At 40.2% G+C, this 70,251-nt stretch overlaps 5 protein-coding genes and 1 long non-coding RNA gene across 16 annotated transcripts in view; 4 read left to right on the forward strand and 2 right to left on the reverse strand.

Moving 5' to 3' along the window:
* LOC132095382 (uncharacterized) overlaps nt 1–134 on the reverse strand; it is a 2,549-nt gene extending 2,415 nt beyond the window's left edge. For both annotated transcript variants that reach the window (XR_009422437.1, XR_009422436.1), the window contains exon 1: nt 51–134. This is a non-coding gene — a long non-coding RNA (uncharacterized LOC132095382). The remainder of the gene's footprint in view (nt 1–50) is intronic.
* Nucleotides 135–9,229: 9,095 nt separating this feature from the next.
* Nucleotides 9,230–11,882, forward strand: LOC132094770 (bone marrow proteoglycan-like). Its single transcript, XM_059499414.1, has 7 exons — nt 9,230–9,289; nt 9,629–9,694; nt 10,008–10,496; nt 10,661–10,743; nt 11,138–11,275; nt 11,382–11,487; nt 11,673–11,882. Exons 2-7 carry the CDS (start codon nt 9,658–9,660, stop codon nt 11,738–11,740), a joined length of 921 nt encoding a protein of 306 aa, XP_059355397.1. The 5' UTR covers nt 9,230–9,289; nt 9,629–9,657; the 3' UTR covers nt 11,741–11,882.
* A 2,622-nt stretch (nt 11,883–14,504) lies between these two features.
* LOC132095384 (junctional adhesion molecule 2A-like) lies at nt 14,505–20,068 on the forward strand. 2 transcript variants are annotated; one of them, XM_059500304.1, is made up of 10 exons: nt 14,505–14,649; nt 16,188–16,253; nt 16,358–16,468; nt 16,873–17,022; nt 17,617–17,804; nt 17,992–18,100; nt 18,835–18,951; nt 19,032–19,056; nt 19,158–19,185; nt 19,305–20,068. In XM_059500304.1, the coding sequence occupies exons 1-10, from the start codon at nt 14,598–14,600 to the stop codon at nt 19,341–19,343; spliced, it is 885 nt and encodes a 294-aa protein (XP_059356287.1). In that variant the 5' UTR covers nt 14,505–14,597; the 3' UTR covers nt 19,344–20,068. The 2 variants fall into 2 exon arrangements, with proteins under 2 accessions (XP_059356287.1, XP_059356286.1); XM_059500303.1 differs by having other exon boundaries at nt 14,509–14,649; nt 19,155–19,185.
* A 373-nt stretch (nt 20,069–20,441) lies between these two features.
* LOC132095385 (GA-binding protein alpha chain-like) lies at nt 20,442–27,548 on the forward strand. 5 transcript variants are annotated; one of them, XM_059500306.1, is made up of 10 exons: nt 20,442–20,913; nt 22,278–22,374; nt 22,508–22,652; nt 22,731–22,815; nt 23,131–23,358; nt 24,806–25,000; nt 25,093–25,146; nt 25,354–25,482; nt 26,545–26,737; nt 26,881–27,548. In XM_059500306.1, the coding sequence occupies exons 2-10, from the start codon at nt 22,298–22,300 to the stop codon at nt 27,101–27,103; spliced, it is 1,329 nt and encodes a 442-aa protein (XP_059356289.1). In that variant the 5' UTR covers nt 20,442–20,913; nt 22,278–22,297; the 3' UTR covers nt 27,104–27,548. The 5 variants fall into 5 exon arrangements, with proteins under 5 accessions (XP_059356289.1, XP_059356292.1, XP_059356291.1 ...); XM_059500309.1 differs by lacking the exon at nt 20,442–20,913 and adding an exon at nt 20,961–21,099; XM_059500308.1 differs by lacking the exon at nt 20,442–20,913 and adding an exon at nt 20,969–21,103.
* Nucleotides 27,549–28,327: 779 nt separating this feature from the next.
* LOC132095386 (amyloid-beta A4 protein-like) lies at nt 28,328–54,948 on the reverse strand. Of its 2 annotated transcripts, XM_059500311.1 has the most exons (17): nt 54,743–54,948; nt 50,232–50,399; nt 48,887–49,016; nt 48,501–48,613; nt 44,704–44,894; nt 43,969–44,192; nt 43,581–43,751; nt 40,738–40,871; nt 39,737–39,811; nt 39,293–39,451; nt 38,992–39,120; nt 38,807–38,906; nt 37,663–37,866; nt 30,833–30,886; nt 30,684–30,754; nt 30,436–30,582; nt 28,328–29,420 (listed from the first exon to the last, which is right to left on the reverse strand). In XM_059500311.1, the coding sequence occupies exons 1-17, from the start codon at nt 54,803–54,805 to the stop codon at nt 29,319–29,321; spliced, it is 2,235 nt and encodes a 744-aa protein (XP_059356294.1). In that variant the 5' UTR covers nt 54,806–54,948; the 3' UTR covers nt 28,328–29,318. The 2 variants fall into 2 exon arrangements, with proteins under 2 accessions (XP_059356294.1, XP_059356295.1); XM_059500312.1 differs by lacking the exon at nt 43,581–43,751 and having other exon boundaries at nt 54,743–54,939.
* A 4,963-nt stretch (nt 54,949–59,911) lies between these two features.
* LOC132095387 (sialoadhesin-like) lies at nt 59,912–63,379 on the forward strand. 4 transcript variants are annotated; one of them, XM_059500316.1, is made up of 5 exons: nt 59,912–60,064; nt 60,617–60,666; nt 60,981–61,310; nt 61,891–62,036; nt 62,678–63,379. In XM_059500316.1, exons 2-5 carry the CDS (start codon nt 60,624–60,626, stop codon nt 62,720–62,722), a joined length of 564 nt encoding a protein of 187 aa, XP_059356299.1. In that variant the 5' UTR covers nt 59,912–60,064; nt 60,617–60,623; the 3' UTR covers nt 62,723–63,379. The 4 variants fall into 4 exon arrangements, with proteins under 4 accessions (XP_059356299.1, XP_059356297.1, XP_059356296.1 ...); XM_059500314.1 differs by lacking the exon at nt 59,912–60,064 and adding an exon at nt 60,130–60,494 and having other exon boundaries at nt 61,894–62,036; XM_059500313.1 differs by lacking the exon at nt 59,912–60,064 and adding an exon at nt 60,134–60,494.
* Nucleotides 63,380–70,251: the final 6,872 nt, after the last annotated feature.

The following is a 70,251-nucleotide window of genomic DNA, read 5'->3' on the forward strand; positions in this document are numbered from 1 at the left end:
AAAAGGAATGTTATTTTGTAGAAATATGAACAGTAGATTGTTATTCTCACCAGTGTGGATCTTGTTGTTATTGAGTCTTCACCTGTGTTTGTCTCAGTGCTGTGAGATCAAATCAGTGCTTCTTATAAAAGACAAGTTTTATGGCCTTTGTCTTGTCACGTTTCTGAGAGCACATGCGTCACACTTTTAAGACCTCATAATATTTTGTTATTTTTGCTTCTCTTGTAAACATTTGTTTTGACGCACTAATCAATTCAAGCACTAAATCAATTCAGTCTGTGATATAGGCTACAAATGTTTGGATATGTTTTCTGCTTTTATTTGTTAGGTTGCTTTTTATTTATTCATTCTTTTAAGATGGTTTCAAAAATATCTTTGATTAGATTGACTTTCAGGTCACATTCTGCCTTCGACCTGACGTTACTCTATGTATTGTGCTAGAGTGAACATAAACGTTCTCTTTTTCTACACTGCCTGCTACAGTCCTCATATATGTACATTTATTTGCATGCTTTGAGTATTCTCTGTAGATCCTGTCCTCTTCAGTCGATTGTGTAGGAAGCCTACGCATTGATCAAACTACTTTTCAGTCATTAGCTTCAGAAAAGTATAAAAATAATATGAAAAGCCAAACCCTAGAATTTTTAGGCAATTTAGAAATCAAGACCCTATTGTTTGATAGGGAAAGTATGTGCACACATATGAGCATATAGTTATAAAAAAAAAAAACTCAAGGAAGAAAAAGGACAGGTGCTCAAGCCCCCTTTGATGTTTATGGGTGCACGTGCCTGAACAGGAAGAACAAAATAACTAAGGCATATCACCACAGAACTTCCCCAATTATAAGTTAATGACTTACAAGTTACAAGAGTCTTTTCCCTTGAAATATTATGTTTAAATATGCAGATATCTTATTTTGGTAAATTAAGAAGAAATCTACAGAAGCAAACAGACGAGGATATAGGCTTAAAACAAATACCTTAATGTGTATTTTGGAAATGTCCTTTCCATTAGAGCAAAAATATATTACAATAACACCAAAATAATTACAAATATTTGTTGTCATATGCAAAATAAACTAATTATTAGTGAAATTATATTCCTCTCCTTTGTGCAGTCATTTATTTTAAATATATACTTGAAACTAGTAGTATAGAAAACGGAATGTGGGTTTATGGGATGTTGTTGTGAAGTATTGGTTACCATGTTGAATTTTTGCATTGAAACGTACACAATTAAAAACTGAACACTTCCCATAACACCCGATGTACTTGCTACATCATTAGAAGAATGGCATCTATGCTAATATTAGTCTGTTTCTCTCTTATTCCGAGGTCACCGTAGCCACCAGATCCAGTCTGTATCCAGATCAGAGGGTCACTGCAGTCACCCGGATCCAGTACGAATCCAGCCCAGATGGTGGATCAGCACCTAGAAAGGACCTCTACAGCCCTGAAAGACAGCAGAGACCAGGACAACTAAAGCCCCAGATACAGATCCCCTGTAAGGACCTTGTCTCAGACGTCCTCCGGGACAAGACCACAGGAAGCAGATGTTTCTTCTGCACAATCTGACTTTGCTGCAGCCTTGAACTGCTGGTTTCATCTGGTCAGAGGAGACCTGGCCCCCCGACTGAACCTGGTTTCTCCCAAGGTTTTTTTCTCCATTCTGTCACCGATGGAGATTTGGTTCCTTGCCGCTGTCGCCTCTGGCTTGCTTAGTTGGGGACACTTAATTTACAGCGATATCGTTGACTTGATTGCAAATGATTGCATGATGATGATGAGCTGAATGATGACATCACTGAATTCAATGATGAACTGCCTTTAACTGTAATTTTGCTTTATTGACACACTGTTTTCCTAATTAATGATGTTCAGTTGCTTTGACACAATCGGTTGTTTAAAGCGCTATATAAACAAAGGTGACTTGACTTGACTATTCAATAAACTCTGCTCCTTTTTCTCATCATTTTGTCTCCTGCTTCTGTACTTCACTTGCTTTTTCCTCAGTCAAAAAGTGTATTTTGGGGTACCAGACAAGACTTCCTGTTAACAGATTTTGGGTACCAGACAAGTTGTTACCAGACAAAACAGATATTTTCTGATAGGATCTGGTGTCTGGAACTTAATTATCTGGTATGGAGGCATGTTTTAAGTTTCCTTTGTTGTTTCCTGTTCTTGTGATGAAATTAGCGAATGCTAAAGAAGACCATGGTCTCTTTTCACACCATGGTGAACTTATTATTTTGTAGACATATGTTGAAAAATGAAACAACATGACACAATTGGTCAATTACACAACTGACTTAATCTTTGATGAACAGCTGACCTCATTGCAAAGACTGCTGTATCTTGCAGGTTTACATTGCTCAACATCAGAAAGATCAGGCCCTTTCTAATGGAGCATGCTGCACAACTTCTTGTTCAGGCCCATGTCATTTCTAGGCTGGACTACTGCAATGCTCTTCTGGTTGGACTTCCATCAAGCACAAACCCCTACAAATGATTCAGAATGCAGCGGCACGACTGGTCTTCAGTGACCCCGTGTTACACCTCTCTTTATCTCCTTGGCTCGCATCAAGTTCAAGACATTGATGCTTGCATATAGAACAGCCACAGGCTCAGCACCCACCTACTTCAACTTACTACTACGAATCTACATCTCCTCCTGAAGTCTGAGATCTGCTAGTGTGCAACACCTCATGGTACCATGCAGACAGGCTGGAAATCACTTTCTAGAACATTATTGTTCACCATTCCTGGCTGGTGCAGGGAATGATCTTCCTACCCCTATCCGGAATGTTGAATCCCTGACAATTTCATCAAACTCAATGCTACTTCATCCTAAAATTTTTTAAAAAGAGAAGAACTTTGTCTTTCTTTTTATTTATTCCTTCTCTTTCTAGCTTGTACTTATTTGAACAAATGCCTGAAACTTGGTATTACAAGCATTTCCTGTGTCTGTTTCCCTTTTTATGAAGAATCGCTTTATGTATTCCCCAAGTGTAAGTTGGTTTGGATAAAAGCGTCTGAAAAATGATTAAATTTTGTTCATATGAAACATAAAACCTAAAGAGGAAATGCAGTAAAACGTACTCGGTTACTGACGTAACCTCGGTTCTCTCTAGAAGAGGGAACGAGTACTGCGTCTTAGCTAAGACGCTACGGGAAAAGTCTCTTTTCACGAAATACTGAAGCAAAAAATTATCCTTAATTTTGAATTTTTGTAAAGCGCATTTGCAGCAGCACACAGCCATAGGCGAGACGGCTCGCTCTCTCATTGGCTGTTCTGCGGCAACTGCACAGCCTATCGAGCGCAGGCTGATGCAACATCAGACCAATAAGGGCGCTTCACGTCCTTCATGCCACTTCCCGCCGAAACGGGTGTGGCCCAACCCTATAAAAGGAGCTTGAAAAGGCTGACTCACCTGATTTATTTCAGCGCCGAAGCGAACCAGAGTGAATCGTACGCACGGCAGACAACGCAGTACTCGTTCCCTCTTCTAGAGAGAACCGAGGTTACGTTAGTAACCGAGTACGTTCTCTTACGAGAGTTCTCTCGTACTGCGTCTTAGCTAAGACGCTACTGGAACCCCATGTAAAGCGCCGTGCGCGCAGGGATCACACACCAATAAACCTGAAAGCAACGCCCAGGATTTACAGTGCACAGTCACCCGAGGGACTCACAGAGAGTCCAGGACAGGAGGGGGGGGGAGCCCTCCGTCCCATATCTAGCAGCACCCGTAGATGCGGCAATATGACATCACACAGTCGAGGCAAAGCCTGACCAATGTGGCAATGCGGGTCTTACGCAATACTGCCCATATAACAGTCGGCAGCGCATAACGCTCACGAACTCAGAGTTCCCATCAGGGCCCTGATTCGACTATACCGACAGCAGCCTTGCTTGCAAGGCGGGAACCTCCAGGCTATAGAACCTGATAAATGTAGATGGCGAGGCCCAACCTGCCGCCATACATATATCCTGCAAGGAGATCCCCGTAGACCACGCCCACGACGAGACAACGCCCCTTGCGGAGTGTGCTCTGACGCCCAGTGGGCACTGAAGGCCCCTGAAAGCGTAAGCTAACGCTATGGCGTCAACTATCCATCTGGATAGAGTCTGCCTCGAAACAGCCATTCCCTTGGAACGTCCACTGAACGAGACAAACAGCTGCTCAGTCTGTCTAAAGACAGCGGAGCGAGACACATAAGCTCTTAAAGCCCTCACAGGGCAAAGAAGACTCGAGTCTCCATCCTCTCCTGACACCGACAGGGCAGACAGGGCAATAACCTGAGCCCGAAACGGCGTGTTGAGGGACTTCGGCACATAACCGTGCCTAGGTTTGAGTATGACCCTCGAGTCATTAGGCCCAAACTCCAAGCACGACTGGCTCACCGAGAGCGCGTGCAGGTCACCCACACGCTTCACTGAAGCGAGAGCCAACAAGAATACTGTCTTGAACGACAGATGCTGGAGGCTAATCGATTGGATAGGCTCAAAAGGGGGACCCTTCATGGCCTCCAAAACCGCCGCGAGGTCCCACATAGGGACTGACGGAGGTCTGGGAGGATTCAGCCTCCTAGCTCCTCTCCGGAAGCAGACGACCAAATCGTTCCTTCCTATTGACTGACCGTTTCAGAAAACGCTGCGATGGCCGCCACATAAACTTTGAGCGTGGATGGGGCTCTGCCCTTATCCAACAGCTCCCGTAGGAAGGAGAGAACCTCCGTCACCTCACAACTAAGGGGTGAACATCCCCGAGCTGTGCACCAGCTGGAGAACACTGACCACTTCGAGGCATACAGCCGTCATGTCGACGGAGCTCTAGCCTGAGTGATGGTATTTAGCACTCCCACTGAGAGATCAGCGGGTAACCGTTGAGCGCCCACACATGGAGGGACCACAACTCCGGTTGCGGGTGCCAAATCGAGCCCCCGGCTTGCGAGAGGAGATCCCTCCTCAACGGCACTTGCCACGGGGCAGTGTCTGTTAACTGCATAAAATCTGGGAACCATGGTTGGTTCTTCCAAAATGGTGCTACAAGCAGTATTGAACATCCCGTTTCCCTCACCCGTTCGATCACCTGTGGAAGGAGGGAGACAGGGGGAAAAACATAAAGCGGGCAGCACGGGCATTTTCGTGACAGCGCGCTTTCGTTCTTGGAAAAGAACGCGGGGCAGTGAGCGTTTTCGTGGGACGCGAAGAGGTCCACCTCCGCCCTGCCAAATCTCTCCTACAACAGCCGGACTGTTTGCGGGTGTAGAGACCATTTGCCCGTGGGAATGTTGCTTCTGGACAGCCTGTCTGGACCCAGATTCTGTAGCCCAGGCACATGAACTGCCCTCAGCGAGCGCAAGTTGCGCTGAGCCCAAACCAGGAGGCGTTCTGCCAACCTGCACAGGTTTCGGGACCCGAGACCGCCCTGGCGATTTCTGTAGGACACCACAGACATGTTGTCCGAACGGACTAAGACATGGTGTCCCTTGATTCGGGGACAAAAGCGCGTCAGCGCGTTCTCCACTGCCAGCATTTCCAGACAGTTGATATGTTGGAGCCTTTCCCGTTCTGACCACAGGCCAAAGGACGGTCTGCCCTCGAGCAGCGCTCCCCATCCCGAATGGCCATGAGACCCAGCATCTTCTGAAATTCTCTGAGCGAAACAGTCGCGCCGCAGCGGAGAGAATTCGCTGCGCGCTGAATGCCCAACGCGCGCTGTGGTGACAGCCGCGCCGTCATGGAATGTGAGTCCAGAGCTATACCCAAAAACAGTCTCGTCTGACTGGGGTTCAGTGAACTCTTCGTCCAGTTAACACTGAGACCGAGTTTCTCGAGGTGATCGAGTAAAATGGCCCCGTATTCCACGAGCTCCGCTCGTGATTGAGCCAGAATCAGCCAGTCGTCCAAATAGTTCAGCACTCGCATGCCTCTGAGTCTGAGAGGAGTGAGCGCTGTGTCCACGCACCTCGTAAACGTACAAGGAGCCACGGACGAGCCGAACGGCAGGACTGTAAACTGGTATGCCTGGCCCTCGAAGGCGAATCTCAAGTATCGCCTGTGACGTGACGCTATCTGTATTTGAAAATACGCGTCCTTCAGATCTATTGACATGAACCAGTCTCCTCTGCGAATATGCGCGAGGAGTTTCCTGGTTGTAAGCATTTTGAAACTGCGTTTCGCCAATGCTTTGCTCAGCTGTCTTAGATCCAGTATGGGTCTGAGACCCCCGTCTTTCTTGGGCACTAGAAAGTATCTGTGTGCTGATCACAGCGGGCAGATCGCTCGTCCTCGACCCCCCACGGTGCTTAACCGAGTGAGGGAGGGCTGAGCGGGTCCCGTGGGACTCGTGCTGTCTGTGAGTAATTGTGGGCTGTAAGCGTGCACATTTACTGCTTTAGACTCGCTGTCTGCCTGGGCAGAACGAACGTGCACGGGTTTCGTTTTTACAGAAACCACATGACGCGTGTGACATAGTGTTTGTGGGCACTGAGGAGTGGGCACGTTTACTATGCAGTGCGCGCGATCGACTTGAGTCGCTTTTATGGGCGCGAGCCCTGTGTGAAGGGCTGTGCTTATATGTGGAGATGGGCACTGAGCAGTGGGCATCGTCACTACATTTATAGCACCATCAGCCGTGGCTGGGACAACAGAAATTACACCTTTTTCGGGAAATATCTGGGTAGCCGTGATAACGGTTTTTGTGTGCAGGCAAGCGGGCAACCGTACAGGCTTGCGCATCGCAAAAGATGCTGAAACAGTCACAATCCCTGGAACTGAAACAGCGGCGCGCTTAGGTGAGAGTTCGGCCGCAGCGACTCGTACACCGGCGCTTTCCTAGGATGGCTTCGGAAGAGCGAGAACGGGGTCTCGAGCTGCGCTGCTGAAGCTGTTGTGATAACGGCTTTTGTGTGCAGGCAAGCGGGCAACTGTGCAGGCTTGCGCGTTGCAGAAAACGCTGAGACAGTCACAATTCCTGGAACTGAAACAGCGGCGCGCTTGGGTGAGAGCTCGGCCACAGCGGAACTCGTACACCGGCGCTTCGATGAAGCAGCAGGAGGCGGGGGGTGTGGCTGAGAGCTTTGCGAGGCCGGTCTAGCATGACTCGCTGCAGAACCGGAGCACTTGCCATGTCTGAGAGCGTCAGCCCTAGATGCCTCCCAGCCACCGTAGCGGAAGCCATAACTCGTCCCATGGCTTGTGCAGTGGATTTAGTAGCGAAGCACTCCTAAAATCCGCGAGACAGATAGCCTCAGGTCCCATCTCGTCCCGTTTACAGAGGAGATCACCCTGGAATATCTGCAGCCATCGTGTGTAGTGCAGACGCAGCCTGCTCAGCAGCAGAAAAGATTCGCGCGAGCAGAGGTGACATCATGCGGCAGGCTTTAGATGGCAACACCGCTTTCGTCCGCCGTCCAGCAGAGGGCGGACAAAGGTGCGTCGCTATCGCCTGTTCCACCGGCGGAAGTGACTGGTAGTTCCTGTTTTTAGCATCATCCAGTGTGGAGAATGCTAGTGAGACAGACGAACGAGTTCGCGCTGAATTTGGAGCGTTCCAAGCCTTTGCCTCCTCTTCATGAAGCTCAGGAAGAAATGAGGCGGGCTTTGAGAAGTACGCTCATCCGAAAGGAAACTACCATCCAGCCGGGAACGAGAGGGGGGCGCCGGTGCAGACCACTCGAGGCCGAGACTCGTTGCGGCCAGCGTGAGCACTCGCCTCAGCTCCTTCTCGATGTCAGCTCGTTTGCTGGGCTTCTGAGCAGAAGGCGCGAGATCCCCGGAGCTCGTCCAGCCCTCACTGCCCGAAGCTAGCAGAGAGCATGTGTCCTCTTCCCCCGACGCGGCCCTGAGATCGACTTCCTCGGACGACGCGGCGGCAAACAGCGGGCGCTGCCCATCGGGAAGCGATGCAGGGGAGGCCGGTGAAGCAGGGCGAACCTGCATTCGCCGTCAACGAGCGCGAGCGCTGCATGATCTTCACCCAGGCAGGAGACACAGATGACGTACCGGTCTCCCTCGCTGAGTGGGGCTCTGACGAGCCGCAGGAAGGCATCTTAAAAAAGATGCAAGCTCTTTTACGAGTGTGTGTCGCAGGGCGAACGCACACAAACGCATAAAGAACAGTTGGATATAACAGAATTGAAAGGATATGTGCGCCGGAACGCGCAGCAGGAACGGCAGTGGAAGGCGGCGTTGGCCAGCGGCTTCAGGAATAGCTCGTCCCGCTGAGATGCCTATCAGACGGCGCTTGCTTCCTTCGTGATCCAGCGATGCGTGAGCTTCGCTGAAGAGATGAAAAATCAGGTGAGTCAGCCTTTTCGAGCTCCTTTTATAGGGTTGGGCCACACCCGTTTCGGCGGGAAGTTATTATTGGTCTGATGTTGCATCAGCCTGCGCTCGATAGTCTGTGCAGTTGCCGCAGAACAGCCAATGAGCGAGCGAGCCGTCTCGCCTATGGCTGTGTGCTGCTGCAAATGCGCTTTACAAAAATTCAAAATTAAGGATAATTTTTTGCTTCAGTATTTCGTGAAAAGAGACTTTTCCCGTAGCGTCTTAGCTAAGATGCAGTACGAGAGAACTCTCGTAAGAGAACTACATAATATCTATCTCATGTTACATTAACTGCACAAGTAAATATTTTTGTTTTTAGAATTATGATGGAAAAAATAACATTATTATACTAAACACTTCCCTGAAATAGTAACTCATGAAACATAAAACAAGTTGCATGAGCTCATGTTTACAGTTAAATGACCACTGTAAACACAGATTAGCAGACATGTGCAGACATCAAAGGGGACTTGAGCACCTGCCCTTTTTCTTCCTCGAGAGAAAGTGCCCTTTTTACTGGAGCGTTTTTTATTTAAAAAAAAAAAGAATATATGTAGCTATATATGTGTGCGTGTGTTTTTCTGTATAAGCACAGCTTTCCCTGTCAAATAAAAAATCTAAATATCAGGTTGGGTCTGGAAATGACCCAAATAAAATGTTTTACTAATAAACAAAAAGCAACCTCACAAATAAAACTGAGGAAAAAATACATCCAAACACCCAAATTTGTGTATATCTCAGACTGAAGTGATTTGGTACTCTCTAACTTAATCATATGTTTAGAAGAGAAGCAAACAATAATAAAATATTATGAGGTCCTAAATGTGTGAAGCATGTGCTAACAGAAACGTGACAAGACTAAGGCCATAAAACTTGTCTTTTATAAGAAGCACTGATTTGATCTCACAGCACTGAGACAAACACAGGTGAAGACTCAATAACAACAAGATCCACACTGGTGAGAATAACAATCTACTGTTCATATTTCTACAAAATAACATTCCCTTTGTCTTTCTGTATTTATTTCTTACACCAGCAGTAATTTTCTTAGATGGTTTAAAATAGATGGCTATAATCTGTAGTTCATGATTTAACCCTTAAATACAGTTGGTGTAAATAATGTATTTTGCTTGATTCAGTGATGTTAAGTTAATATAAATAACATTTTATTTTATAGTAGTGCAGTTTCTTTTTAAATGAAGAGGTTTTTTGGGAATTACAGTCAATAAAAACATAATTAACTGAAAATGAACATAATTGATTGATGCTGATTTACTATCAAATCATCTCATTGCAGAAAATAATTATTTGGAGATTTTTGACAAGATGAGAAAATTCCTCTTGCTGGTTCTCACCATAACAGGTATGATCTGTGCTCTAGTTATATGTCATTAAAACATACAGTTAATAGTTTACTGTGTGTCCTATTTTATACTCTTGTTTGTGCATTTAAGGCTACTTTCTGTTAACAGGTGTTTTTATTTTTTACTTGCATATTTTTGTAAAATCTTGGTCTTTTAAGAGTTTAATAGTAGTCTTTTTGAAGTAGTCTTTATTGGTGAAAGCTTACAATATCTAACAAGCTAAATGTTAAATAAAATCTTGTGGCAAATAATTAAATTAAATCTCTAGATCCAACCCTAGATCGATTAACATTATAATTTTCTGATCATTAGCTTCTGTAGCTTTTGCCAATCCACCAGTTCAGGATGAGAAGCTTCCAGATCCAGTGGTGAAGGTACCAGTGGTTGAAAACGAGCTGAATGAAGAGCACACAGAAGCAGAAGCAGGTCCTCTGGTGCAGGATGAAGCTGTTGCAGATTCACGTCTGGAGCCTGATTCAGTGCTGCTGGAGCCAGAAACAACAGAGGAACAAAGATTACCAGAAGAGACACAAATGATGTTGGAGAAACTTGTGCTAGAGGCAGATAACTTGACTGATGAGATGCTAGAGACAGAACTAGAGCCTGAGCTGGAAATAACCGACTTTCAGAAGGACAGCAACATCATACCAGATTTAGAGTCTGAAACTAATACAGAAGAGGAAGATGAAAAAGAAGAAAATCTAGTAAAGGAAGAGCCTACACTTGAGGCTGACTATATAATGGATGAAAATCCAGAAATACAAATGGACCCTGGGAGGCAAAGTCGAAGGACACAGAATGGTAAGCCACCTCAGATGATATTAGTTTTGCCAATGTGTACAAACAGCAAACAGGTCTGAATACTGCATGTTTAGGGTCATTGTGAACAGTTGCCTTTATCAAGCAGGTGTGGTGTGTAATGTAAGATATGGAATGATGATTGTAGTGCGGTGATATGTCCACAGGATGGGGGACTTGTGGAGGAGTTGTCCTACAGGGCAAATGTTACCAGTACTTCAGAGTAAACCTTGATGCCTATAAAGCCGAGGTATGAATGTCATTTAAGATTATATATTCTTATTTGTCAATTTTGTGTAATATGCTTCTGGCAGTCAAATGAAATGTAAATGAAAGAGAACCATCATCAAGCAACATATGTCTTAACTGATGTCCAGAAGATATTTTTATGGAATGGTATTTAAAATAAAAATAAACAATCCAGTAATCCTGTTTTATTTTGTTAACCTATAGAATTGTGTCCATATATGTACGTTTTAATGTATTTACTATATGATTTACTGATAATGATAATAATAAACATATTTGATATATTATTTATATAATAATAATAACAACAACTGGTTAACCAAGACATATGGACTTATTAATGACACTATATTTTTCTTTTCTTTTCACTTTATAACAACTATGGTTCTCCTTAGGTGCTCTGTCAGTCCATCTGCTATAATGGCCACCTGGCCTCTGTGTCAAGCAGCTACATTCTTGGAGAAATAGGGAAGCTAATGGATCGGAATGGCGGCCGCACTCGCGCATGGCTTGGAGGATGGAGAATCCTTCGTGTACGTTCATTTGTTTTGCAGTGTTTCACTTTTTTACATGGTTTATGCATTCATTCTCCACCATATATATCTGTCCCTCTAGTAAGTCACTCTACTGTTTTGACAGACAAAAAATTTCCGATGGTTGGATGGAACGAACTGGAGCTATAATGGTTGGGCTAAAAAAGAGCCAAATAATCTTGGTGGGAAGGAGAACTGTGTAGAGACGTGGCGTAAGTGTTGTTACTGAACAACAGTGAACAAAAATCTATCAATAAAATGTGGCTTTCATCACACAGATAATTTGAAGGAATAATATAACATAATTCTTTAACTCTTTCACCTTCTTTTATAGAGATACTTTCCTCTTTTTCCTGATCTGTCTTTACCAGTTTAACAAAGCTTTGTCTATTTTCAGATAATCTGGCGTTCAATGATGTGACATGCACAAGACTCAAACCGTTCATCTGTTCCTGTCCACTTTAAAACTGCCAGAAGGTTACAGTAGCTTTTATGAAAAAAGTGTAAATAATGATCATTTTTATTATTGCAATTTTTAAAGATGAATTCATAAGGGTTATCAACTAGTTTTTTTATTAAATTTGCCTTGCATTGTTTAAAAAAAAAATTTTTTATACACCACAACTGATTAATTTAGTTTGGTTAATATAGCATTATATTGTTTTAAGCAATTTAATTGTTTACCAGCTAAAACATGCTTTTGAAAACTTTGTGTGTAAATAAAGTTTACTTTTATTACCAAACATGTTTCATGATATTTTATTACTGTATCTAAGGCTGTTATTTTTATGCCAATTGTTGACTCATTTAGCTGAAAGGTCACTCAATGTTAAATCCTCAGAGCATTACACTAAAGCTTCACAAAGGCTTTAGGAAGGCGCTAGTACGCTAATAGCTCTCATCACCATGAGCCTACCATGCAGGCTGTTTTCCATCCCATCATCTGGCCTGGACTGCCTGGATTCCCATGTTTCTATGCATCATCTATGGGATAAAGAGAGAGCCACTTGGTTTCACATCTGTTGTAAAGCCAGCAGTGGTCCTTGGGACAGTACTAAAGCATCACCAAACTGACTTTTACTTTTAAAATGTGTGAGTTAAAAATTCATTCTCGTCAGAATGTTGCATATGCTCTGAGATGGTCCATGCCCTGCATATGAGCAACAGTTTGTAATCTGAGCAATTTGTATGTTGAGTTCTTTAATTTTAAACAAAAGTGAAATTGTAAATAAATACTGTTTTATCTATTTAAAAATACTATAGGTTCATAATTTGAAAGTTTACATTTGTGAATACAGAATTTACATGAGAGACTTAGGTTTATAAAAAATTAGGCAAAGCATCCAAAAATAACAGATTTGGGATTCATTGAAAAATCTTATAAGATAGTATCCTGTAGCCTACTCAATATAAATAAACTAACATCATTCCAGAGTTAAAAATAATAATTGCCTTACCAAAACAAATGAAGAAGAGTTTCAGAGTCACTCTGACAAAAGGAGCATTAGTGTCAAAATCAGATCCTAATTTTTTCCTAATTTTTTAATGACATTTTATCTAAATGATGCTGCTGTTCAGCAAACTCTTAGTTTTTCAGAATCAGGAAAATCTTACACACTTTTAGACACAAGATTAGCAGTTTTAGAAACAACTTTGTTCTCATATGATTTCCTCATTTTAGCCAAGTCACATCTGAATTTACTTAAATATTCACAAATGTCATAATCTGCTCCCAATTACTACCATATTTATTTTCATTTTTTTTGCATTGTTTTTGTATCTTTAAGCAGTTAAGAGTTAGACCCACCCCACCAACATAAAGATTGATAAAGACTGATAACAACAATCATCATGTCTAAAAAGTCAAGATCATTTGGATCACATTGTGAAAACAGAAATGTACCTTAAGCAATAAAGTAAAATCCGAACCCCAGCTGAGGTCTGTGGGACATCCACGTCATTATGTTTCTAAAAATGTAATCCTCTTTTGACATCAGATTTAACAATTTAAGATATAATTGTGCTGTAGCCGTTTGTTAAGGTTTCTTAACTCTCTAAATGAGACGACAGACAATACCATAAATATATAACCATATATATATAAAATTGGGACCAAAAATTATACCTTAAAAACAGCACCTTATAAAGCACCATGTATTGCTTATGTGTTTTTTTCCCCTCTGAATTGCTAATGCAACCTCACACCAAAATGAAGCATTGCTTGGTAATTGGTCAACAAAGTATTGATAGTTGTGTAAATATTGTCATAAAAACAGTTGTCTGTAGTTTTGGTTGATTGTAATGCATTAAATCCATTCCTATCAAAGTTATGACATTATCAAGACAAATTTGTTCTGACACAGAACTCTAAGTTAACTCTAAGTTCTTGTCATATTTAATATTCATTTTTAGAAACAATAGCAAATAAAACTGTAATAATGTGAGAAATGTTGAAGGTGTCTGGATAAATTTTGGTTTGATTGTATATTTCATTTTACATTGAAGACTATCCAGTGCTATTTTAAATTTAATTATTCGGTTTCTGTACCTGGACACTTGACCAAACTTGAAAAAAACTTAAACATTGTTTAAATAGCACAAATAAATAAAAATGAACGAACATACAAATTAAACAATTTCAAACAGGGCCCACTGCTACAACCTTCACCGGGGCGCAAACCCCAGCTACGGCCCTGCCCACAATATCTGCCTTAAAAGTGTTGATGTTTAGCCTAGACATGCACGTGAGTTTCGATGAGTTCTACTCTCAAGTAGTGGACGTGGAGCTGGTAAACAAACAGTCTATATTTCAGTGCCATCCACAAACATCCCTTCCTCCTATTACGGAATCTTCAACCAATCAGATTCAAGGATTCTACAACCCCCCCCCCCCCCCCCACTATAAAGTATATTGATTTACCTTTTCTTTGAATAAAAACAATACAAAAAAAGCTACATTTGGTTTCCACACTAATCTTTTTTTTTGTTATTTAAAAAAAACTGTTTTTTACAGTGCGAACGACAATATTGTCATAAAAAGTAAACATCCCTGTAGAAAGACTTAAGGAAATGCATATTTATGTAAAAAAAAAAAAAGAAGAAAAAAAGTGGTTACCACGCTTGCCTATAAACAATAGCCTACCATGATAAGAAACTATTTTATCTTATACAAACGTCGCTCATATTCAAGTCATCGACATATGTCTTGCGCCGTGCTCGCGCAGCGTTCTGAGAGCGCGCAATACTATCTTGAAAAACATCCGAAGAGCAAGAAGCACATCAGACTCTCCACGCGCTCCTGCACCAGCCGGACAATCTGAAGATGAGCACAGCAAAAATAATGACCTTCCCCGCTCTTCTCATGCTTCTCTACTGTAAGTGTATTATCATCGCATGTCTAATTATCTGACGCTTTTTCGTTTTGTCTGTGATGGCCTTTTTAAAAGAAAAATGGAACATTCTTACTCTAAATGAAATGGTTTGAGGATTCTGATGGGTGAGTTGGAAAATACAGTTCATACCTTAATTTGATAATTTGAATGTATATTTAGGCCTATCTGTTAAGAATTATACTTTTTATTTCATTGTAATTCTATTCTTTTGTTTTTAGTGTTTTAAAGTGCTGCTAACATAGACAGTATAATGTTTAAAAGTTGTATTATAGTTATATGTAATATATTATTTATATTGTAATGTTTTTATAATTTGTACATTTTAATTACGTTTTGTTTTATTTTATTTGTCTCTCACCACCAGCTTTGATTTGGTTCAGATTACTGTGTGATTGTTGTATGTGATTGTGCTTTTTCAAAGAAAGATGGATGCTTTGAGGGTCTGGATAGGGTGGGTGGGGGTCTTGGAAAACACTTTGTTTACACAAACTTCTCAAGCAGCATCTGAACACATGAGATCCTGAGGGTGATAAAATGTCCGTGAAAAAGTTGTCCAGATCTGAACTTCACTCTGATGTGGCAGGGACCCTTTCATGTCACTGATGCCCCTTGACAGACTCCTTGTGTACTGGTTATTATCATGGAGATTATGGTTACCCGGCATACCATGAGAAATTCTTTATCCCACCCAGTCTAGAGATCCAAATATATGTAAACTAAATGATGTTTTGCAGATTACATTTTTATATAAGAATGGATATTACAAATTAAGGATATAGCTATTAAATGTTGACTTTAAACAAATTGATTGGTTTTATTCTGATAACTTTAATGTTTAAGGCTACTTAGTGCTAGTTAGAATTGTTAAATACCTTGTGGTGTGTGCCAGTCCTCTTCCAGCTGAAGAGGTTTTAAGTTACAGCACCAAAGTCTTTGTATCTCTGGGTAAAAAAAAAGACCCTCTGCAGCCTTTCTCTCTCTATTCTCATATGAACTCTTCTACTGTCAACACAGCCAGCGGACTACAGAGAAGAACTTATACAGATAAAGGAAAGTGTTTTCCATCACTTTCCCCAGAAGTGCTTGTTTTTCAGTGAGTGAGGAGGTTATCAGGCTCGGTTTGGACTGCCACCCCCCACTGAACACAGACAGACTGTGTGAGAACATCCATCCATTACTTAAATTCCTAAACATCCCTGTTCCTGGCACCACCAGAGCGGGGAGTGAATGTTAGTGAGGTTTCACATTTGAGGAGAAACTCAAATCTGTGTACTGTATCCTTCCTATTCACCAAAATATTATAAAATGCAAGAGGCAAAAAAATCTAAAATATGAGTCTCATTTAAAGAAACATTATGGGTTAAAATAAATTTATATCAATAGCCTATCTGTGAGAATTTCAGTTGTCCTTAATAAAAACTCTGTGGGGCAAACATAATGATTAGTTTGCTATTATAAAAATGCTGTGGGAGGGAATTTTTTGTGGTGTGTTTCAACTTTGTATCTTCCCTCTCCTCCAGTTCCCAGCTCAGATCCTGTTTCTGTGACGACAAGCAAAGCTAAAGTGGAGGTACATGAAAACACAAGTAAGTTCATTAGTCTTCAGATAAACAGCTGGACATGTTAGTTATATGAAGGCTTTCAGACCATATTGATTTGATTTGATACTTCTGTCTGTTCTTTGCAAAAGACGCTGTCCTCTCCTGTGAGTTCAGGACAGAGAAAGACACAAACCCACGTGTTGAATGGAAGAAAAGAGGCAAAGATGTTTCGTATGTTTATTTTGATGGGGATTTTACAGGTAGGTTGTTGTTTTGCCCATTTCCATATTTACTGCAACCCTGCCCCTAAATATGTCCCTCATCTTAACATTTATATATTGCTTTAGATATTTTGTCATTTTAAAAGAGGAAGTGTGTCATTTACATGACTTTTGACAGCAATGTATACATTATTCCAATTGGCTAAACTTAAGGTCAGAAAAGGTCCATTGTCAATAGTGTAACAATGTATAAGGCACAGCTTATACAGAAGCTGCTTCAGGAAATCTTTTACTCTCATAAGAAATTCCAGGTTGCATGGTCTTTTATTTTAAATAACTGATTCACCCAGTAAATTTGATTGCACCTTACGTCTTTCAGTGAATATTTGTTCATTACATATATTTTTCTTTAAATTGTTCTGACTTATTCTCATCATTACCAGGTTCCTTTAAGAGCCGTGCATCCATCAATGGGGCAACAATGACCCTTCATGGTGTTACACAGAAAGACTCAGGAGTGTATCATTGTGAAGTCACAGCCCGTCAGGACAAGATCAAGCTGGGGGAAGTCACTGTCACCCTCAATGTTCTTGGTGGGAATGAAAATCCTCTTAAATATTCAATCTTGTAATTTCATTTTCATTATTTACATGTGCAGTTGCACCAACAATATGGCTAACTATTAGTCTTGAAGGGTTAATTAAGCCATAAATTACTAACCCTGAAGTCATCCTAGGTGTATTTGACTTTCTTCTTTCAGACGAATTTAGTTGGAGTTATTTAGCGGGTATTACACTGCATAGGTAGATTAAAGTGATTATTACATTTTGAATATGGATATTTTTCTTACAAAATGCATTGATTCGCTACAGCAGGCCTTTCTTCACCCCTTGGAGTTGTGTGAGACACTTTTTTTTAATGGATGAGCTTTTTATTAAACCTCTCAAGGACCAATGCAGTGCAACACCTGCTAACTTGCATCAAACGGCTTGAAAGATCAAAGACTATTTTAAAAATAAATCCAACTGAATTCACCTGAAAGAATAACGTCATATACACCTAGGATGACTTCAGGGTGAGTAATTAATCGCTTAATTTTCATTTTTGGCTGATCTTACCCTTTAAGCACAACCTTTCTATCAGTGAGCATTATGATCATGTAATGCAACTCTGTCTTACATGGACAGTGCCGCCACATGCACCTTCATGTGAGGTTCCAGAAACAGTCATGACAGGATTTTCTGCGGAGCTCCGCTGTAAAGACAAACTGAGTGTTCCTGCTGCCACCTACAGCTGGTACAAAGACAACAAACCACTTCACACCGCCAGTCTCCCTGAAATCAAGTACACCCTGGACCCCAAAACAGGGACTCTGGTTGGTGTAGTGCTATAATCTCTTTTTTTTTATATTGACAAACTAAACTAACACTGGCTGAAACTGTTAGCCTTTCCCCCTTATAGCTAACAAACACTGCTTATGTTTGTTTGGCTTTGATGCATTCATGATATGATATGCAAGTTTGATTGATTTAGACAGTTTTTCCCCCTTTATTTCTGAGCAGAAGTTCAAGGCGGTGTCAAAATCGGATGAGGGTCAGTATCGATGTGAGGCTTCCAATGGGGTGGGGGCACCCAAAAGTTGTGCAGGACGGCAAATGAAGATAACTGAATGTAAGATAAGTTCAGTTTGGTGATTTGAATTTTACTTGATGTATTGAAATACTGTAATAGAGTTGAATGTAACATGGCAGTGTACTAAGAAGGCATTTACCTCAAAGTCTGAAAGGTACAGTAGCAGAAAGAACTGTTTTATTGAGGTTGACGGCTATACTGGTTTTGTTTGGGGGCTAAGAGAAAAAAATGAAGGGCAATTTCAAATTTATTTAATTATTTTCCCTTAAAGTTCCTCTGTTTTACCACAAAGTAGACTTGTGATTTTCAGAAATTTGTGTTTTTGGTGTGACAGAAATTAATACTTTTATTCAGCAAGGATATGGTCGAGCAAATTATCAAAAAGTGAGATTATCGCATAAATCTACATCAATGTATCACTGTTCCCATAAAAATATTAAGCAGCACAACTGTTCAACATTGATAATAATCAGAAATGTTCCTTGACACCAGTTATTGTATAGTTGTAATATTTATTTTACAACATTACAGTTTTTCTTTCAACAAAATGTATCAACCTATGAATGGTATTCTAGTAATGTTGTTTCTGTTTGGGGTCATTTTGACCACATCAAAAACACATTAGTCATAGTTGCTTGGATGCCAAACAAAACATCAGGTTTAAGTCAAAAGGCTAGATCGATATAGGGAAACTGAATTAGATTTGCCTCTACACCCTTGACTAACATAATAACTGGACACACTGGATATTTGTTTGACATGCTCTGTTACAGTTGAGCTGAACATGACAATAGTTATAGCCATAGAAGTGGGAGCCTTCCTGGTCCTCCTCTCATGCTGTGTTGCCATCTGTCTGTGCTGCAGAAGAGGGTGCTGTCGTTGCTGCCGCAGTGAGTACCATTTACTCAAACACAATCTAAACTGGCCATTTAACTTTGAACACTAACATTGATCTCAAATTTACCAACAGAGAATAAAAGAGAGACTAAACAAAGGTACGTCTAATACTGTTTTTTCTATTGCACTCTAACCTATAAGAATAATATGTAACAGAGCATAATGAACAAAATTGTTCTTCCTTTTCACATTTCAGCAGGACAAAGACCAGCTATAACCCTCCAGATGTAAGTCTTTAAGTTTGCTATTGATAACTGACTAGTCAAACATTATAGTAATGGCACTGTAGAGATTTTTCTTTATAATAATGACTAGTCTTCATCCCATTGTTCATCTCTCTCCTCAGCCGAGACGCTACAAACATACACAGTCCTTTGTACTATGAAGAACGTGCACATACTACATAGCGCTGTGCTAAAAGAAGTGAATTTAAGTGACCTCAAAGCCTAGAGAACCATATCTTACATCAAGTGCACTTGTATATATATCAATGATTTGGTCTGATGTCCTATCAGAGCAGAAAACATGCCCCCTGGTGTTGAGGTCCATACACCACATTATGGTATGATTTCTGCCGTTTCATTTGAACTACTTTAAAAAGCTTTTTATTTTTCAATTCAAGAGTATTCATTTATTTTTAGATACCATGTAGTATTCTAATAGTCTCATATCTGTTTGACTTCTCACAACCTAGAGTAGAGACTGTAAAAGTTGCACTATTTCATTTTATTATGGTTTCAATCATCAAGCCACTGAGCAGAGGCCCAACTACAGATGTGATGGTCCACTTGATTTCAGCGGAAACGAGCTTGACTTGTCTCAGGATGTCTCTAAAGTATTTTATTCATCATACAATCAATGTTTAGTAGAAATAGATCATAAGCACCTTGACTTGTTTCTAAAGGTCTAATCAGAAGTATCGTCTGTGTTTTAATGATGGGTATTTCTCAATGATATTGCATTTGTTTATTAAAGGAATAGTTCACGCAAAAAGATTTGATGTTCTATGACATTTATGAAAATATATTTTATGTTCCACAGAAGAAACAAAGCTATACAGGTAATACTGAACGACATTTAAGTGTATAAATGACATTTTTTTATTTTCATTTTTTTGAGGGAACCATTCCTTTTACAAAGTGTTAAGCAATGTGTCTGAACTTATTTAACTATTTGGTTTAGTTCAAATGTGGCTCAAAGCAACCAACGGTGTATAAAAGAATAAATTATTTAGTCTTTTGTTACATTAACTAATATGTAAAATAAAGTAAATACAAAATCCACACTCCACTGCAAAACGGATAGCTCTTTTTTTACACAGATTAAGTGACTGAAGCATTTACATTCAATGTTAAATAATGTACAAATCGGTTTGGTTTTCAAAGTTTATTTATTAATTGGCTTCGAGACAGTTAATGGTCACATTTAAAAACAGTGAGACATTTCTTTAAACAAAATCATGACATCAACAGGAAAAAAATAATTCAAGTATAAAATGTGCTTTATTAAATGTGCACAAACACAAAAATGTGTTGTTTCCATGAGCTCGGAGGTACATACACATAACACAAGATAATAAACATAATACAAAAAAACACGTAATGGAAGATATATAAATAAATGTGTTTACTTAAGTATCCAATAATGCGTCGATTTTCCTACTCCAGACAGTGTTAAATACAACACCTTCCGTTATCTGCTATTATTTGGCACAAATAACCAAATAAATACCTTTATACATTATGATGTATAGTTAGAAGCTGCCCAGAGGGGAGTATGTTGCTGTCAGTGGGCAGCGAGGCCTCCTGCTCATCCCCGCCCCCAACGCAATGTTGACCAAAAACCAGCATGAACATTCACTCAACTTATTAGCACACACACTAAACTATAGCCTCTGACACCCAGCTTTAGTGCGCAAAAACTCCAACACGGCACCTACTGAACGGGATAAAGAGGTACGTTTGGCCGCAACACTGAGATGAACGAGGACAAAAATGAGACTGTTGTATACGTGTGAGGTTATAAGCGAGTCAGTTTTCCCGCTTTCTGCGCCAGCTAACTGTTAGCATCCAAAGGGGAAACTGAGCTAGCTGGAGTGCTAACAGAACTGGTTGTAAGCCAGCCCTCACGTTTGACAAGCAGTAGGTAACGTTAAACTTTATTCCGGATATCAGTTTTCATCGAAATACGTTGTCGACGCTTATAACTCCGTCGTGAAAAACAAAGCGCGACTTTTCGTAAAAGTTAGCGCAAGCTGTCAGCGCGAGCAGATATTCAGTTCAACCAGGCGTGTCTCTCCGTCTTCCGTCAGCATAAGCTAAGCAGCTAACAAAGAGGCCAGGTAAACATACATATTCCATCCGAGATTGTACCTGTCGTAGACATTGTATTCCGCACGAAGTGTATAATTAAAAACCGTGATGTTTCCGTCCGTTTCCTCGGGCGGACGGCTGTCTTCGGAAGTCTGTCAGCCGCCGTGACTTCGGCCAGGATTTCCGGCTGCTTTTACATCTGCCCTTCTCTTGTTTTGTTTCCGTTTCTTCCATTTCCGTTTTAACTTTCCAGAATCAAAAGTCTTGATATGTAGCTACCCCTGGAAGTTTCATAAGTTTTAAAAAGTAGTTTTTTACACCCAAATTTGCGCTTATATTACGAAACCCAAAAGCACTCCAACATGGCAACTGCGTTTGTATCGATTCGCGCGTCGTCTTCCCACCCAGCCGCTGGTGGAAATTACATTAATAAAATATTGCGTTTAAACCCACACACGGAAATACTAAATGGATTGACCAAATGGAGGCCATATTTATTAAATGATACGTCTCCCGTGTTTAATAAGTGTGCTAATGTGGGGAAAATGCCATGGTGGGCCTAAACTCAAGCAAAGCCTCGGTGTTGCGTGAGAGTTTATTGGACTTCGGAGACTTCGTAGAACGCAAGAGTGCGTTAATCTGAACATTTAGTGACTTTGAAGCACGTTTATATATTTTGTATAACTTTGTGTTCATCAAAATGCTGAAAATAATGTAAAATAAAATATTAATTGAAGTATATAATTAGGTAACACTTTGCAATAAGGTATTATTTGTTACTACTGAACTAATAATACTACAGCAGTTGTTCAGAATTTACTAATGCATTTTAAAAAATCGAATCTGTTAATGCACTGTGAACTAACATGTACAAACAATAAACGGTTGTATTCACAAACAGTTGTATTAACACACGAGACCTTAAAGTGTTACTGACAATGTACACTTTCTGAGAAATTGCAAAAATCTTTTAATTCTCTAATATTTTTTATGTATTCAACTTATAGTTGGACAAGGAGTAAAAGGGATGTCAAAAAGTGAGACAGAGGAGATGATTGAAATTGAGATTGATGGTAGGGAGAAACAGGAGTGTGTAGAGGAAGGGTAAGTGCTTTTTCTGTCTTTTGCTTCCTTTTTTCCCTTCTCTGTTTGATGTGTTTAGAGGAATCGTGTCATTGTGCAACATGCGTCTGACTTGTGTGTATGAAATGATCTGTTTCATGTGACCAAATGTCAGGATCGAGGAGCAAACCATCACAGCAGCTGAACTGATTACTCAAGACATAGACATCAATGAGCCGATCGGTAACCTGAAGAAGTTACTGGAGCCTCGTCTTCAGGTCCCGCTGGATGGATATGACATCTGTCTGCAGGACATCCTAGTATGTATTTGGGTGCACTCATCATATTCATGGGCTAAGCTCTTTTTACACCCTCTCTCTGCTCCTTTCCCTATGTAGTTGCATCCTGATCACAGCCTGTTCGATCAAGGAGTGAAGACAGATGGCACAGTACAGCTCAGTGTGCAGATTGTCACGAAACAGGGTAACAGTTTACAATGATCTCATATTGCTTTATGACAAATCTCAACTTGTCAACATGCCCTTCAGAAATATTTGGGTAGTTGTCGAGTCTTGTGGGGTGACATGCTGTTTTAAACAGCACTTTGCTAATTCTTTTGTAATTATGCTTGCAGCTTTTACGAGCTCATAGTAATTGGCAGACTACATGTGTATTTGCTCTTTTAAAAAATACTCACTTCAAGGAAGGACCATTTACAATGAATTAGGGAAGGCAAAAACATGATTATTAAATATAGTGGAAAACTTGACTTGCTTGTCTGTTTGTGGAATGTTTTAGGTGAAGAGAAATTGAATATTCTGGAGATTGTGAAGCCAGTGGAGACTGTGGAGATGGTGATTGATCCAGATGCGGCTGCTGGCGAGGAAGCCCATCTGGTGGAGGATGGACATGTGATTGCGGTAGAGCAAGCCACCATTCCTGATGACACTTCAGAGCAGGTGACCCGCTGGGCGGCCGCATTGGAAGGATACCGCAAAGAGCAGGTTCGACTGAACATTCCCTATGGTGAGTATTGCATTGGTATTAACATGTTTCAGAGTTAAATCTAACTATTTAATGGATTTTGTTGAAGAGTGTAAGCAAATATGATGAGTACTATATTATCATAGAGAATTTTCAGAAATTTGGAGACGGTAAGATTTTTAAAGGGGTCCAATTATGCTTTATTACTTTTCAACTTTACTTAGTATGTAATGTTGCTGTTTGAGCATAAAAAAGATCTGCAAAGCTACATAGCTCAAAGTCCACTTCAAAATGAGATATTTTATTTAACCCTCTGGCCCTCTTCGGTCACTTTTGACCGCGAAGAAGGTAAGTGTGACTCCTAAACGAAGGCACTTTTCAAATACTACAGTGAACGACTTGTTTAGACTACAATGCATATTTTCCGGGATCATAAAGATCGACGAATGGGATGAGACCTGGTTTGCTGCACTAGAGAAGGCAGCGAGTGTTATCAGTATGTTGGAGACACGCTAGCTTTCCCAAAGCACACAAAACTCGAGTGGTTAAAATCATCTGGGTTTAAATTGCACTCAAATTGATTAGATTTTGACAATATTTACACTGAAGCTCCCTGGCGGCTATGGTAAGGGGCATGACATTTCCTGACCAGGCGTCGAGTGGAGCCAATCACAACACACACTGGACCAGCTAACCAAGCATTTGATCCTGGAACTATTCAAGCCGTTCATGCCAGACTGGGGAGAGAGGTTTTGTAATGTAAAATATGTAAAAAAGAATTTATTAAGATTTTTTTTTTTTGAAAAACCTAGTATGAGTATGAGCCTCTTCTAGTACACCCTCAAAACAAAATCAAGACTTTGTAAAAGAGCATAATGGGACCCCTATAAAAGTTTTTGCAAGAAGTATCTTATGCTCACCAAGGCTGCATTTATTAAAACAAAACAGTGCTGTGAAATATTATTCAAAATAACTGTTTTCAGTGTCATTATATTTGAAAATGTGATTTATACCTTTGATGGCAAAGCTTAATTTTTTTGTATCATTACTCCAGTTTTCTAATATGCTAATTTGGTATTCTAGAAAAATTCTTCTTATTATTATCAGTGTTGAAATATTTCTGTGGAAACCATGATAAAATAATTTTTTTAATTCTTTTATGAATAGAAGGTTCAAAAGAACAGCATTTTATATAAAATAGAAATATATTTTTTACATTGTGTCTTTACGGTCACCAATTTAATGTCTGAATTGCTGAATTTCTTTTAAAAAATCTTGCCGACTCCAAATCTTTGAACAGTATTGTATGCATTTCTTCTACGTAATTTCATACATCATGAAACCTGAAATGACAATGAATTTGAAAAGAAATCAAAGTTTAATTATTTTGTTATAACTCATATATATATTTTAATTGTCAGATCTGTGCATTTTTACTTCTCTTGTCAGTAGTAGTATCATTTAATGAGCTAATGTGTCTGTCTGTCAGACCCGGTGCAGTGGACAGCAGATCAAGTGATCCACTGGGCAGTTTGGGTTATGAAAGAGTTTGGCATTGAGGAAATGGAGGTGGGTGGCATTCACATTCCCGGACGTCAACTCTGTGGTTTCAGCCAGGAGGAGTTCCTCCAGAGAGTCCCCAGCGGAGAGATCCTGTGGAGCCACCTGGAGCTTCTACGCAAGTGTAAGTTTTGTGTGTGGTGTGTGTATTCCCACAAAACCTTCTCTGTCACAATATCTTTAGCTTGTTTTCAATCTCCTTAATGCTCTGTGCAGATGTACTTGCGAGTCAGGATCAGGGTCAGGACGCAACAGTCACCATTGATCAACGTGAGTATCATTCGATCCTGAATCTTGTCTGTTTTTGCAGTTGCTTCTGCTCCATTTTTATTAACAAAAGCACCTTTTGAGAACATTCTTGAATAACAATTTTTGTATAACCTGCACATGACTTGCTTAAAGGGCAGTTTGTGTGCTTTTTGATGAAAGGAGCATGTGTTGGTCTTCTGGGTAACACAGTTTCTTGATATTTTCCAGCTGTGCAGATCATTCCTGCCCCTGTGCAGCAGGCCACACCCACAGCCATTAAGGTGATGAAGCACAGCAAAACACCCAGAGCCCCCCGGATCTCAGGAGAGGAGCGCAGCTCCCCTGGCAACCGCACAGGTACATACAAACAAATACATCAAATATGCATGTGTAAAAGCTCTTGTTTATCAATAGTATCATGTTTGTTTGAAATGAATGCACGTAAGTGGTATAAATGTAGTTTGTCATTAACAGTATAAATTACATGTAGTTATTTGCAATATATTAGATAGTATCATGTAATTTTGATGAAGATATCAATGATTAATTCTTTAAATGTTAAATTACTGTTCTAAATTATGGGGCCAGTATAATGGTAAGTGAATACTCTTATTCAGGAATGGCAATTTAAAACGACCAAAGATGACAGTAAAGATATATATATATATATATATATATATATATATATATATATATATATATATATATATATATATATATATATATATATATATATATATATATATATATATATATATATATATATATATATATATATATATATATAAAAAAAACAAAAAATGTATTTCAAATAAAAGTTTTTCTATTAAACATTCTTTTCCTAAAAGAATCAAGAAATGTATTACAGAATGAGTAGCACAGTTGTTTTGATCAATAATAAAAATCTAAAATGTTTTCGAGCACAAAATGAGCACATTAGAATGATTTCTGAAAGATCATATGAAACTGAAGACTAGTGCCTGCTGAAAATTCAGCTTTTCTATGCCGGAAAAATACATTTTAAAATTGAAAACATTATTTTAAATTGTAAAATTTCAAAATACTTTTATTTTTGATCAAATGAATGCAGCCTTGTTGACCATACATTATGAAAAAAAAAATCTTACTAATCCTCCAACATTTTAATGGCAGTGTACATATTGGTAAAATGTTGGATGCTAATATAATCTAATGTTGTCTTTCATTTTATCTATATAGAGGTGAAACAGTGTTTTCCTCTTTTTGTCTTTCAAACTGAACATACTATTGTGTGTGTTCAATTCAAATCGTATCTCATGAATCAAATGGGAGTCATACCTTCAATTCAGAATTTTGCCAAAACCCCCATACTAAGAAAAACAAGAATGATCATCTCACATGCAAAATGGTAGTAAATGATTGTGCTGTATGTCCTCTCAGGTAATAATGGTCAGATTCAGCTGTGGCAGTTTCTCCTGGAGCTGCTGACGGATAAGGACTCTCGCGACTGCATTTCCTGGGTGGGAGAGGAGGGCGAGTTCAAACTCAATCAGCCTGAACTGGTAGCTCAGAAATGGGGCCAGCGCAAGAACAAGCCCACCATGAACTACGAGAAGCTGAGCAGAGCTCTCAGGTGCGAGTGCATCATTTCCCCTCTCGAGTTTAGGTCCTCTTTGAGGGATGTACTGTACCTAGTAATCTGAAATTATTTGATGTTTGCTTAACACTTCAACAAGAAAACTTACTATATCCATCAATCTTGTCTCATCTATATAGGTACTACTATGACGGAGACATGATCAGCAAAGTGCAGGGCAAGCGCTTTGTCTACAAGTTTGTGTGTGACCTGAGGACTCTGATCGGATACAGCGCCGCAGAGCTAAACAGCCTGGTGACGGAGTGCGAACAGAAGAAACTGGCCCGGGTGCAGCTGCATGGCCTCGGCCAGCCCGTCACCACAGTCACTCTGGCTGCAGCAGCTTTAGAGAAAGACAGTTGAGGAGGGAGTGAGTGGCTTGTTACTCCCAGCCAATCAGGAGACAGGTTTAAGATGGGAGGAATCCGGGTTAAACATTTGACTTTGGGCAGGGTGGGAAACAACGGGTTTGTAAGCAGATGTGCGCTTTTGTTACGAGTCTGTATGTATGTCTGCGTGTCCCTAAAATGCTTAAGAGAGCGAGTGTATGTGCGGATGTGAGACAAAGTATAGATGATCAAGTATGAGCTTTCAGTTTTTGTACGCTTGTTCTCTGACTGCAGGGTAGCATCGGCTATATTTCCATTGTATATACTCTATGTTTTTGATAGCCATGTGGGCAGTGTATTTTGATATTTTCCATTTGTAAAGGATCTTTTCTTTTTTATTTTTGAGTGTCCAATTCCCTCAAGGTGAGGTACTTTTTACTGTCCACCAGAGGGCAATAAAGAGACAGCTGGTTTTTGAATTGCCAGAGTCTTGCATAATGCAGCAGCGGTCAAACACACCCTTGGTTTCTGTCTTGTTTTGTGCAGCAAGCAACACACCACAAGGAGCTTGTATGTACATTCAAAACTTTATTCATGGGTTACAGTGTTGTAGAAAGCTTTCCCCCTTCTAAGCCAATGGTTTGAATAGATACTGAAGGAAAAAGTCACAGAAAGAGCTTTCTTCGTTTCCTACTGACCACAGACACTCACCTCAGAGTATCCACTAATCAGCACAACACCAGATTTTAGAGTTAAGGTAATTCTATACAGGAACGTAATGAGCAGTGTGCACTGTGACATAAACTGCACAATGTTTGACTCGTTTAATGGCTGTGTGTCCCCTACAATGTCTTTTACAACAATTCACAATTTCCTTCAATGTCGAGGTACTTTTAAAATAACTCTTGAGAGGTCATTTCAAAAGACCGCGTTACATTAACATTTCATATCTACCCGTTCCTTCCTACCTGCTCTGGCCTGTAAGGTGCTATGAGATACTAAAGTGAAACAATAAAAGAGTTGGAGAAGGTGAGGTGTTTATGTCCCAAAATGTGTTCGTGAATATCACAGACACTGGGGGGAATACAAAATGGGGAAAATGCAAACAAAAATCACACAATCCAAAAATGGTGGTTATTCCTGAAGCAAAATCCCACCACCACGCCATACCTCCCTTCCCTTATTCCCGGTCCCATACCAAATCCCGACATAGAATAAAACTTCATGAGGCAAAAAGGGCCTGGACCCTTTAAAAAAAAATATGCATAGTGCGTAGAATGTTAACAAACCAAAACGTGTGCTAATATTACACATCATAATACAATACATACATCTTTTTCCAGCCCCATGCAACCATTTAAGTGTGCGTGGCATGGTCCAAAAGAAAGAAAAAGCACACTTAGATTAAAGCATCTCCCTGTGACGATGTAGCCAAGCAGATTTTTTTTTCACTTATTTAAAATGTGATCACAAGAAGACAATAAAATGTACAATCCAGCTAAAATCTCTACATGAGAGAGAGGTCAAAGATCCAGAAACCGTCTCTCTGTTAAAATTGCCATGCACTATATAGATACAGCTAATTTCTGCCTTAATTCAATACATATTACAGACAAAATAAAAACATTCATTTCTTATCTCTGTAAAGGTTTTTTTTCTTTTTTTTAATGTATGGATTTTTTTTAATACATATTTTTTTTTCTAAAAAAAAAAAAAAAACCTGAATGGAAAGTTTAACAATGAGTACATTATTTCGGCATTCTGGTTGTTTGCGGTTGTAGCCAAACCACATTATCTGAGAGCCCAGGAAAAAGGAAGGAAACGTGCAAACAAAAGAGGAGGAGATGTAAGTGCTTGGAAGTTCTGGAGGGGAACAAAAATGGTCAAGAGAGAGAGGAGAGAGAGAGAGAGAAAAAAAACTAGATGGTTTAGAGGATCATGGGTAAGGAAAGCACAGGCAAAGAGAACGGCTCATTCACCGCACAGTGCTGTGATGGACAGGCATGTGAGCACACAGATGGACCGTTGTACTGACAGATGGCTGAATGGGCGGCAATGACACATCACTTTTCTGTGCAAACTGAGTGAGCACTCGTTTGATTGGATGAAATGGTCAGGTGATAGAAGCCACTCTCGTGTCCATGGTGACAGACACTGTGACAGTGTGTATGAGGGATCAGTCTGCATTCTCTGTCCTGATGCAGTGGGTGATGGTGGTGATGGGGAGTGTGGGGATCTGAAGTGGTTCTTTAGTTCTGCATCTGCTCGAAGAACTTGTAGGTGGGGTTCTCATAGCCGTTCTGCTGCATCTTAGTGAGATGACGTTCCTCAGGGGTCACCGCTGCATCCACCTGACACAGAAAAGAACAGGTTGTCATTAAAAGTGTTTGTGCAGACCGAGACTAAGATTCCCAGCAGTCTTTATTTAGAACTAATTTGACCCTTTTATATTTCAGGTTTTTATTTTTTTATTTTAATGTTAAAGTTTCAGTAATTTGACATGCTTTTTATTGTTATAATCATTTTACATTTTTAAAATTGTTTTTTTTTTGGTTTATATTTAATAATTTTAGTATTTCAACTTAAATGAGAGCTAGAAATGTTGCCTAACTAATAATGTAATAACTGTATTTTATTTCAGCTTTATTTCAATAAGTGAGAAAGATTTTTAATAGTTTTATGCCTTTAGATTGATGAATTTCCATTACCTTTTTTTCCAGACCGTCATGGATAGTGGATACACATATGAGAAATTAATATATATATTTGGCCGAAATCTATTTTAAATATATCCTCTATATATGTTGTAATTAGAAGCTCAATTAAAAACCTTTTCTGAAATTACATTTTCAATCCTTAAGTAGCCTACATTTAAGTAGATGGAATAACCTACTATACTTTAATAAATACATTTATATATTTAAAACGGACAAAAATACATTGGTAGAGAATATATTGACATTACAATATGTTTTTGTATATTCTGAAATACATTTAGAAAAAAAATATTTGAAAAATGTAGATTTTTTTCCATATGGGTAAGGATTTTTAAATCATTTTAAAACTGCAGCACAATTTCTAGCTGATGAAATATTTTAGAGCTGGAAGCGGATATTTCTTTGAATATTTTTAATATAACAAACACGTAATATCTTATATTACTCCCATGGCTATGGAAATATGTGAAGACTTCATATGCTAAAAAGTCTGAGACCTTTTCTTATAAATGAACATTTTTATCAGGCAGCTATGTTTTGATTAAGTAATTTCACATTAATGGCAAAGAAAAGGTCATTAGTCAGTTATTGAGTGCCTTATGTTTTTGCATCTGAAGACTTCATATGTTTATAATATGCTGTGTCTCACCTCAATAACTCCATGGTGAATGGAAGTGTACTGCTTCTTCCTTAGCATAACAAGAGTGATTACAATCACTGTAGCGATGACAACTCCACCCACCATCAGCCCAATGATTGCCCCCTTATTAGAGCCCACGTCTTCTGCAAGGAACATCTGATTCAACACAAACACATCAATTACTTTTTTTTACATAATAGATACATAGATTTTATTTCTATATATTTTTAGCTAAATATCTGCATAAACTGTTGTACCAGTCTCTTGTCACGAACATCATAACCAGCGTTGTGCCTTTCCTCAGTGTCCAGCCGAACCTTTGGAATCTCTAAAAACAACCACACATATAAACATAATCAGTAGATATATGATATTAAACAAAGCAATGGGTGAAAATTACACTTACCGGGTCTCGTGGGCAGACCCCTATCTGGAATTGGACGGGCATCTACGGGTTCAACTGAAAAAAATAAATAAAATGCTGTTCAGTCTCTTCTAAATGTAATGTTTCTGTATTATTTCCACTACTGTTCAAAAATTTGGGGTTGGTAAGATTTTTAAAAGAGTTTCTTATGCTCAGCAAGACTTCATTTATTTGTTCAGAAATATGGTAAAAACAGTTAAACAGCAAAAATAAAAAAATAAATAAAATTAAATATTACAATAAAATAAAAAACTGTTAGCTATTTTAATTAGTGCTGTTGAATGATTAATCGCAATTAATCACATCCAAAATAAAAGTTATTGTTACATAATGTGTGTGTACTGTGTATATTTATCATGTATATGTAAACACACCCACATACAGTATATATATTCAGAAAATATTTACATGCATATACATTTATATTCTTATATTTTATATTGTATATATAAACACATTTAATATATAAACAACATATTTTTCTTAAATATATACATGCATGTGCTTGTATTTATATATACATAATAAATATACACCGTTCAATTTACACACACACACACACACACACACACACACACACACACACACACACACACACACACACACAGACACACACACATATATATTATGTAAACAAAAACTTTTCTTTTGGATGCGATTAATCATCTGACAGCTCTAATTTGTATCTATTTTACAATCTAATTGATTCCTGTGAAGGCAAAGCTGAATTTTCAGCAGCCGTTACTCTAGTCTTCAGTGTCACATGATGAAACACGACATGCTGACTTGGTGCTCAAGAAATATTTATAATTATCGTCAGTGTTGGAATATTTGTGCTGCCTAATATTTTGGTGGAAATATTTTTTTAAAGGTCCCGTTTTTCATGTTTTTTGAAGCTTTGATTGTGTTTACAGTGTGCAATATAACGTGTTCATATTTCGCGTGTAAAAAAAAACGTCTCAAGGTTACGTATGTAACCCTAGTTCCTTGAAGGAACGAGACGCTGCGTCGAAACGCTTTTGGGGAACGTCCCTGACGAGACCGACTCTGAATATCGTGTGCAATCAGTCCATCGGAAAGGCGTGACGTCACGGGCGGGGTGACGTAGCGACCAGGAAGCTATAAAAGCACGTGCCGTGCAGCTGGCTTCAGCTTCGAGTAGGGAAGCAAGCGCCGGCAGGGGTGCCGGGAGTATGGCTCTGCGACGCAGCGTCTCGTTCCTTCAAGGAACTAGGGTTACATACGTAACCTTGAGACGTTCCTTTTCAGGAACTCGAGCTGCGTCGAAACGCTTTTGGGGAACGATGTGCCCACGCTGCCAGACTTCCAAATCCCTGCCTAGTGTGTAGTCAAAAGAGCACAGCTAAGACGAGAGAACAGAAGAGCCCGGCGTGGCTCGCATGTCAAGATCGTAAAATCGGACAAATGTGGAGGGCGTGGACCACCCCGCAGCGTTGCAGATGTCCAAGAGGGACACACCTGCTGAGAAGGCCTTGGAGGCCGCCATACTCCGAGTAGGGTGAGCCTTGGCCCCCAAAGGAGGGGGAAGACCAGAGGACTCATAGGAGACGTTGATAGCCTCGACTATCCAACGACTAAGGGTCTGCTTGGTGGCAGGAGAACCCTTGTTAGAAGGACCGTAGTAAACAAGCAATTGGTCTGATTTTCTCCACAGGGCAGCTCTGTGGACGTATGCGTCCAGTGCTCGCACTGGACACATACAGTTTAGCTTCTCTTGGTCTGGCTCCCGAAAGGGAGGAGGACAGAAGGCCTGCAGTACGATAGGTTGTGGTGTAACAGAGGGAACCTTCGGAACTTAACCCGCTCGAGGGTATAAGAATGCTTTGGCCATACCAGGGGCAAAGTCTAAGTAGGTAGGGGCCACCGAAAGGGCCTGAAGATCTCCAACTCTCTTTAGTGAGGTGATTGCCAGTAACAGGGCAGTTTTAAGTGTCAGATGTCTATCTGAGATATCTTGTATTGGCTCGAATGGAGCTTTACAAAGAGCCTCTAGAACCACAACCAAATCCCAGGGGGGAACACGGGATCGTACTGGAGGTCTCAGCCTCAGCGCACCGCGGAGGAAACAACCTCGGTTGAGAGACCAGCTGCTAACAGCTGTGCCCCCTCAGGGGCCACACCCACAGCTTCCACAACTCCGGGCGAGGGTGAATTATCGTGCCCTGCGCCTGTGAGAGTAGGTCTGTCCTGATCGGTATCTCCCACGGAGAGCCGTCGAGGAGCGAGACTAGATCTGAGAACCATACTCGGCCCGGCCAGAACGGGGCTACTAGTAATAGACGGGCCCCGTCCCGGCGTACTCTCGCCGGAACTCCCGGGAGCAGAGCGATAGGGGGAAAAGCGTACAGACGAAGCCTCGGCCAGGTCTGTACCATAGCGTCCAGTCCCAGAGGAGCTGGATGAACTAGAGAAAACCAGAGGGGACATTGCGATGTCTCCTGAGTCGCAAAGAGGTCCACCTGGGCTGTACCAAATACTCTCCATATGTGCTTCACCACCTCGGGGTGAAGCATCCATTCCCCGGGCCTCGGCCCCTGTCTCGACAGTATGTCTGCTCCCACATTCAATCTCCCAGGAATATACGCTGCTCTGATCGAGAGGAGCTTGCCCTGGGACCACAGAAGGATCTGGTGTGCCAGCTTGTACAAGGGGCGCGAACGCATACCCCCCTGGTGATTGATATAAGAGACCACTGATGTGTTGTCGGTGCGCACCAACACATGGTGACCTCTCAGGTCTGGGAGGAAATATTTCAATGCTCGATAGACCGCAGTATCTCTAGGCAATTGATGTGCCATGTTAGATGGCGACCACTCCACAGACCGCGGGCAGGGTGGCCACTCATGACCGCACCCCGACCGGTGAGGGACGCATCTGTCGCTAGCGTTACACGGCGACAAGGAACTCCCAGCACCGGGCCCTGATTCAAGAACCAAGGTTTCCTCCACATGTCTAAGGCACGAAGGCACCGCCGCGTGACCTTGATAACTCGAAGTGGATTTCCCCTCGGGGAAAAGCCCTTGGACTTGAGCCACCACTGTAGGGGTCTCATGTGCAGCAGGCCAAAAGGTATCACGTTGGACGCAGCTGCCATCAGCCCTAACAATCTCTGAAATTGTTTGACAGTGAGTGACTGGCCTTCTTTGACTCTCTCGACTGATGTGAGGATCGACTCGATCCGAGCAGGAGACAAGCGTGCCTGCATCGTGGTCGAATTCCACACTACGCCTAGATAGGTGGTTCTCTGAACTGGAGAAAGTACACTCTTCTTGGCGTTTAGTCTCAAACCCAGCTCCCCCATGTGTGCGAGGACGACATCTCGATGTCGAACCGCCATCTGCTCTGATTGAGCTAGAATCAACCAATCGTCGATATAGTTCAGAATGCGGATGCCCTGCATACGGAGGGATACCAGAGCCGCATCTACACATTTCGTGAACGTGCGGGGTGAGAGTGCGAGGCCAAAGGGAAGTACTCAGTATTGGTAGGCTTTGCCCCCAAAAGCGAACCTCAGAAACTTCCTGTGTTGTAGAAGGATGGATATGGAAGTATGCGTCTTGAGATCTATTGTGACAAACCAGTCCTCGGATCTGATTTGAGCTACAATCTGTTTGACAGTGAGCATTTTGAACTTCAGTGACATTACTGAGAGGTTTAGATGACATAAGTCTAAGATCGAACGCAACTCCCCATCCTTCTTTGGAACTATGAAATACCGGCTATAAAACCCGGACTCCCTGACTAGAGGAGGGACCACCTCGATGGCCTCCTTCCTAAAAAGGGTATTCACTTTTTTGTTCCATAACCAGAGCCTGCAGGAGGCCGACTATTGTCTTTCCACTGTGCGCAGGACCCATTGAGATACATTGGCAGTAGTTTCCACGCTGCTAGCTAATGTACTAAGGGAATCAGTCTCTCGAGACTGATCTCTGGAGTAAGAGGCCCCCGAAGGAGAGGCGAGCATCCCAGCTCCGCTACGCTCACGGGCGGAAATAACTGAGTAGTGCTCGCTGGAGGCCGCTGCACCCTGAAACTCCGGCAGGGTTGGCAGACCCACCTCCCGAGGGCACTGAGGTGAGACGGGCACCGTGTAATGAGGTGGACACCGCTCTACCCCAGTAGGGGCTGCCCTCTGTAGTCGTGACTGTTTGTACGCGGAGGGGGCTGCTCCCGCCCAGCAGTCCCTCCAGTACATCTAACTTCATGAGTCAAATAACTGTCATTTTATTCCTCAGAATTTAATGAAATCAAGCAATCAGACAAGTAAATACGGTCTGGATTGTGATACAATACACATTGAAGTGATATATTGAACTTCTCGAAGTTAGATAACAGTCATTAGATTCCTCAGAATCTAATGCAATCCAAATTCCTCAGAATTTAGTGAAATCAAACAATCAGACAAGTAAACACGGTCTAGATTGTGATAAAGTACACATATAGTGATATATTGACTTCTCAGAGTCATATTCCTCAGAATTTAAAAATAATCAAACAATCAGACAAACACGGTCTAGATTGTGATAAAGTACACATTGAAGTGCTAGAACCAACTCCTGCTTATTAAATGGAGTTAAAATAACCAGACACGCGGTCGGGTATGGAAAAATTCACATCAAAACTGAAAATGATGTAATACACGCGTTGCCTCGACAGCGCGCGAATAGCTTAGTCACACAAACAATATTAATCCCCTCGGAGATTAAATAGCTGCTCACTAACGCTGCCCGTATAATGACACTGTTTGTTTTATACTGTGCTTATGCAACTTTGTTTGTGCAACTACAAGCTCGCCGACGCTCTCCGTGTCTCCTCGGAGAAAGAAAGGCAGAGCGTCAAGCCCGACGCTCGGGGGGAAGAGCCGAAGCTCGGGCTTCCAAACCCCGGAATCAGGCAGATCTGGTGGGAACGTAGGAGATAAGGACGTGCCCGTCTCCATACCTTCCAGCAGATCGATCTGCGAACCCAACGAATGCCGGCGCGGCTTCGCCTCGGCGAAAGCGGAACCAGCATCGCGAGGAACGCTTGCGAAGGCTCACTTCTCGAAGAGAGCCCTGCGGGATCGAAGCGTCCGCATTGGCATTCGTTCACAATGCGGGCAGTCGGCCCCCTCGAGAGCCGACTCAGCGTGCTTCGATCCCAGGCAAGCCACGCACAAACTGTGTGTATCCCCACTCGTAATGTAGCGAGGGCAGGGAGGAACACACAATCTATAACGTGGCTTGGAATCGCCCTTCATATGTTAGGTCTTTTGCTTTTGTTTTGGCATATTAAGCTGTTTTAGCGATCTTTTAATGGCTAAGGGACAGACAACAATAAATAGGACCAACAGGACAGACTTTGACATGCACACACAGAGCGCTTGCTGACAGATTCGAGGCTGAAGCCAGCTGCACGGCACGTGCTTTTATAGCTTCCTGGTCGCTACGTCACCCCGCCCGTGACGTCACGCCTTTCCGATGGACTGATTGCACACGATATTCAGAGTCGGTCTCGTCAGGGACATTCCCCAAAAGCGTTTCGACGCAGCTCGAGTTCCTGAAAAGGAACAGTATTTTTCACACAATTCACCTGTCTGTATACAGCTGTTTTCCTTGTCATAAAAATGGGCTGATGACTTCCTTGTTCTATAAAGTCCCTCCTTCAGAAATACGTAACCAGTTCTGATTGGGCCAGCGGTTCCTGTGTTGTGATTCGACAGCAGCTGAGCGCGCGCTGCCCTCCTGGTAACGCGATTGTTGGCTAGTTTTGAGAAGCAAGTGGGCAGGAGCATGTGCTGGAGATGTACTTATAATCACAGGAGTGTTTTTACTGACGAGATGCGCATGAAAATCGCATTCGATTTTTTTGCACAGCACTAACATCTAGCTAACAAAGCTAAACAGCGTTGCCCTTTGTGTAATAAGTTACAGAAACTGTTAAACGCACCAACTTAAATAATAAAATACATTTACCGGTTGTGGTCCATAAACAACGCCTTCTCCAGACAAAGAGGGATATTTCAAGAATAATCTTTGTGCGAATCCAGCATTAAACTGATTGAGATTGAGGAAGCTATCCTCAGCAAAATGTGCTGCACATAGTTTTACATGTGGATTATAATTTTCGGGAACCGAGTTAAACATAAATTGTAACCATTAATCTCCAAGTACAGCATCCCTGTGAAGGCCAAACAAAGGTGATTGGACTCCGAGATGAAAATAACAGCGTTTCGACGACATGACGACAAACACAAACGCAACTCTTCCTCTTCTCCGTCGGAGCACAACAAGACCACGCCCCCTTTTTGTGTATTCATGTGGGCGGAGGTTAGTCAAAAAACTGTTTTAGTGATGTCATTACTGCAGGACATAGAGGGATGTAGTCCAAACAGGTCGTTTCTTGTAGCCGAATTCTGTTAAATAAAATATCTCGCTTGGCATTGAACTTTGAGCTTTAGAATTTACAGATATTATTTATACTCTAACAACAACATTACACACTAACTAAAGTTTAAAACATGGGATCACAAAGAACGGGACCTTTAAAATAATTCTATTGATGACTAGAAAGTCCAAAAGAACAGTATTTTTTTTAAACAGAAATCTTTTGAAACAATATAAAAGTGTTTACTTGTCACTTTTGATGATTATTTAATAAAAGAAAAATCTAAATTGGACTGGACTTTTGAACAGCAGCGTATAGTTGTACAGTATATAACTCTTTACTTTATATCTGTTTATGGTGATCATGAAAATGGGCCTTTAAAAAGGTGGCTGTTCAGTTGCAGCATTCAGTGTCTAAATGTTTACCATGGTTGTCAGTGTTGGCTTGGTTGAAGCTTTCGGGGTGGATGAAGCCCAGGCCGTCCTGCTCCGGTGGCAGGGTGTCCAGGGGGGTGGTGCTGTCAGGCAGGTCGGGCATCAGGGCGTCGTTCCCATAGCTCACTCTCATCTTACTCTGGAGAGACGACAACTGTTGGGTGACTTCAGCCTGGTCACGCTGAATCAGCAAAGCTGGAGAAAGAACGAATGAGAGGCTTTTTTAATGGCAGATTAGAATACAAGATTAAATATGTGCCCCTGGACCACAAAACCAGTCTTAAGTTGCTAGGCTATTTTTTTATCAACAGACAAAAAAACGTTGTATGGGTCATACTTATTGATTATTCTTTTATGACAAAAATCATTAGTATAGTAAGTAAAGATCATGTTCCATGAAGATACTTTGTAAAATTCCTACCATAAATTTATCAAAACTTCATTTTTTATTAGTAATATGCATTGCTAAGGACTTCATTTGGACAACTTTAAAGGCTTTACATTTTTTTGCACCCTCAGATTCCAGATTGTCAAATAGTTGTATCTCACCCAAATATTGTCTGACCCTAATAAACCATACATCAATGGAAAGCTTATTTATCCAGCTTTCATTTCGAGAAATTGACACTTAAGACTGGTTTTGAGATCCAGGGTCACGTATGTTTCCTAATGAATATAATTTTTAAAGTATTCACTACCATTCAGAAATTTCAGGTTTCTTTTTTTTGGAAATAATGTTTTAGTTCAGCAAGGAAGCATCAAATTGATCAAAAGTATTTTAAGCAGCACAACTGTTTTTTTAATTATTATAATAACAAGTCATGTTTCTTTAGCACCTAATCAGCATATTAGAATAATTTCTGAAGGATCATGTGACACTGACGGCTGGTTGCTAAAAATTACGCTCTGCCATCACGGTAATAACTCGATTTTATAATATAATTATAACATATTAAATTTTCACTGTATTTTTGGTTTTGTGTTTTTGAACAAATAAATGCAGCCTTGGTGAGCATAAGAGACTTGAATGATTCTTTTTTTAAATTCTCATAGAACAGCAGAACCCAGTTTGAAAACAAGTTCTCCAAATCATATGGAAGTGGATTTAGCACTAAACAAACCACCTCACACTTACCCACTTGGTCCTGTATTTCATTAGCCACTTGAGGCACCTTGTAGAGGTACCCCAGGGATTGGTTCATGCGTTCTTCAATCCCACGCAGGCGGGTCATCACCTATGGGTACAAGCGGTCAAACTGAAGTCTAAAGAGTCCGCACATTTTATGTCTAAAGTAGGAAAGAACAGCTTGACAATCTTACAAAGGGCCGAATCTGAGACGCCCTCTTGGGATCCACCTCTCGCTCATGCTCAAAGTGTTTGAGAGTGTGCTGCCTGTCCTTCTGCTCCGCTCGTATGTACTTCTTCAACAAATTGAGGACCTGTCGAGGCTGTACGAGATGGGACACAGGACAAAACAGGTTTTTCTTGGTTAGCGCTTGCCATTTATCCATAACACAGATATTAGATTAGCGGACATTGAAACGAATTACTACTGTTAACATATTTGTGGAACATATGCCATTTTGTTTGTAGTTCAGGACTATGGATGTGTGTGAATACCCTAGGCTGATCAGATTGCAGGGCGCTAAGGTAGCTTTCCAGAGCCTGACGGCGACGGTCGTTCAGCAGAGCTTCCACTCGTGCCATGTGGGTTTCTACCAGCTGCTGTCTCTCCCCAGCTGCTTCCTTCTCCAGCGCCTCCACCTTCTCCTGGAACCGCTATAGAAACATGAATGAACACAAAGCCAGCAGCCATTTAATCCTGAAGTATAAAAAACCACAAGCCTTTCAATTCCCTTGAAAATCCACCCTCCACTTTACTGTATGCTGTAACTGCTAAATCGAAATGCATTTGAACCGTAACTCCGGTAAGTACTTTATATAATAGATTCACAAATCACTACATTATATGAACAATTAATGTTGTTCAGTTTACACCGTTCACTGCTTATGAATCATCAGCCAACATATCCCATTCACAATTACTAAGAGCTGAGAGGCTACCTGAATTATGGTCTTCTTTTCAGCACGAGGAAGATTCTTCACCTGTCTCTCTGCCTCCTCCCATTCTCTCATCACCTGAACAGAGATAAGAGAAATGAATTCTAAACACTTATTAACAAAAAAAGCATGTTTTTGGACATGTTCAATGTTAATAAACATTAACATGCTTTTATCCCAACATTCTAATTTATTGAGATGCACCTGTATAAAATAAAATAATAATGTAAATAATTTAAAAAAAATAATAAATAATAGCTCCTAACCAAATATTACTTTACTATTAATACTATTTTAACAACATTTTGTGAAATACAATATTTAACTTTTTTTTCAAGCAATGAAATTACAAATACTTTGCTTTGAATGTGTATCTTTAATTACATATTCCCATTAGGGATGCACAATATTGGATTTTTGCCGATATCCGATATGCTGATTTTTTTCAACTTGGTTGGCCAATGCCGATAACGATATAGTTCCTTTTGTTTGGAAACAACACCAAGTCTCTCCTGTGCAGAAATCATGAACAAAGTATTTTTTTTTATTAAGAACTTATTTGTTAGAATTAAATAAACAATGATTAAATTTTTTTTGTATTTTAAGCAAAAACCGGCCAGTTCCAACTTATGGCCGGTCAACCGGTGCATCCCTACTAAAAACTGTTGTGCATATAAATGAAAATTATTAAATATAGTCTCGTCTCTTGTTAATTTAGTGGAAAATGGTGTGGAAAACTAGCATTGATTATTTTAACCTGAAATTTGTAATCTCCTGCAATAAACTTTTAAAATCTACAACTTTGGGATGAAATGATGGTTCCTATGATTTAAAACAAATTAACATTGAAACACACTCATATACATTAACATACATGTTAAATCCTATGTATCGAAATCATATCAAATGTTTTTGGTGCTATTGTCCAGCCCTACTACCACCACCCTGTTTTTGTAAAAGAATGTTGCCACACTGTAAATGTATCGCTCTACTCAGGTTCCCACCTCTGACATTTTCTCTCTGTGTTTGGCCTCCAGGCTCTCCTTTGCCTTCTGGAAGCGGGTGTGCTCATTCATATCTCCTGGAGCTTCCAGGTAACGATCCACAGCATCAGCAGGGCTCGGGGCCATGGTTGGCACTAGAGAAAGTGAGATGTTTTGTTCAGTGAAAACCAAAAAAACAAAAAGCCCAGATATATATGAGCCAGAGAATCTTCCTTAGGGCAAAAAGAGCAAAGACTCCTGGGAAAGAACAGCCAGTTCAGGTGCAGGTTAAAATCGGTTAGCATAGACAGAAACATTTATGTGAGATTGCTTTTGCCAAAGGTTGCTATATTGCATATTTTAGGGGCGCTCAGAGAGTTAAAAGAGCTTTCATGCTGGAAAATCATCCAGTATGGTACATCAGTGTATATACAGCGGCCCCAAAAAGTGTTTCGACACTTAAAAGACACTTAATAATGTATGAATATGACTGCATTTAGTAGAAAACATAATTAATAACCGAGTTTATAATAATGTGCATCAATGAATAATCTAAAAGTAATTTAAAAGTATTCAAAAAGTAAGGAGTTTTCAGTTTTAATTTTATAAAGACATTCAGATATGTTCCAGTAAAAGTAAAATGTCTTCATTTTAAACAGTACTGTTTTACTATATTAAACCTGACAAATGTCTTTTTTAAAACTGTTTAGGCCTGTGAATTTCTTTCTTTCTTTTTTTTTATATTTCATAATCAGATGCTATTTTTAAGTGTAGCATGAGTGTCCAAATACTTTTTTGTGCCGCTGTGTGTGTATGTGGAGCGTGTGAGAGCTGTATTTCATGTGGGTGTTCCTCTGAAGCTGCTGTGACACTTTCTGACAGCGAGCATGTGGGAACAGCCAGACCGGCTGCGAGGAATATGCCCTGTCATGGTGAGGGCTGCTCCGCTGTCACTTTCCTACAGAGTCCAGCATTGTGCTTAACCGAGCGGAAACCACCCACTGAACCGCTGCCACAGACCGGTCTGACCAGAGGCCGACTACAGCTCCATCACTGGCCCACACACAGAGATAAATGCAAACCGAGAGAGAGAACTGGGGGAGGGACCTACAGAAACGCAGTGTTCAGCAGGTTAAGAAATACACTTACTGAGATGCAGGTGTTCTCAAAACAGAAAAAAGCACAAACAAACATTCACGCTATCAAATTTCTAAGAACCTACTCGAAACCTCAGGAGGCTGACAGCTCAAAAACCACTCTGACTACAGTATTGAGAGCATTTTCATCTAGATAAAAAAAAAACCTAGAAAAAATTATAGAAGTTACAAGATCCTATCTATCCATCAAATTTTTTTAAGATATTCTACTTTTGCAAGGATGGCAACATTCTAGTAGGTGTCTGTAACGTTCTTGTTTTTTTCTGGAGCATCCAGAACATTGTAGAACTATTAATAAAAGACAACTATCCAACGTACACTTCTAAAGTTTTGGACGACTCACTTTTGGTAAGTGTTTATGTTAAACTGTTCTTAGCTCAGTTTTATACATGTACCACGTCATTTTTTATGAATGAGTAATAGCAGATCAGCTTGTATAAGCTGTCAACATAGTTTTTAGTTTTGAGGTTTTATATATATATATATATATATATATATATATATATATATATATATATATTAGGGGTGTAACGGTACGCAAAAATCATGGTTCGGTATGTACCTCGGTACAGTAAGGGAAAGAAATGCAAACATTAAACTGCAGGTTGTTTATTACTATAAACTTTTTTTCCAACAATTTGTTTACACTTTAAACACTTTTTAATAAAATATATATAAAATAAAAAAAGAATGAGAAGTAAAATACTGCTGCAAAGTTCTCCACTAAATAAAATACTCTCAGTCTTAAACCAATATCACATAATAAAATATAATGAAAACTATTAATAAATAACTATGATTACAGTTCAGCATTACCAATCCCAGCTTGTAGGCCTGCTCATATTTAAAAAATATATATAACTTTTCTAAAGTGTAAAGTGCAGCATCAACACTTTCAGTTTTTAGACCTGCTCAGATTTCGTTATTGCGTTGGACCGATCAGAATTAAGAGCAAAGGTCTGTTTAAATGCCGACAGGAGCTGCACTTGAATTACGGTCGTTTTTTTCCTAGTTGTAGTGATGTTCACACTCGCGTGATGCCTTTTGAAAACTTCAGAATCACCTGCAGGGCGGGATTTGCGCTGAACGCGGAGACCTCCGCCACTTAATATGTTCGTGTGGAAACACGAAAATGTACCTATGTTCCGCACACAAAATATTGCATTCGGTCATTCGGTGCACCGTGCACCGTACCGAAAGCCTTGTACCGAAATGGTCCGGTACGAATACATGTACCGTTACACCCAATATATATATAAAACAGCAAGCAGTTTTGGCCCAGAACCCGCCCGCATCTGGCCCACGTGAAATCCATGTGGGTCAGATCTAGGCCGAAACTGCTTGCTGTCTGGGACACCACTCAGCCCTATAACCAGTGATTTAACTTATTTTAAATCTGATTTGTATATCACAATAATGTTATTTTTCTTTTACCATGGTTCTGTAGATTCAGGAGACACAGATGGAGTTAAAGAAAAGTCAGGGTGCTCAGTGTGCTCAGAAAAGACAGCAGGAGGTTGAACTAAAAGAAGAAGATGCTCTGCCTATACGGTCACCTCACAGAGACCTGTAATCCATGCGAGCTAAAGCATCCAGCCATCTGCTGAGCTTGTGAGTTTGGCACGAATGAAGCGAGGAAAGTGAGAAAGAGACGATGTGCTGGTTAGCGGAGAGATGGACTTCCTCTCAGGAGACGTCTGGACTTACACACGCTGCTGCTGCAGACAGCCATGCAGTACTCCTCAGATTCAAAGTTATTTCGGTTACCCCCGCAGCCCCCAAACATGAAGGGGGCGCACCGGCCCATCTGTGCCACAAAATACCAGCGGGATAGCTTGTCATTGCACGGCCCCGACCGAGGAGGGGCCCAGCATACCGCTGATTGGGAAGAGACACTCAGTGGATTTGTTTAAGTGTTCATATGTAAGGTTTTGCTCAAGTTTTGCCCATTTAAGGAACTACACAATGACTGTTAAAACTTCATGTCCTGAAATGCCACATGAGCTCATTAGTATTCATAGTTCTAATGTTTGGAAATGTATCACGGAAATGTATAATGTCAACATATGGACATACATGCACACAGAAATCTCACCTCGCACAACCTCCTCTATAGACTCTGTTGTGGTAGTGGTGGTGGTTGTCATTGCAATGTTGGAGGTCTGCTCACTGGTGTCTTGTTCATCAGTTGTGTCTTCATCATCATCTTCCTCATCGTCTTCACCGTCACCATCTTCATCGTTGTCCCAGACTTCCTCTTCCTCATCATCCTCTCTCACAGCAGGCTCAGGTTTGGTCGGGGCCTGTTCTCTCAGTATGCTGTGATGCAAAAATGTATGAAGATGATGATAAGTACATTCTAAAACTACACACTGAAGATATGGGATTCAGAATATAATTTAAACCAGAAAATGAATAGCTTCATAGGAGTGTGAAAAATGTTATATATTTAATGTTTTTCATGTTTAAGAAAACATTTCTTTCTTAGACACTAATCAAGTGAACTTCTCTGTTCAGGTTAAATGTTCTATGGTTAAAGCACAAATATCACATATGGCAAAAATAATTAGATATATTATTTCAATTTCATTTAATTAAATATACAGTATTTGTATTATATTATATTATATTATAGCCAAAAATATATTTCTAATATAGATTTTAAAATATATTATTATTTTTGTTAAATGTTCTTCAGTTAAAGCACAAATATCACATATGGCAAAAATATTTCAAAATATTATTTCGATTTCATTATATTATATTATACATTAATAGACAAAAATATATTGCTTTTCTTTGTTTTGAAGAACTGCTTGTGTTTGTGTACCTGCCGTCAGTATACTCGGCCTCAGCGCCGCCCCACCACACATCTGAGTTGGCCTCCTCCTGCTCCTCACTGTCTAACTCCTTCTGCTCCTCCATGGGGCAGCACACAAACTCTACACCACGGAAACGGTCGATGCCACACGGCAGCAGCATGCCGTAGTCATGGAGATTCATAGAACGATCACCGCAGGACTGCAGAGGGCCAGCCACAGGGAACAAGCGAGACAGAACGAAAGTGAGAGAGGTTTAAGATGCTGAGTCATCATACAGCTATAAGTAAAACGCTCTTGTGGCTAGAGATGAATTATACTATGGAGTCAATATAACTGCTTATATATACACAAAAAAAAAGTTAAGTTTTGCTTAAGAAAATAAAGTTTTGCAAACGAAAATTTAAGTATTGAGGAAAATAAATTAGCTTTTTGCAAACAAAAATTAAGAATTGCAAAACATTAATGAAACAGCGCGAAATCAATGATTTTGCAATACATATTTTCCATGGTCATATCTATTAATTTATTTGCAACGCTGCTTTTATTTTGCGTGTCAGTCTAGTTTGAGCTTGTGATACCATTTTCCCTTTGTGCTTCACTTTTCTGCGCGTCTTGCTTTGTGGCACAGTTTTGACGTGGGGGTGGGGTCAAGGGACGGGGGCGTGTGCAACATGCCTCCCAGGAAGTGACGTCATCGGCCCGAGATGCAGCTCACTGATCCAGGTCCTGTCATGATGACTTTCGAGTTAGGGCTGGGACAACGCATTGAGGTCATCGATGACATCGACGCAAAAAATACGTTGACGCAAATATGCGCATCGATTCGTCGACCTGTTTTTATTTCTCTAAAAAACGTTTGCAAAACGTTTACCTTATGTGCGCTGAATATACGCGATGGCCGGATCAACATTCTGTCCAACGTTATATAACCAATCCAAGGGTTTTTCTGCATTGATCTTTTTTTTTGGCGGCTGTCAGAGCCTTATGGGCCTTTCACACAGGACGCGGTATGCGCGGCGCTGTGCTATAAAACCCATTCATCTCAATGGCTTGCGCCGCGCAAGTACGTTTTATTGCTGCGTCGACCAAAGCGCAAGCGCAGCAGTGCGCATCATTTGCGTGCTTCCGCGCACGCCGCGGTCAAAGTTCAAAATAGTTCAACTTTTGCCGCTGCGCTCTGTGACGATTACCAGTGCGACCAATAGAATCGGGGGATCCAAACAAGCACGGAAATCAAAATGGATGAACGGCTAGTACTGTGTGTGTCAGAATTTCCTGAGCTGTACGATACAATCGTCAGGAAAGCTGTGTCATGGAGACATATCTCCATTCAAGGAACAACAGACTATGATAGAGCTCCCGCTAAAAGTTTTTAAAACTCCGCCTACGCCATAGCGCAGCGCAAATCGCGTTGTATCTGAAGGGCAACGCTGAACCCAGCGGCAAGCGCCGCGCATACCGCGTCCTGTGTGAAAGGCCCATTATTTGATCGGTGAGTGATGTAGAATAGAATGACTGTGCTGCGCCTGACAGGGCGCATACGAGAGAGAGCCCCGGCTGTGCGCGCGCACTCACAGTCTTCCAACAACACGAGCGCTTCTTGTTCTCTCTCTCCCTCGTGCATATTAATCAAAATCATTAAACACGATAGAAAAAGGGCGAAACACCAAAGTTTCACACGCGCTCACGCACACACAGTCTTCAAACTACACGAGCGCTGTCTTGCTCTCTCTCTCTCTCTCCCTCATGCATATTAACCAAAATCATTAGACACGATAGAAAAAGGGCGGAACGCCAAAGTTTCACGTGGAGCATTCGGAGATTTTTTTTCCTCCATGACAGGCTGCTGCTTTTTTGGAAAAGCACTCTCTGTATTAGCTTAAAGCCCTCAAGTTTACATTGGTATTTTGGGTGACCTTTTTTATTGAATGCTAGACATCAAGTTGTTGTTATTTTCATCTGAAAGAAGAACTTTTTTTCAGTAAGCTAGGCCCTATGTGTTCAGTAAGCTTGTTTCAGTAAGCTATGTGTTTTCAAGGCTTCAAGGTTTTATTGAATGCTATCTCTATACAAGTGCAAAGTAATGCATTCTTAGTCAGTCTTTTATTTTGTAATTTCTAAGAGCAATAAACATATATTGCAATGTTAAGGAATTCATGTTTTTTTCATTCAGATATGTAAATCAACATGTATAAATTGTTAGTAGTCAATTAATGGGGAGAAGATCGAAATCGAATCGGTCTGAAAAATTAATCGTTAGATTATTCGACGCATCGAAAAAAATAATCGCTAGATTAATCGTTTAAAAAATAATTGTTTATCCCAGCCCTATTTCGAGTGGATCCTTTCTTTTTATTCAAAAGCATTAAAACATTCATGTTTTCGTTTTATTAACTTTATTAACAAATGTATATGTGTATTAGCAGCATTGGCTCAAGTTCAAGAAGTTGTAACCTTGAACATCTGCTGTTTATTTCTCTCGATGTTTTATAGCATTAAAATGTGTATTGTTTCATTTGGTTAACTGCAAATGTTTGTTTAAAATCTCTTAACTTGTGGCAGGATGCCAGCGCACAGAAGCGTTCTTTGTTTACATTAGTTCAGAGTTACTGCTAGTTTTAAAGTAAAATAATGCAATTCACTTCATAAACTATAACTTACAATCATTTAAGAGGTCTACGACTCAAGTTTCATATGCCTAACTAATTTTTTTTGCATATATATATATATATATATATGTGTATATATATATATACATATATATATATAAGGCGTTATATTGACTCCATATTTATTTATACATCCTATTCAGTCATTATCTGCCAGCACCATTATTTAACATGCAAATAAGATTGATATCTTTAGATGTTTCTGGTTAACAAAAACAGAAAACACTTAACACAGCATAAATGTCTTAGAAGCATGTAAGATGCAGTGTTTCCTTTAGGATTTTTTTTTAGCAGTGGGGGCAGGTCTGTGTCACGTGACACGTCACATTTACACCAAAACTGTATTTATTGTTTGAATTTTGTAATAAAATTGACTGATTCTGAGAGTTGAGACTTTGTTTATATATCATAAGTAACCTGCTCTGTATTGTCTGTCGGTCTTCACTTTGCTTCGCGATTTTTCTGTGCATGAGAAAATGGATGTGTGGCATGATAGCATGTGAAAAGTGTCAATTGTGTAAGTTGGCAGCCCTGACTTAATTCAAATTAGCAAGAACTATGACTAATACAATAACAGGCTTAAATGAACAACATAAGTTAACGACTTACCGTTCTCAAGGACGTGTACACCGATCTCAAGTTATTTATTCTCCAGAACGCTGTAGTCTCTTTTTTTTCTCTCTTTCTCTCCCGTCGAGTGGAACCTTGCTTCGCAAAGAGAGTGCTCGCGCTCGCTCTCTCTTTTTCTTTTAAACATGCACCCAGCTGTCACAAGCGCAGCAGTTTATCTACATTACACACCGGTCAAATAAGACTTTGGCGGGACAAAAATTCGCTTTGGCGGCCGCCAAAAAAAATCTTCGATCGGGTCAGTCGCACAAGTGCGCCTAAATATCTTTTCATGGTCGCACACAGACATATTTTAGGCGCAAATGCGAGTGAAATGGTCGCACTGTAGAGCCCTAACGTTACCGTGGCGGCAAAAATTTTGCCGTGGCGGGCTGCCATTAACTAATCAACATAGAGGAAACACTGAATGGGTATACACTAATATACTGTAGGTGCTGGATCTGGCTTGTTCTGGCACAAATCACAGCTCAGTGTGGCTTTAAAACTCATGTGGTGTGACCTCTGACCTCTTTGGCCACTGTGTGCCAGTGCAGGTGACTCTCGCACATGTCCATTCGCTCCTGGTGCAGGAACTTGCATTTATCTGGGACGAGGAGGGCGTCGCTGACAAACTCCCCGACTAATAAAAAAAAAGCAAACATTTGCTCACCAGGTGCTCAGATAGATTTCTTCTGAAATGTACGTTGGATGGTAAAATATCCTGAGCAAAGGTTGTGTTTTGATGAATCTCATCTTATCTGAAGCAGAAGGATGATAGGAAATCATACAACAGCCACGTTAAAAGCATTAGTTTAATGTCCCACAAATCCAGGTTAATACCCTAGGAGAGGCGGAGTACTCTGATGTAAGCGTCACGTTGAAGGATAGGCTTTATGTAAACACGCATACGTACCCAGGCAGCGGTAGGGGACCACAATGTGTGTGTGACTGCGGCACTGGTGACGAGCCATGTTGCACCAGTTCTGGATGCTGACGGGCTGGTTGGCCTCCACTACGTTAGTGATCTGGAGCTCTGGGTATACCTGTGGGAGTCGAAACGGGGTACAATTACCAGACGATGTAGAACAGTAAACAGAAAAGCCACTGGCAACCCATTTTACTTTCATAACCTGACCTATTTTCAAGTAAAACAGGTTTTACGATGGGAAAAAGATCCCTTGATTTTATTAATTGGAAAGTCAGAAGACATATCAGAATGTGGAAAATATAAATAATAGTGATGTGCTGAAATAAAAATTTGTGGCTGAAAACTATTTAAAAAAACTTTTACCCCCATCATCAGTCTGCATTAATAAATTCAGTCACACTTTTTAACATTTAACCATTAACTACGACTTGTCTCTATAATCTCCTAATTTGCTGCTTATTAATAGTTAGTATGGTAGTTGTTAAGTCTGAGAATTGGGTAGGATTAGGTGTGTAGAATAAGGTCATGCACAATATGTGCTTTATAAGTACTAATAAACAACCAATAGGTTAATAATAGGAATGCGAATAAGCAATTGTTCCCTATAAATTCCAATTAATCCAAAAATAACTTGTTTCTCTTCACATTTTCAATCTGTTTTCAACCCCAACCCTCAGACTTTGTGCCTGTAGATTTCTCTTTGCACAGTAAGACAAGGAATGTGTAAACAGGAGGAATGTGTAATTTGACTGAATTCAATAAAGCTAAAATAATGATACGGTTAAATTTATTACAATTTAAAAGAACTTTTCTAATTTGACTTAAATACAATCATACTAATTTGCTGATTTGGAGCTCTAGAAACATTTCCTCTTTATTATAATCATTGTTGAAAACATTTTTGTTCCTTACTTAATATTTTTTTTATGAAAGCGGTTTAAATATATTTTCAAGAAAACAGCATGTATTTATATATAAATCTTTTGTAACATTATAAAGGTCTTTATTGTCACTTTTGATCATACCATAGCTGAATAGAAGTATTGATTTATTAAAAAAATTCTTACTGACCCCAAACCTCTGAATGGCAGAGTATATTGGCATTGTATTGGCTATCGTCCACAGTGCTATCTAAATAACATCATCAGCCATTGAAAAACTCATATGAGTCAACCACATAATAGAATTTGACGTGCTTATAGTATGGACTTTAATTACTAAAGTAGTCACGATACAATAATGTTTTACAATCTGTGTAACTATTTGATAAGTAACACAGACACTGCAGCAGAACTCATTCTCATTTTTGATCTCTTTTCTCTCTCATTACCTCTTGGCAGTACTGAAGGATGCCCTCTTTGGTGCCGATGCAGCTCTTGGTGCCAGTTGGATCCGGCTCCCACTTGCCACTCTGGATGTTGATATGCATGTTGAGTTTCCCACAAAACATGGCCACCTGGGGCTCCGCCAACAAGCCCACTGAGTCATCCGATGGCACCTACCAACAGCACAATCAGCGGCAACATGAGGAGCCATTATCACATAAACCTATGATCTTAAGCTGTCTTCGTGCGGGGGGCTTTTCTCAACAAATATTGATTTAAATGTTCAACTGGCATTAACCTGATAAGTTCATCAGCTTATCATTGAAGTAATCAGATCACACTTTTTAATTGATTGACTGACTGTCCTAATTACAACCTGATTTACACAGAGAAATTATGACAATATTAAGAGGAAAAATGCCTTTGAAGCCGTCTCCTGGTATTAAATGAAATACTACATATATCAAGAAAGTGAAGAAACATTTATTTTATTAATATTGAAAACAGTTGTACTCCATAATATGTTTGTGGAAAAGGATACATTTGATGCATTGTATAAATTTTTCAGGATTTGTTGACACACCAGCTTATTGGTAGAGAGGAGACAGAATGATGAAGCCAACCAGAATATGGGGATGATAAAGAGGCCATGATGGTAAGAGGGCAATGGGCAGTTTGGCCAAGATGCCGGGGTTACACAACTACTCCTTTTCAAAGGACTTTCCGGGATTTTTAATGACCACAGAGGGTCAGGACCTCGGTTTAACATCTCATCCGAAAGACTGTGATTTTTTTTTACAGTATAGTGTCCCCGTGACTATACTGGGGCATTAGGACCCACACAGACCAGAGGCCTCACTAAGACCTCTTCCAGCAGCATCTGGTTTCCTCAGGAGGTCTCCCATCCAGTTACTGATCAGTCAGGGCTACAGGGTGATATGGCTGCTGGCCATAACTAAGGAAGGTTTGTTTTTCTCCATACTTAGCAATACCCCCAGTGAATCACAAAATGTTGAATATATATGGTCTCACACAATATTTGAACATTGAAGATTAATGCTTTACTAGTGAATTATCAAACTAATTTCATTCTTTCTGACTAAAATATAAAACCACATGGCGAGAGCTCAATATAAAATGGGAAACAACTCAACCGGTAAAAAAAAAAAAAAAATCGGACAAATTCTTGTAGACCAATATTAATCTGTTTTAGAGCCATGATGCTAGTTACATAATGTACAAGACAAAACACTACAGCTCTCGTCACTTCAGAATTAAATACAATCTAATCTCTTGAAGTGGATAGGACGATATTTAAAAATAAGAAAAAACGAGATAAATATATGAGAAAGAAGTACAAGTTTGGGGTAAAAGAGTTTTTGAGGTGCTGAAAATTAGTGGAAGACTAAAGAAGAACACTGTATTTCGAAGACATTTAATTCATAAACTAAGTCAGTGAGAAAGAGAAAGAGAGAGAGAGAGAGAGAGAGAGAGAGAGAGAGAGAGAGAGAGAGAGAGAGAGAGAGAGAATAATGGCTGTCCTCTTTTGTATGTCTTTGGCCTGGCCTTGACCCAGTGTGTCACAAAGGTTCCTTACAACCAGACCCACCCAGTCTGTTCAACTGAGTGTGAGGAATTATGGGACTGTTGTGTTTTCCCCCTTTTGTCCTGAATAACAAACAGTGGAAGTGCTGCTACAGCCAGCTGTCTAAAATATGCATCTGTCTCATTAGACTGATAGATAGATAGATAGATAGATAGATAGATAGATAGATAGATAGATAGATAGATAGATAGATAGATAGATAGATAGATAGATAGATAGATAGATAGATAGATAGATAGATAGATAGGATTCTGTCTAGGGATGTTTTTTTCCTTTTAACAAATGCGTTGGTGGTTACAGTGCAATAAAAAGTGCAACAGTGCAAAGCAACCCACTGCTGTATGGCAATTTAAAACCGAATACTGTAATTAAGCTGGCTGCAGTAGATAGCTCTTTAGGAAAACCATGTGTTAGACACAAAATGGTCTTAACTTCTGCAATGAGCTGTATATCAGCTATACATTGGTTTACATGTGGTGTTTAGATGGGCTTATTACCATTTTGCTGTCAATGTGTTATATATATATGAAATGCTTTAATATTGACAGCTGCTGAACCATTCGTGAAAGCTAATCATCTGCGAATATCAATCTCCCAAAATAGTGTCTCAGCCGGGTTGTCATAGCAGCTCAGGATCCACATTAGTGCATCTATCAAAACGAAATGTGCAGCTTTCAAGAGCCATTCAGATCTGGCTTCATCTTTAAGGTTGTCAAAATCAATGAGCTAGCTTTTGTACTTGCACTCAAAGGCATAATTTAAAACCGACCATGTTTACATGTTCCACTGACATTTCCCAGTCAAACAAAGGAAGCCCTTTTTTAGATGGAGGCTGACTGAAAACAGATTTACTAATTATAAGCAAACTAAGCAAGGAAGCTTTCAGGCAAACAGCTTGTTCATGGTTATGGTGACCAGTAAAGAGGTGACAACACAAACTCTCAAAGCTTGTTTTAGCACACTTAATACAAATGACACCTTTAATGAAAAAATCTTGAGGCCGTGTCATATATCTTGGTGCAGTCAGTGTGAAAATTATATAGTGACTTACAAGGGGTCATTTTTTAAGAAACTCAGAGGTTGCCTAGCACAATAAGCAACACTTTTTGATTAAGTTTTGATGATCCCTTCAGTATAATTACAGTAACATGATTTTAGTCAATGTGTTGGAATTAAGTAGCAGATGATTTCAAAGCTACCACACATGGACTAAGACCCACATATATGATTTATACAGTTGTTGTCATAGTATCAACATGTTAATCAGCAATAATGTGGAAAAACAATTATAGTTCCTATTTGTTTTAATTATACTTTATCTAATACCGATATGAGCAGACAAAGCTTCTGTGGTGTCCCAGTTTTTGGTCCCCAGAATGTTCTTAGAACATTAGTTCACGGTTGCTAAAAATGAAACCTAAGAACCTTCTTATAACGTTACAAATTGGTTGCCCACAAAACAACCAGAGGGGAATCATGTGCAAAGATCAGGTAACCTTATAAAACACGACAGTAACTTCATTTTCTTTGTGAGGGCCTGTTTGATACCATGTAGAAAATACACAGATTGGCATTGGACCTTTCATGGTAACTGAAACAAAATAATAATGTTGAAATGTTTCTAATTTCGACCTATATTTTACAGACTTGAAGATATTCCTTCCTCAGTTATGTTTTCCTATATGGGGGGTGGCACACCTAAACGCCCTGATTATTATTTGCACCCTGATATTGGTATCACATAGGCATATGCCATATTTTAAGAAAACACTTATAGAATTAAATATATCTATTACGTGTTTAAACGTAGCAGGTGTTAATACTTACATGTAACAAGTACCAACATAAAAAGAATCTGTGTATGTAACACATAAACCGCGTCTGTTATGAGCGCGAGAAACAGGTTAAATCCACCCAGAGCAGATCTTTGCCTTTACCCCGTTTGGATTAAAAAAAATTGAAACGCCGCAGTTCACTGACGCCATCTTGCTTCTGTCACCTATCATCTTTTTGTAATATTCCTTAAAAAAAATCTCCCCACCATGAACCAGTCCCACAGCATTTACGCATTTTAATCATCCCACATCGAAAAACAAATCCTTTCATAAAACACTATGATGGGTGAATATTAGATGCGCAAAGGCGCCGCAGAGAGAATGATTTTCCTCTGATGCTCGAATGGTTTAGAAGGGCCGTCCGATTGCTGCCACTGCATTTATTCTCCCAAGATGGAGCACTGTAATCGTGCAAAGCAGCCGTATGGTTTTATTTCTTTATTTTGTGTACATATCGCAAGTGACGAGGGACTGCGTTCTTTAATACATGCCTCCTTGACAAAGAGCTGTCAGTCACTTTGTTTACATGATTTCACCAGCCGGATCTGCGAGACACGAGTTCGTGTTCCTCTGATCCATATTTATTTGTTCAAACATAACAGGTAGAGCAACATAAAACCGCCAAATCAGCATTTTCCACCGTGCAATTCTTTATCAGCAGGTCCTTCGAATGTGAATCAGATGTTTTCTTATGAAGGTGAGCAGATGACTCCCAAATATAAAAACGAGTTAATAAATGTCCGAATGATGCAAGTCTTTCCTCAATGATATGAATCACTTTCCCAAGCTAGCAGTTCGCCTGTAATGCTATGCCTAATATTTGTGTAAACCGAGCGATCCTGCTTCACCAGTAGCCTCCACCCAACACTTTTTAATTGATTAAAAAAAAAACATTGCATTAGAAAGAACCACGATCCTGCTGGAATACGCCAATGACAATCTTGCAGCGCTCAAAATGTCTGTCTGCATCCGTGTCATGCTCTCGCTTTGCGTTTCCCCCCCTTCGCTCCCAGGCCGTAATTAAAGTATGGAGGAGAATCAAGCTCCTTCTCCATTACACAATCACTGTTCTTACCTCGATGGCGAGCGACAGAGTCGTCAGCATTAACAGCAGGAATACCGTACGGTCCATACCCATGGCCGTGTCCCAAATGTAGCACGTCCTGATGGATGAACGTCCTGAGCCGATCAGGGTTTTTCTGTTTGATTTTCAGCTCCGTGCTCCCCTATCGTCTGTGCTGTTGTGCTCTGTGTCTGTGAGAATGCGCGACTGCACACAGCTGCTCCAGTGAGAGTCAGCTGACCACTAGTGATGGGATTTATGGCTCTTTGAGGGGATCCGGATCTTCGCGATCCGTTCCTTTCAAAGAGCCGTTCAAAAGAACGGCTCTTTTGGCTCTTTTAAATATTTAGTCAGTTTTAAGAAGCCAGCTTGGAGGCATCTCAGTTTATCCTGGAAATAATCACTGGGAAGAATGATGAGGTGAGATTTGTAGTCAAATAATTAAAACTCAGATATCACACACCAATATCTGAGTTTGAATTATTCTGAAATATTGATTATTACCTCATTTGTCATGTGTGGACTATATTCCATAGGGTTGCACAAATCCCTCTGCTTAGACAGTGACATCACTATTTTGGATTTACCTTTAGTACAAAGTGTGTGTGTGTAAAGCTACGTTGACTTATGTTATTCATACAATACCTACTCACGAATAAACATCAAAAACAAAGCCAGCTGCAATGAATTTCTGTGCAAAACAGCTTGTACTACAAACACTTCCACACAAGAACATTATCACACAAGAACATTTTGATAGAAAACAAAAAATATTTAAAGTAGATAAAATTAGAATAAATAAAATGGAAATGTCTACATACTACTACTACTGTAAACTTTGCAAATAGGACATCAGCCACTTCAAGTCAATGAACAATAACAAAGTGGGCTGCAATGAATGTCTGTGCAAAACAGCTTTTTTTCAACGCTCCTACCCAATGACAGAGGCATGCAGGGTTTTTTTCCACTGGAGTAGTCACGTGAAGGATGCGTGCACAACTAATAACTAATATCATCACGCTATAAAGGGTTGGCCTGCGCAGGGTGCGCCCCTCCCCCTATAACTGTTCTGTCTCGCGGAGGAGCTCATTTGTGTGCATCTGTGTGAAACACGCATAGGAAAAAAGAACGACAGAAAGAACGGCTCCCCTCCAGCCGCGACTCGGCCCCCATCGTTCATGTTTATGAGCCGTTCAAAAGAATCGGTTCGTTCGCGAACGTCACAACTCTACTGACCACACGTCTGGAGAGTGTGCAAGAGTGGAGTTGTAGATCGAAGGCGGTCAGTGAAGAAACCGCAGAATTTAACCGATACGTCAAAACACTGGAATGAATAAATAGCAAGCAAGCAGGAGACAAATGCAAAGCCTTGAATCTCTGTTAGCATTATTATTTTAGTAGATCACTCACTTTTTTATAGCTATAGAAATAATAGTTACACAGAAATAGCCAAAGCCATATGACCACTGGATGAGTTTATTTTTGTTGCTTCAATCATAACATCTCTCAAATTAGGTCAGAGTGGGACCACATTACTCCAAATACTATAGAAATCCACATATGTCTAGCTAAAACTCATGATCCAACCCTTTCGAAAATTAGCTATGGTTTTATTACAAATAATAGGCTTCGCCAATAAATAAATAATTAAATAAATAGACCCCTCAATCGCCTACGTCACTGTGACGTCACCGCTCTAGCTGCAGGCAAAACATAAGGCAGAACTCATAGCAGGTATGCTAAAAGTTTGAGGTTTTGACTTTAAAATGTCTTCTTGTTGGGTTTTTGGCTGCCAGAATAGAAGAAACAGCATTTTTGTTTCAAAACTAAAGTTTTACCGGATCCCGGCAGACATTCCTTCACAGAAATCAAGAAGACAATTGTGGTTGAATGCAATACGGCGTACAGCCTGGACGGAGATTATCATAAATAATGCTCGTGTTTGCAGTGCACACTTCATATCAAGTAAAATTATCTATGCATATGAACTGGTGTGTTGGTTTTATCTAGTAAATCAGCAAGTTTCTGTTTTATAGGTGAAAAGTCGCCAACCTTCAGCGCCCTATAGTTTAAATGTTAAACAAACATACAGCGATAGATGCGTGTTCCATCCTTTGAATGGTATCTTAAAATAATACACATTGCTAATCATACTTAGCCCAGCGATAGGTTACATTAGAAAATAAGCCTTGACAAAATTCCCCATACCACCCAAAAGTAATTCATATGGCCGTATGGCATACGGGTCAGGTAGCCTGCTTCCATCTGCGAGAGTTAATTAAAAAAAAAAGCTGTCACGGTCCCGCAGAGTCAGGGACTGTACATATTCGGACAGTTCCGAACCTTCTTCTGCATCCATGTTTAATAAATCCCTCCTAAAACGTGCAAGCTTATGCTTGTCAACATTGCGTCCGCGCCTCTTTTTGCCTCCAGCTAAGCCCCGCCCACCCGGAGACGTTGGAATGTTTATAAACTTTTAAGTGGTCTATACATAAATGAATAGCTTAAAAAAATTAATAAATTAAAAACATTGTTACCATCCTTTAACTACAATAAAACCGTGATTAATTTTCGTAAGGGAAGAAATTGCTAAATCAAGAATTATCCCAACTGAAACAATAGGAAATGGTACACATTCAAGTGATTATTGATTAACGTTTGTCCGTCTTATTAATTAAAAGTATTTGCATGGCGAAAATTTCTGCCCTATCTTTGCCCCATATATCTTTAAGACGGAGCCATTTCAGGCTTCCAAAATGTGGTCCTGCGGCTGTAACAACGGTCAAAATTCTTATTTAAATTACAGAGAAAAGGACTAGGAAATAAATAAATAAATAAATAAATAAATAAATAAATAAATAAATAACACTGAAAGGCAACTAAAAGTCCTCCAGCGCCATCTTATGGAATTAACGCAACAATTCATTGAAGATTTTAGATTTAGCCTTTTAGTAAAGTCTGGAGATTTTGTTTTCACAAATGTTGCTTAAAAACGGTACGTCAGACTAGTCATGTGCAAATCCATACATGTTACGTAAACGTTCTATAAAGATCTAGGTCCCTTTCAGGTGAAAATTATAGAACAAAGTTTCGTTCCGTTTAATAACGGAAATATAGCTCGTTAGGTAAATGCTATTTTAATTTCCTTATTTTTAATTATTTTATTTTGAGAGGTTATTAGCAGCAAATATTTATTTCAAAATTTCTATCCTCTTGGACTGACATGATGACCCTGGCACTGATGCTTCAGCTGATGAGGGAGTCTTTTCTGAATGTTTTTCTGAATGTTTGTCAAATAACTGCATAGCAAACTATAAATGAAGCTATACAGATTAGAACATTATTTTACAATGATAGTCGTTTTATACATATGTGCACGTTTAATTTAAATTGAAAGATAAAATGTAAAACTACTTGTTACTGTTCCATAAACATTTTGTAGCTTTATAGAGTCAATCCTTCTTTTTGTTGGTTTATCCATCCAATAGGGCAAGCTATATATCCTATTATTTCAACAAATTTCTTAAGGTGTAAATATTTGTATGAAAAAAAAAACATTCAACAACAAATAGCTACAAAACTGAACAAGTTTCCCCAACAAACAGAAATGGAATAATGAGTCCCTGAACGGAGACACTTCTGATAACTGCAGTCTTAGTGGTGAAATTTTGGATCTCAGACTTGTAGTGTTTATTTATTTATTTATTTTTTACATGGGTGATAGGTGTTTTTTTGGTGCCTTGTTTGTAAAAAATCTCTATAAAAAAATCTTTGATATGTTAAAGATGCTCCAGACAAAGTGAAATTGAGTAATATTTGCTATAATGAAAAGACCTATTGTTTTCAATACTTATGTTCCCACTGCTCGAACTGTGTCTGACTGCTTGGGGGGTCCCCAGAATACTTTTTCCAGGAGGTCGAGAGACTCACATAGTCAAATAAATTGATAAATTTAGCTTTTAAGTTGCATAAAATGTCTAAATCAAATGTAACATTTCATACAACATGTAGGCCTACAGTTCTGCTCAATTAATAAAATCCCAGGGGGTGGTTTTAATCAGCTTTTTGTTAAATTATTAAATTAATATATATATGAAAATCCCATTTAAATACACTTGGAAACCTATTAGAAGTATTCCTTTTTTGCTATTTGTTAATTGGCTTTTCTATAATTTAATTTAATTCTATAGTTCCATCTATATGTATCTATATGTTCCATCTATATAAGCTATATGTAATACCATCATAAAAATACAAATGATACCTTCAACATTGGTGTAATTACAAAGGAGGTTGTGTCAATGAAAGGAATACTTGAAATGAAATATGACACCGGTGATGTGTGAGGGTAACAAGATCTACTACTTGTAGCAGAATATTTTTACCATGTGTCATTTCCATTTAAGCTGTAATTTTGTTTTGAATTTATTGCAGATTCAAGAAAAGGCATAGCATGTGAAAACAAATAATGTATTTCTGAGGGATATTTAGATTTACATTTTTATTTATGTTATGTTTATTTATTTTCATTTTGTTTTGTTATGAAACAGATCAACACATAGACCAGCCCTTACTTACTGACACCCATTTAGTTCCAAACCTAGCTATATGTGCTTTTTTGTATAGGCTTCTACATTGTTGAAGATTGTTTATGGTGACCATAAAAGTAGTTGGCTTATTTTCTGAATACATATAATGACAAATAATGGCTATCCTCCATTGTGCTTCTTCAAATGGCACGTATAGCTCTTGTTAACCTGTTACACAAGGAAACACTGGCGTCAAATATCTCATCATTTTTGAGTATGACTGCAAATGCGTATTAGATTACAAAATCTGCTCCAATCACTATGGATATTCATTTGTGAAATATGGCTGAAACTGCAGCTGCAAGATACACCTAACTGTTACGTAAGCTTCTTCACATAGTGTGACAATGTGATCAATAAAGTCTCATTTGCTTGACAATATCAAAGGAATAGTTAAAGTAAAAACTACCTAGAAGTGAAACTGCGACGTCTACTGGATGAAAAACAAAAATGCATAGTCTGGCATACTGTGCTGCTCATCTCGTTCAGTCAGGATTTTTTCTCCAAGTATCACTGTTCAAAACAGTAAACATGTTCACGTTCAGGTAACTGAGAACTAGTCTACCCTATAACTGTGCACTCAGTCAAACCCGACAGGTTCAGCAGCGCGTGAGTGAGTGGGATGATGATGATGATGATGATGTAGGCGCGTCTTAACAACACAAACTTCACTCATTTCACTTCACTTTCCCCGAGCCATCTGATACGCGTGCCTCTTAATTCTTCAGAGGAATATAAACCAAAGGTCAGCAGGATATTGTGCTTTTAGTTTCTATTGTATTTTTTTACTGAACTAATTTAAATCCATTGTTTGTTGATATTGATATATCACTGTTTTTTTTTTTTGAATAATTACATGCTTTCAGAGTAATATGTTTTTAGCCATCTGCATCGAGATTATTGACTCAAAGTCCGTTGTATTTGAAATTACGATTGCGTCAACTGTTTCGCGGAGCTCTTGTTTTCAATGATAGGCTAGGCCAAAGGACATTCCACAGTCATTATCAGATGACTAATTCTTTGGGAGAAAACTATTTGGCTGTTTTTTTTCATGTGACCGGGGGAAATAGGCTGTCTTCTAATAAATGTCACCGTTGCATTGAGCTGCTAGCACTTCGTTTTCTTCTTTTAACGAATGGTATCGGGTGTCTTACCAGGACAAAGCTCATTTGTTTGTAGGTTTTATGTATTACACGCATAAAACTATTCACCTTAAGCCTAGTTTGTAGCCATTGGTTTGTTGAGAACTTAGGGAATTTCCCGCATGCTTCAAAACCTGCTTCACTCTCTCCTCCAGGACAAACATGAAGCCCTTGGCATTGCTGACACTTCTGCTCATTATCATGAGTAAGTATTTATTCATGCTTCTAGATCTATAAATAACTTTATTCATTAAAATATATATACTTTTTATTGGTCACATTCTGTTATACATGTTATTTACATTAAAAAAGTTTGTAATTTTCTTCTTCTTCTATATTTAAAAAAAAATCTGTTGTTCCTTAAGAGAGCCATATATTATTTATGTTTTTTTTGGTATATCTGATAGTGCCTTAAAATACACATTGCCTGTCTTGGAACATTGGTAAACTTTTTCCAGTGTTTGCAAATGAGTATAAGTATTTTGTCATGATAATTACGGTCTCGAACTGTTCTTGTAGGTGGTTCTGCAGTGGGACAAACATTGAAATCTAATTTGACCGGCTATATTGGAAAGGATGTACTTTTATCATGTACCTGTTCTAATGACCGCAAAGAGTTGATATGGCAGAAAGGTGAGAGAGTAGTCAATGCTCATACGCAAGACAACATCACCGTAGATGAACACTTCGTGGGCAGGACCCAACTCTTCATAAACAAGGAGAAGAGAAACTGTTCCCTGCTGCTCCGCCACATCTCTACAACAGATGCAGGAGTATACACCTGTTATGCTATAGAATATGTTGACGCTGGCATCTATTTAACAGAGTCTACAGAAGTTAATTTAATAGGTGAGTTTTCTAATTATGAATTTATTTATCCAAGCTGATCAATAGTTAATATCTTGAAAGGAAACAGCAAGCCTCTTCCCGTTTTACACTTTCAGTGTGCTTCCCTTTTCAAAGTGCAACTCTGCTTAGCTGTAGTCTACTAGGACTGGTTAGTTAATGACGTGTAAGAGAATCACAGGTTGGAAAAAAGCTTCTAAAAAGCAGAACTTTCATGACAACCAAAGGAAGTTGAAATTGTTGCCACTTCAGCAGAACCGAAAATTATTGCCAACAGAGAACAGCCTGTGACAATATCATAAACATCATTGTCGTCATCTGCGGTGCAACCAGATATGATAAAATAGCTCATCTATTGAATGGTATCAGAGGCTAAAGAACAAAAAAACAGTACCTATGTTGTGTTAAAGTATACATGATGATGTAAGCTCTGAGCTGGGGTTTCAAATGCTGAGATTTTGCTAGAAACTCTGCCTGTGTTTCCTTAATTTGTGTTAAAATGTATTACAAATTAGGATTTTAAACTGTAATGTCTGTTAAAGATATGTCATGACATTGATATCTCATTAAATATCTCTTTTAGCAGTGGACAGCATGCCTGAAACCAGTGGCCGAACTGAAGAAAAATCTGTCACAGCTGTCTCTGTTAGTGTTCCCATAGCGGTAGTGTTTATACTGGCTGCTCTGCTTCTGATCCTACTGATGAGAAGACAACATCGGACAAACAGGGTAAACAGTCAATATAATATGTTTCAATTATTTTTTTGTAATCATTTATTAAATGTAAACTAAAACATCATAGCAAAAAAAAAAAGAAAATGTTCACAAACAATACAAATATGTAAAATACACTTATCTAAGGGGTTGTTCACATTTTTTTTTTTTTACTGATTTTCTATACAATCATGAACTGTTTATTCAGCATCTCACGGTATAAGTGTCACACTTTTGAGATGTCATGTTAAGTTGCAAAACAGATGAACTTAAAAATGTGCTTCAAGACTCCTGACACACATTTTTGTTTCAGTCTGTTGCACTCCGTCTATGTTCTTTTAATTCCAAGAAAATTACCCTTAATGATGTTTGAGTTCCGCCATGATGCAATTTTATGACCTCTTCATATACATTTTTTATATTATTATTTCTATCCGACTAAACTTTTTTTTTTAGTTGTACAGTAAAACCTTTTCTTGTAGGGGCCCAATTTCTTGACTAGTGCTCATGGCAAAAGTAAACCTACACCAGTTGGAGTCACACACTTTCAGAGCACAGCTTTAGGGCTAAAGGTCCTGTGTTTGACACGTGTTTAATCATAGTATCTGTAACATTTCCAAAAAGCCTGACTGTGATTTTTTTTCTTTTATCTACAGGACACTGATTTACCCGCTGAGAAACCTATGCTACAGAATGTGTGAAGTGCTCTTGCTTGACAGTTTAAAGGACTAACTTCTATGTTGTCATGCAAGGTCCTTCACAACAACAATGGACAATAAGAGGCCTTAGCCCTAAACAAAAGCATTTGCACATGGGCGTTACACAGCAGTGCGTGCCGATCCGTCTTGCTTCGAGACAGATTAATGTGCAGTCTTCAGTTGTAACACTGTTACTTGATTACCACTGAATTGTGAATGCACTGTAAATATACATTCAGTAGGTATTACAGTTCTGTAATTTGATAAGATTCTCCTTGTAGGAACTGTCTTTATTCATTCTTTGAAGAACAGATGTAATAGGTTTGGGACATGCCGTTTATATTTTGCCTTTTCCTCTGTCTTTGAGACACACTGGTGGTCTCAATCCTAAACAAGCTTTCCAAATCAGTTTATTTTATTGTTCATATGTGTACAGTAATCATTTACTAAGAACTCATCATGTAAGCCTCTTTACATTTACTCTTGTATAGGTTGTTTTACTCAGCCTGTGCCGATTTCATTTATGTGGAAGAAATAATATGGCACTCCCTATGGGATTTATTTGCTTTTTTTTACTGTACTAAATTTCATTTACTTTTAAATGAATTCTGTAAAGTGCTTCAAACCTGCCGAGGCAATAAACCTTTTACTTATACAGTTTTTCTTTGTATGTATGGCCTCCTTTGTTACTAAAGTTTTAGTACTATAATGTTGCTCAGTCTGAATGACTTCCAACCTAAACCAGGGCATTTAGCACATTATTTGGCTGACATAGGGTTTAGGTCAAATTTTCCAACTAGAACTTTGTTTTCTTAGCTGTTACACAACAAGGTTTTTATTCCGTCAGATTTCCAAACTCAGCCAACACGAAAGAAGGATCTCTTGTTCCTTGTCTCAAAATTTTTGGATTCTTTCCACTGGTTTGCTTTCAGTTTCTGTATGACTTTGCTACTATACACATTTCCATGTCTTTAATGAAGTAGTTAGAATGCACTAAATGCAATGACTAGAAGAAACACTCTTCTAGTATCATATATCTTTAGTGAGACATTCATAATCTTTTCAAAACATAGATATCTTTCGCTGTCATAAACTGACCATTCAAAACTATTTTTTATAACTTGAATAACCTGAAGCTTTACAATCTGTAAGATACTCTACTGCAGTAGTGTTCGGGAGATAAAATAAATACCCGTTCATAGTTTATAGTTTTACATCAATGGGCACTTCCTGGTTGTAATGAGGTCAAGAATTCGCCCTGTTTTCTCTATTGGACCACATCATTGCAGTAAATGGCTTCTTCCTTAATTTTCTTGCCAAAATGAGCTGTTTTCAGACTATGCAAATTAACATAACCTATATAGAGAGTAATGACTGTTTTTGTCATGCTAGGTGTGTTTTATGGAAAGAACGTGCAGTGTTTAGATGAAAAGTTTCAGGTGATTGATAGCTGCCAGGTGATTGAAGATGTGTGCCAGACATTTAAAGCTTGGGTTACGTTTTCAACCTAAAGATTACTTTCACGAACAGATCATGTTTTTCCACATTGTTGATGGTTAGATTAAGTTCACCCAAATTCTTTCATTATTTACTCATCCACATGCAATTTCAAACATGTATGATCTCTTTGCTTCTGTGGACCACAAAAAAACAACAACGAGATTTTAGACAGGATTTGCATTTCTGAATGGTGCCCAGACATGACCAAAAAGCACCATATACTACCATAAGAACAGTCCAAAACAATTGTGAGCTGTATTCCATGTGTTTTAAAATCATGGTAGATTTGTGTGACAATCAGACTGAAATTTTCAGACTTGTAATTCTGTAATGCTATGAAGCTGAATGACTCATATACACTCTTAAAAATAAAGGTTCTTTAAAGAACCTTTGATTGAATGGTTCTTTGTGGAACCAAAAATGGTTCTTCTATGGCATAGAGTGTAAATTATTTATTTTATTTTACTTTATTTATTTATTTAAATTTGTATTTTAGTTGCAATTTTGGGTGAACTTTGCTTTTAATTTAGATTACCACACTCCAGGAAGTACAGGTAGGTTTTGATCCACGTGCTATTTTTAAGAATGATAAACTCAAATGAGGGCATGACATTTGGAAAAAAACAACAAAACACATTCTAAGACACAAACATCATATAAAACCAAGCCATTCAGTCTTTTGTCCTCATTTAAGTCTTAAAGTACTAAGGGTATTGACCTTTTGATTCAACAATAGTTAATATTTGACAATGCTAAGCTGAGTGCACATGTACTGTAAATTATTAACATCAGGTCTCTGCTTAGGAAAATATGGCTATAATCAGTAGAAGTCTACTCTTTTCCCCTTATTTTTGTGATGATGGGAAATTTGCATATCATGATCATGTGAAACCATTTGTGAAACCTGTCACAAGCTTTTTCATAAGACTAAGCTGTAAAAAAAATCTTGTGTTAAATTTACAGAACACAGTAACAGAATGAAGAAATTCTCGACTGAATTGAAATTCAGTCAGCAAAGAAAAACTCTCTTCTCTCTTTGGTGCCTTGAAAAGTCCCAAACTGATGTCATGTGATAGTGTAATTACTAAAATGCTTTTACACTACAGTGAAATGCTACAAACCTTTTTTATTTACACATATATAACACACCCATGTGTTTTATATTTGCCCAAATCAGTTTATAAATATACTTATTATGTTTTCAGATTGCAATTTTTAATTAAAAGCTATTAATCCATCTTCTCATTCTTAGAGTGCTTTACTAATAATTTTGTGAAAATTCTATTCTGGAAAACTAAAAGTTTTCTTTTTCATGGCTATGACTGCAACTTCCAAGCCTAAATGTGCACAAACACATGATACTCCTATACTGTTTCAACCTTTTCAAGAAATGAAAAACAGTCTTTTCATGATGTGAGGTCAACAACAAGTTGGCAATGTATCTTCTTACAGAAGCTTACATAATACCCGAGTCTCCAGGAAGTTAACTGTATAAGAAAAGAAACCAGACAAGAAAGAATAAAAGGCACAGATTTAAATACTCATAACCTGTTTTATGTTTGAGAAACGTTATTGTGTTTGGGAAAGACTGAGATCTTGGACATTTATGTTAAATGTGGTATAACATTTTATATAAACTTTTGAGCAAAGAATATTGGCACCAATACAAACTTGTGTTGCTGTTACTTAAAGTGAATGCTCAACTGCATTAGGAATCATATTTTCTGCATCTTTAATGATCAGGTTTTATGTACTAGGTAAACATACTCTAACTTCCAAAACGTACTCGGTTACTAAACGTAACCTCGGTTCTCTCTAGAAGAGCTCACTCGTACTGCGTCTTAGCTAAGACGCTACGGGAAAAGTCTCTTTTCACGAAATACTGAAGCAAAAAATTATCCTTAATTTTGTATTTTTGTAAAGCGCATTTGCAGCAGTACACAGCCATAGGCGAGACGGCTCGTTCGCTCATTGGCTTGTTCTGCGGCAACTGCACAGCCTATCGAGCGCAGGCTGATGCAACATCAGACCAATAAGGGCGCTTCGCGCCCTTCTTGCCACTTCCCGCCGAAACGGGTGTGGCCCAACCTATAAAAGGAGCTCGAAAAGGCTGACTCACCTGATTTATTTAATCGCCGAAGCGAACCAGAGTGAATCGTACGCACGGCAGAGAACGCAGTACTCGTTCGCTCTTCTAGAGAGAACCGAGGTTACGTTTAGTAACCGAGTACGTTCTCTTACGAGAGCTCTCTCGTACTGCGTCTTAGCTAAGACGCTACGGGAACCCAATGTAAAACACTGTAACAAATTTACAGTGCACAGTAACCTGAGGGACTCACAGAGAGTCTAGGACAGAAAAGGGAAAAAGCCCTCCGTCCTATATCTAGCAGCATCCGTAGATGCGGCAATATGACATCACACAGCCGAGGCAAGGCCTGACCAATGTGGCAATGCGGGTCTTACGCAATACTGCCCATATAACAGTCGGCAGCGCATAGCGCTCGTGAACTCAGAATTCCTCTCAGGGCCCTGATTCGACTATACCGACAACAGCCTTGCTTGCAAGGCGGGGACCTCCAGGTTATAGAACCTGATAAATGTGTGCTCTGACGCCCAACGGGCACTGAAGGCCCCTGGAAGCGTAAGCTAACGCTATGGCGTCAACTATCCATCTGGATAGAGTCTGTCTCGAAACAGCCATTCCCTTGGAACGTCCACCGAACGAGACAAACAGCTGCTCCGTCTGCCGAAAGGCAGCAGAGCGAGACACATAAGCTCTTAAAACCCTGACAGGGCAAAGAAGACTCGAGTCTCCATCCTCCCCTGACACCGGCAGGGCAGACAGGGCAATAACCTGAGCCCGAAACGGTGTGTTGAGGGATTTCGGCACATAACCGTGCCTAGGTTTGAGTATGAACCTTGAGTCATTGGGCCCAAACTCCAAGCACGACTGGCTCACCGAGAGCGCGTGCAAATCACCCACACGCTTCACAGAAGCGAGAGCCAACAAGAATACTGTCTTGAACGACAGATGTTGAAGGCTAACCGATTGGATAGGCTCAAAAGGGGGACCCTTCAAGGCCTCCAAAACCGCCGCGAGGTCACACATAGGGACTGACGGAGGTCTGGGAGGATTCAGCCTCCTAGCTCCTCTGAGGAACCGGATGACTAAATCGTTCCTTCCTATTGACTGACCGGACGCCGTTTCAGAAAACGCCGCGATGGCCGCCACATAAACTTTGAGCGTGGATGGGGCTCTGCCCTTATCCAACAGCTCCTGTAGGAAGGAGAGGACCTCCGTCACCTCACAACTAAGGGGTGAATAACCTCGAGCTGTGCACCAGCTGGAGAACACCGACCACTTCGAGGCATACAGACGTCGTGTCGACGGAGCTCTAGCCTGAGTGATGGTATTTAGCACTCCCACTGTGAGATCAGCGGGTAACCGTTGAGCGCCCACACATGGAGGGACCACAACTCCGGTTGAGGGTGCCAAATCGAGCCCCTGGCCTGCGAGAGGAGGTCCCTCAACGGTACCGGCCACGGGGCGACATCTGCTAACTGCATCAAATCTGGGAACCATGGTTGGTTCTTCCAAAGAGGTGCTACAAGCAGTATTGAACATCTCGTTTCTCTCACCCGTTCTATCACCTGCGGAAGGAGGGAGATGGGAGGGAACGCTTTCGTTCTTGGAAAAGAACGTTGGGCAGTGAGCCTTTTCGTGGGACGCGAAGAGGTCCACCTCAGCCATGCCAAATCTCTCCCACAACAGCCGGACTGTTTGCGGGTGTAGAGACCATTCGCCCGTAGGAACATTGCCTCTGGACAGCCTGTCTGGACCCAGATTCTGCAGCCCAGGCACATGCACTGCTCTCAGCGAGCGCACGTTGTGCTGAGCCCAAACCAGGAGGCGTTCCGTCAGCCTGCACAGGTTTCGGGACCCGAGACCGCCCTGGCGATTTATGTAGGACACCACGGTCATGTTGTCCGAACGGACTACGACGTGGTGATCCTTGATATGGGGACAAAAGCGCGTCAGCGCGTTCTCCACTGCCAGCATTTCCAGGCAGTTGATATGATGGAGCTTTTCCCGTTCTGACCATAGGCCAAAAGACGCTCTGCCTTCGAGCAGCGCTCCCCATCCCGAAGTGGAGGCGTCCGTCGACACCATTTTCACACTCGGGGAAGTCCCCAGGCTTACACCTGATCGGTACCAGCCGTTCGCTGTCCAAGGTGCTAGAGCCGCAACACAGCTCTGATCTTTTGACAGTGTTTGAGCGACACGGTCGCGCCGCAGCGGAAAGAACTCGCTGCGCGCTGAATGCCCATCGCGCTCTGTGGTGACAGCCGCGCCGTCATGGAACACGAGTTCAGAACTATACCCAGGAACAGGATCGTCTGACTGGGGTTCAGCGAACTCTTCGCCCAATTGACAATGAGGCCGAGCTTCTCGAGGTGATCGAGTAAAACGGCCCTGTGGTCCACGAGCTCCGCTCGTGATCGAGCCAGAACCAGCCAGTCGTCCAAATAATTCAGCACTCGTATGCCTCTGAGTCGGAGAGGAGCGAGCACTGCATCCATGCACCTCGTAAACGTACGAGGAGCTACGGACAAGCCGAATGGCAGGACTGTAAACTTGTATGCCTGGCCCTCGAAGGCAAATCTCAAATATCGCCTGTGGTTTGACGCTATCTGTATTTGAAAATACGCGTCCTTCAGATCTATTGACATGAACCAGTCCCCTCTGCGAATCTGCGCGAGGAGCTTCCTGGTCGTGAGCATTTCGAAACTGTGTTTCATCAATGCCTTGTTCAGCTGTCTTAGATCCAGTATGGGCCAGAGACCACCGTCTCTCTTGGGCACCAGAAAGTATCTGCTGTACAGCCCCCCCTCGCCGTGATAACGGCTTTTGTGTGCAGGCAAGCGGGCATTCGTGCAGGCTTGCGCATTGCAGAAGACACTGAGGCAGTCACAACTCTTGGAACTGCAACAGCGGCGCGCTTGGGTGAGAGCTCTGCCGCAGCGGAACTCGAACACCGGCGCTTTCCCAGCAGTGCTAGGATGCTTTCGGGGCTTCTGGCTTCACCGCAATCCTCTGCCGCGGCTCCCGTCGGAACCAGCGAGCTCGGCCGAGCTGGAGGCGGTTCTGGTAGGCGCTGCGAGCGGCGCTTCTTACGGCGCTGCGGCGCAGCGGATGATGCAGGCTTCGAGAAGGATGCCAGGTGAGTCCTCAGAGTCACCATAGGCATTAGCTCGCAATGAGGGCATCCGCCGTCAGCGACCGCGAGCGCTGCATGGTCCTCACCCAGACAGGAGACGCAGATGACGTGACGATCTCCTTCGCTGAGCAGGGCTCTGCACGAGCCGCACGAGGGCATCTTTAAAAGACGCAGCTCATTTGTGAATGTGCGTCGCAGGGCGAACACACACACAGGATATAACAGATCAAGGATGTAAAGGATATAGGCGCTGGATAGCGCAGCAGGAACGGCAGTGGAAGGCGGCGATGCCAGCGGCTTCAGGATGGCTCGTCCTGCTGATATGCTCTTCCAGACGGCGCTTGCTTCCTCGTGATCCAGCGATGCGTGAGCTTCACTGAAGAGATGAAAAATCAGGTGAGTCAGCCTTTTCGAGCTCCTTTTATAGGTTGGGCCACACCCGTTTTGGCGGGAAGTGGCAAGAAGGGCGTGAAGCGCCCTTATTGGTCTGATGTTGCATCAGCCTGCGCTCGATAGGCTGTGCAGTTGCCGCAGAACAAGCCAATGAGCGAACGAGCCGTCTCGCCTATGGCTGTGTACTGCTGCAAATGCGCTTTACAAAAATACAAAATTAAGGATAATTTTTTGCTTCAGTATTTCGTGAAAAGAGACTTTTCCCGTAGCGTCTTAGCTAAGACGCAGTACGAGAGAGCTCTCGTAAGAGAACTCCCTCCCCTGGGAGTTTCCTCAAGCGTGTGATGGAAATGTTATGCCCCTTACCATACTGTGATGCTGTCTCCCGGTGTGACGAGACAAAACCAATAAAACCCATTA

The sequence above is a fragment of the Carassius carassius genome, chromosome 19 (assembly GCF_963082965.1).
Source record: "Carassius carassius chromosome 19, fCarCar2.1, whole genome shotgun sequence".
Classification (NCBI taxonomy): domain Eukaryota; kingdom Metazoa; phylum Chordata; class Actinopteri; order Cypriniformes; family Cyprinidae; genus Carassius; species Carassius carassius.

Bases quoted from the DNA above. Each gene is read 5' to 3' on its own strand.
- LOC132094770 (XM_059499414.1), top strand. From the start codon at position 9,658: ATGAGAAAATTCCTCTTGCTGGTTCTCACCATAACAG. The intron at 10,497-10,660 runs GTAAGCCACCTC...ATATGTCCACAG, and splicing joins AAGTCGAAGGACACAGAATG to GATGGGGGACTTGTGGAGGA. The intron at 11,488-11,672 runs GTAAGTGTTGTT...GTCTATTTTCAG, and splicing joins GAACTGTGTAGAGACGTGGC to ATAATCTGGCGTTCAATGAT.
- LOC132095384 (XM_059500303.1), top strand. From the start codon at position 14,598: ATGAGCACAGCAAAAATAATGACCTTCCCCGCTCTTCTCATGCTTCTC. The intron at 16,254-16,357 runs GTAAGTTCATTA...TCTTTGCAAAAG, and splicing joins GGAGGTACATGAAAACACAA to ACGCTGTCCTCTCCTGTGAG. The intron at 18,101-18,834 runs GTAAGATAAGTT...GCTCTGTTACAG, and splicing joins GCAAATGAAGATAACTGAAT to TTGAGCTGAACATGACAATA.
- LOC132095386 (XM_059500311.1), bottom strand. From the start codon at position 54,805: ATGGGTATGGACCGTACGGTATTCCTGCTGTTAATGCTGACGACTCTG. The intron at 50,400-54,742 runs GTAAGAACAGTG...TGCTGTTGGTAG, and splicing joins CTCTGTCGCTCGCCATCGAG to GTGCCATCGGATGACTCAGT. The intron at 37,867-38,806 runs GTAAGTGTGAGG...TTCTTTCTCCAG, and splicing joins TGAAATACAGGACCAAGTGG to CTTTGCTGATTCAGCGTGAC.
- LOC132095387 (XM_059500313.1), top strand. From the start codon at position 60,328: ATGACTAATTCTTTGGGAGAAAACTATTTGGCTGTTTTTTTTCATGTG. The intron at 60,495-60,616 runs GTAGGTTTTATG...TCTCTCCTCCAG, and splicing joins AGGACAAAGCTCATTTGTTT to GACAAACATGAAGCCCTTGG. The intron at 61,311-61,890 runs GTGAGTTTTCTA...TATCTCTTTTAG, and splicing joins TACAGAAGTTAATTTAATAG to CAGTGGACAGCATGCCTGAA.
- LOC132095385 (XM_059500305.1), top strand. From the start codon at position 21,821: ATGGTGGGCCTAAACTCAAGCAAAGCCTCGGTGTTGCGTGAGAGTTTA. The intron at 22,653-22,730 runs GTATGTATTTGG...TTCCCTATGTAG, and splicing joins TCTGTCTGCAGGACATCCTA to TTGCATCCTGATCACAGCCT. The intron at 25,147-25,353 runs GTGAGTATCATT...GATATTTTCCAG, and splicing joins AACAGTCACCATTGATCAAC to CTGTGCAGATCATTCCTGCC.